General features: G+C 42.0%; 1 protein-coding gene across 2 annotated transcripts; it reads left to right on the top strand.

The window, feature by feature from the left end:
- The first annotated feature begins 14,681 nt into the window (after positions 1 to 14,681).
- KCNG3 (potassium voltage-gated channel modifier subfamily G member 3) lies at positions 14,682 to 58,795 on the top strand. 2 transcript variants are annotated; one of them, XM_059407605.1, is made up of 2 exons: positions 14,682 to 15,372; positions 58,076 to 58,795. In XM_059407605.1, exons 1-2 carry the CDS (start codon positions 14,741 to 14,743, stop codon positions 58,719 to 58,721), a joined length of 1,278 nt encoding a protein of 425 aa, XP_059263588.1. In that variant the 5' UTR covers positions 14,682 to 14,740; the 3' UTR covers positions 58,722 to 58,795. The 2 variants fall into 2 exon arrangements, with proteins under 2 accessions (XP_059263588.1, XP_059263587.1); XM_059407604.1 differs by having other exon boundaries at positions 14,682 to 15,405.
- Positions 58,796 to 72,089: the final 13,294 nt, after the last annotated feature.

Below are 72,089 nucleotides of genomic sequence, written 5' to 3'. Positions count from 1 at the left end.
AAGGGGTTTGTCAGTTCCAGGAGATGCCAGGACAGAGGAGTGGTGTTTATCAAATACATGGACTCGAGGCCAGAGCTAGGAAGCTGGGACGTTGGAGTAGAAAGGCCAGGCAGAAGAAGAGCCAGGTTGGGGAAGATGTGGGGGAAAAGACCAGAGAGGTAAAGTACCATTCTCATCACCTCATATCAAAAGGTACTTGCTATTAACATGGTATCATTGGTGAGGTTCACCATTTTGTTCAAATTCTTCCAGTGTTCACCACTGGAAACCCTTTTAGTTGACTTTTCTGTAGATTTGACACACTGCCCTCATGGCAGTGGTTTCATTTTGTTAGCACTTCCTAACTTGCTGATGCTATAAGATACTCTAGGTTCATTGTGTATATTTCTTGCCTGGTCCTAGACTCAGCCATTCCTCCAAGGAGCCTTGGTTCCTTTTACTGGAGAATGGTATTAGAAACCAAGATCTGGGTGGTGCCTGGGTGGCTCAGTGGGTTAAGTCGCTGCCTTCGGTTCAGGTCATAATCTCAGAGTTCTGGGACCAAGCCCTGCATCGGGCTCTCTGCTCGGCAGGGAGCCTGCTTCCTCCTCTCTCTCTGCCTGCCTCTCTGCCTGCTTGTGATCTCTCTCTGTCAAATAAATATATAAAATCTTAAAACAACAACAACAACAACAACAAGATCTGGGTGCTGGGTGTGCTCAACTCAACTGTATTTTCAACTTTTATAAATAGTGTGCTGTACTTTTGCAAAGGCCTACTTTGGTTTCCATTAAGGCTTCCTAGTTTCTTTGTATATTTTGATATTAATTCTCTCTTCTGCTTTCTCTCTACATTTAAAGGTGCTTCCATGGTCTTTGTTTGGACTGATGTCCATGGGTTGCCATCACTAGATTCTTCAGTCACATTTACTGTTTCAACTCCAGACTTAAGCTCCTGCAGCCATTTCCTTCCTAATGTAAGGATATTGATTGCCATTTTGCAAAGTAAAACTATAATATTTGCCTTGAATTTGTAAGCCTGTAAAAATTAGAATTCTGTAAAACCACTGTTGGGGAAGGAGAGAGGTAGCTTGGTTGAGTTGGGACCCTAAGCCAGAAAAGGCTTGAGTTTCATGAACACATGTCCATTTTTTTTTTTTTAAGTTTTTTTTTTTTTTTTATTTGTCAGAGAGAGTGAGCGAGAGCGAGCACAGGCAGACAGAGTGGAAGGCAGAGTCAGACGGAGAAGCAGGCTCCCTGCAGAGCAAGGAGCCCGATATGGGACTCGATCCCAGGACGCTGGGATCATGACCTGAGCCGAAGGCAGCTGCTTAACCAACTGAGCCACCCAGGCGTCCCACATGTCCATTTTTTGAGCTTCATAAAAACCCTGGATCATGGGGCGCCTGAGTGGCTCAATGGGTTAAATCCTCTGTCTTCGGCTCAGGTCATGATCCCAGAGTCCTGGGATCGAGCCCCACATTGAGCTCTCTGCTCAGCTGGGAGCCTGATTCCCTTCCTCTCTCTCTGTCTGCCTCTGCCTACTTGTGATCTGTCTGTCAAATAAATAAATAAAAATATTTTAAAATTTTAAAAATAAAAATATAAAAAAAACTGGATCAAAGACAGACAGAGCAATATTTATGGTGTTTTTGTTTTGTTTTTAATAATTTGTCTCTGTGGCTACTACCCTGAAACTCAAATATGGCCCCAAATCCCTTTCCCTTCAGTTTAACAAACACAAACCAAGCTTCTTCAGAAAGAGCTTTCAAAATAAACACACATACGCATGTATAAATGAAAATGTGAAAGCACTGATTTTTTACCAACAGCACAAAAAATGGTGAGCTAACAGCACAATTTTCTTGTCCTGAGATAACCACGATTTGTCCAACTTTCTTTATTGTAGACCTGGGCTTCTTCAAACCCTCACTGCTATCAGTCAGCCTGAGGGGAAGGAGGGAGGCCAGATGGAAGTCTAAGGTCTTTCCTTGGCCTTCCTGGAAATGAGCTCCCAATTGCCTCTCAGACCAGCCTGGGAAGCCTGGTTGCCTTGGCACTTCTCTGGCCCTCTCAGATTCTCCCCAATTCCCAGCCTACTGATTCCAGTGCTCATGGTCTGGGCTTCAAATCAGGTAGGCCTAACTTTCCAAATGTCCCTTCCTGTGTCCTGCTTTCTCTTCTTTCCCTTCTTCTATGGGGTGGGGGGCGTAGGGTGGGTGGTCTCTCTTTATTTGCCCTGGAAGTTCTACTCTTTTTTTTTTTTTTTTAAAGATTTTATTTGTTTATTTGACAGACAGAGATCACAAGTAGACAGAGAGGCAGGCAGAGAGAGAGAGAGAGAGTGAAGCAGGCTCCCTACTGAGCAGAGAGCCCGATGCGGGACTCGATCCCAGGACCCTGAGATCATGACCTGAGCGGAAGGCAGCGGCTTAACCCACTGAGCCATCCAGGCGCCCAAAGTTCTACTCTTTTCTCTGTCTAATAAAGCTATCCAAAGAATATTCCTGATGGTCCTTACAAGTCTGGTTATACTCTTTCATGGAATTGAATTCCTTGATAGCTTTAGGTGTAGTGTTACCTTTGCCTAGGTGGTATCTGGAAGGTACTGCCTCCTTAACTTAGAACCCATCCCTTTTCCAGTGTGAGGTCACTGCTTTCTCTTCTTGGCCTCCTAGTGGCCCTCAGAAAGGTTCTTTTCTTAGCCTTGGAAATGTTCAGTTCTTATTTTGTTTTTTGTTTTTTTTAAAGATTTTATTTATTAATTTGAGAGAGAGAGAGAGAGAGCGAGAGAGCGAGCCCAAGCAGGGGGAGTAGGAGGCTCCTCACTGAGCAGAGAGCCTGATGTGGGGCTTGATCCCAGGACCCTGGAATCATCACCCAAGCGCAAGGCAGATGCTTAACTGGCTGAGTCAGCCAGGCGCCCCTGAAATGTTCAGTTCTAAGGATGTCTATTAAACCAAGAAGATTGACCTACTGAAGCTCAATGACTACAAAATCCTTTCTCAGTCAAATTCTGTACAGGGACCTGTATTCCAAGTAGTTCTCATTTTGTCCTTAAAATCCCTCTGACCTAAATTGGTTTTTGCCATATACATCACTACAGTTTAATATCTAGAAACACCTTAAGGGGCGCCAGGGTGGCTCAGTGGGTTAAGTCTCTGCCTTCGGCTCAGATCATGATCCCAGGGTCCCGGGATTGAGCCCCACATTGGGCTCTCTGCTCAGCAGGGAGCCTGCTTCCCCCTCTCTCTCTGCCTACTTGTGATCTCTCTCTGTGTCAGATAAATAAATAAAATCTTTAAAAAAATAAATAAAAATTTTAAAACAAAAACACTTAAACATCTAACATGGTATTGTTAAGGCTGAGATAAAATGGGCTGCCTGCCCCCTGAGGGGGTAACAGGAGACACCAGCCTTTCCTATTTGCCTAGTTGATTATTTAGCCAGTTAGAAGTCAGGGCAGAGTGAACATTCCTCTAGAGGATCCCATAGTGACTGAATCAAATGAAGAGGCAATGTTACTCATATACCTTGCATTTTCACAGTTTGGGAGAATCAACTGAGTGGCATCGTTCAGACTGGTTTCCTTGAGGGTCCCAGAAGCAAGGTGATATCTCAGCAATATTTAATCTATATAGTATATAAATATCACTCTCGACTTCATTACTAGGGAGAAATCACAGTGAACTCTAAATTGAAAGCCCTGAGGAATGCTGATTCAGTGGAAGTTATATTCGCATTTTCTCCTTTCTGTAAGAATCTGTCACTGTTGAGATAGACCACTGGGATAGTCATTGAGCGTTTGCTCATAATCCCTTGACACTAAGTTAAATACGCACTACATCTAGAGAAGATAATGCCTTGGCATTGTCCAATGAAACTTGGTAAGCCTATTTTCTTCTTTCTTTGGAGATTTACACTGACATTTACTCTAATTGTTCCTGCAGTTTCATCCATCACAATAGAAGCTAGTTGGAAGGGTATAAAAAGCTTCTCAGTGTTCCTTTGCTCCAAAGATTTTTATTTGTGATTACTTTCCTCTGGAAAGAAAAAATCCTCCTTGGACGTCTGAAAGTACTAGCAAAAGTACTAGCAACCCCTTGAGGGCAGGGTCCCTTGCAGGCATAGGAAGAGCCTATCTGAAGATAGGATCTGATGTCACTTGGCCACGTGGCGTTACAGCCGGCAATACATTTTAGCATTTTTTGCTGAGCCATAGCCTCTGTTCTCTGACCCAGGCCTTGGACAGGCTTATAGCAACCTAATTGCATCTGCTCTAAACCTCCTTTAAAAACTAAATCTTCCAGATTGCTGTATTTCCCAGCTTTCCACTAAAAGCATCCTTTTTGCTAACCTGGGAAAACGTGTCTTAGGGAAAACCAAGGCTGGGGTTTTGCCATGGAAGAGTACAGGATCACACAAACCAGAACTGGATGATTTCTATCTCCAGGTAAGAACTGGAGAAAAAATAGCCCCTATTTTAAATCCTGTACCTTAGAGAAAAATGCAATTGCCGTTGAAGAGGGTATCAATTATTAAGTGTAGACTCAATGCTATTTTGGTTGCATCTACAATGAGAAGATCATTTCCAGGAATACCATACGCTTTGTTTCAGTCAACCCCAGCCCCAATCTTTTCTCTGAGGCAGAAATAATAGCACTGGGCATAAGGGGGAAGAGGGCTGGGGTTGTGGGACAGGGAAATAAGATTGTTACAGGGACAGAAGGGTAAGGACAGCAGGTGTTTTTCAAAGCAGACTCCTAAACTAGTTAATTTTTGTTCATTAATGTTGATAAAGGCAGCCCTCTTCTTTGCAGAATGGATAGAACACAGTGGGGAACTTCCATTCATTTTGAAAATGTCTTTGATTTTTCTTGTGTGTAGAATCCTTTCTTGGGCTGTTTGAATCTGCCCTGTGATGTGGTAAGGGGCAAAGTGGGGGAATCCCTCTTTCTCTGCTTGGCTCTCCCACTTCCTTCCTGTCTGGGCTCAAAGCGTACTTTGCTGGCAACCTTCTCTAGCTCATACTGGAACACCCAGTCCAGCAGTAAGGTCTCTGAGATCTCAGTCTACCATGAGGGCAACAGCTTTTTACATTTCTTCCCATATTTTCTATAGTTCCCTGAGCCAAGACACACAGAACCTCCTGGATCCACATCCATATCCAGTCCCTTCTGGATAGTTTTATTTATTTTTCTGGTAATAATTTTGAAGTGTTTAATTCAATCATGGCCAGTATTTATTTATTTATTTATATGTTTTTTCTTGAAGCCTGTGGTCCACTTCCACAATATCTCCTTCCTCCAGGGACAGATATGGGTAGATGATGGCATCGGGACACAAGTAAAGCCAATTCCAGGAATTTTCCTAATGAAAGCACCTGCTAAGATGGGACTCTGAGGCTGACCCACGATTGGGGTCTGCTAAATGAGTGGGACTTCTGCAGTGTTTTTAATGCTAGGAAGCTGGCATACACTGTACATCCAGGGAAAACCATGCCAAGATCTTCTCTGCCAGCATGCCAACCATTTAACAAAATTGAAGTGGTTTTTCAGAAAAAGCCTGGGTTTTTCAAGTTGGTCATTTTTTTTTTTTTAAAGATTTTATTTATTTACTTGACAGAGAGAGAGACAGGGAGAGAGGGAACACAAGCAGGGGGAGTGGGAGAGAGAGGGAGAAGCAAGCTTTCCACCAAACAGGGAGTCCAGTGAGGGGCTCAATCCCAGGACTCTGGGATCATGACCTGAGCTGAAGGCAGATGTTTAACGACTGAGCCACCCAGACACCCCTCAAGTTGGTCATTTCTAACTTCATTGTTACTTATATACGGATACTGCCTATTCAGTACTCTATTTAGAATACTGTTTTTTTTTTTCTTTTTAAAGATTTATTTATTTATTTATTTGACAGAGAGATGACAAGCAGGCAGAGAGGCAGGCAGAGAAAGGGGAGGAAGCAGGCTCCCTGCTGAGCAGAGAGCCCGATGCGGGGCTCGATTCCAGGACCCTGGGATCATGACCTGAGCCGAAGGCAGCAGCTTAACCCACTGAGCCACCCAGGCGCCCCTATTTAGAATACTACTTTAATCAGCAGTAATAGTCATTAATTTCCTTACTCAACAGTACTGAGCTTCAGCAAGGAGCCCAGTACTCTCTAGATGCTGGGGACATTGCTGTGAACCAGTGGCAGGGTCCCCGTTCTCAGAGGAAGTGAGCACAGTCTGGTGGGGAAACAGATGATGAACAAGTAATAGGTGAATGAACAAGATGATTTTTTATAGTGATAAAGGAATAAGAAAGTAGGTTGATAGGCTAGCATGGGTGGTAGGGAAGGCCTCTTCGAGGAAATGACCTTTGAACTGAGACCTGAGAAAGAACAAATCAGCCACATAATGCTCTGGGGTCAGAATGTTCTAGGCAGAGGGAGCAGCAGGTTCATGGCCCCAGATTAACTGAGCAGAGGAGGGAGGACACAGCAAGAATTGGCCTGAGGGAAAAGAGAATTTGGTAAGAGGATATGTGCTGAGATATTCTTCTTTTTTTTTAACTTTTTAAAAAAATATTAAAAAAATATATTTTATTTATTTATTTAACAGAGGGAGAGAGAGAGACAGAGAGAGAAACAGCTGAGAGAGGGGATATAAGCAGGGGGAGTGGGAGAGGGAGAAGCAGGCTTCCTGCCCAGCAAGATGGCTGATGTGGCGCTCTATCCCAGGACTCTGGATCATGACCTGAGCTGAAGGCAGTACTTAATGACCAAAAAAAAAAAAAAAAAAAAAAAAAAAAAAACCATTTTTTTTTTAATTGCAAACATAATCCTTGAACTCCATTAAAAAAAAAAAGACAAAAGGTTTATAACCAGTAACAAGTAGGTCTCATATTTACTCTACCCATTCTCTCTCCCAGTTCCTTGAGCAGGAAAGAATCACCTATATTTTATGTATCTTTTCAGAAGCCTTATCATTTATCCGTATTTATATACATGTATCTTAAGTATAAAGTAGGAATCATTTAACTCATAGCGTAGTACCTAGACTTTGTTTAGCAATTTGACTTAGTAACTTTTTTTTTTGTTTGTTTAAGATTTCGCTTATTTATTTATTTGACAGACAAAGAGACACAGAGAGAGAGGGAACATGAGCAGGGGGAATAGGAGAGGGAGAAGCAGGCTTCCTACTGAGCAGGGAGCCCGATGTGGTGATGCCAGGACCCCGGGATTATGACCTGAGCCAAAGGTAGATGTTTAATGACTGAACCACCCAGATGTCCCATTAGTAACTTAAAAAAAAATATTTTTAAGTAATCTGTACACCCAACGTGGGGTTTGAACTCACAACCCCGAGGCCAAGAATTACATGCTCCACCAACAGAGCCAGGCAGGCACCCTGACTCATACAGGTTCTATATGTATTAGGTTCATCGGCATGCTCTATTATTTAAATAACCAGTTTCTTAATTATAGACATTTAGGTAGTTTCTAGACTTCTGCTATTGAAAACAATGCAACAATCCTTAAATGTACGTCTTTACAAAGTACATGAATTTATTTGTAGGATAAATGGCTGATGTTTCAATTGCGGGACTACTAGGTGTGTGCATTTAAAGTTGTGGGTTTTTAAAAAATTTTTTTTCAAAGATTTTATTGATTTATTTGACAGACAGAGATCACAAGTAGGCAGTGAGGCAGGCAGAAAGAGAGGGGGAAGCAGGCTCCCTGCTGAGCAGAGAGCCTGATGTGGGGCTTAACCCCAGGACCCTGAGATTATGACCTGAGCCGAAGGCAGAGGTCCAACCCACCAAGCCACCCAGGCACTGGCGTATGTAAAGTTTTTTTGTTTTTGTTTTTTTAAAGATTTTATTCATTTATTTGACAGGCAGAGTTCACAAGCAGGCAGAGAGGCAGACAGAGAGAGAGAGGTGGAAGCAGGCTCCCAGCTGAGCAGAAAGCCCAGCGTGGGGCTGTATCCCAGGACCCTGGGATCATGACCTGAGCCGAAGGCAGAGGCTTTAACCTACTGAGCCACCCAGGTGCCCCTGCATTTAAAGTTTTAATAGACATGGTCAAATGTGTGCTGAGCTTTTTTATATTCTGGAGAAATGAGAGGGCCTCTTTATGATAGACATTGTGAAAAAGTGCATTTGGGTCTGGTCTGAAGGAAAAAATTGTCAACATTCAAGAATAAGCTTAAAGGAAGCTCAAAGTTTAAAATTTTTGTTTTTGTATTATGGACAATTTCATTTCTTTTTTCTTTTTTTTTTTTTTAATATTTCCTGATTGATCAGTTGTTCAACTGTTGGTTTTGTTTTTTTTTTTTTAAAGATTTTATTTATTTATTTGACAGAGAGAAATCACAAGTAGATGGAGAGGCAGGCAGAGAGAGAGAGAGGGAAGCAGGCTCCCCGCTGAGCAGAGAGCCCGACGTGGGGCTCGATCCCAGGATCCTGGGATCATGACCCGAGCCGAAGGCAGCGGCCTAACCCACTGAGCCACCCAGGCGCCCCTATTATGGACAATTTCAAATAAACACAAAGAGGGAGAGATTAATATCAGGAACTCCCACACTCAGCTTCAATAATTATCAACTCACAGCTCATCTTGCTTCATCTACATCCTCAATCCACTTGCCCCTGCCCTTGATTGTTTTGAAGCAAATATCAGACATTATATCCTCTCCTGCTTAAATATTTCAGGGTACAAAAGTGACTTTTTCTTAAAGATTTTGTTTGCTTGACAGAGAGAGAGCGTGTGCGTGAGCATGAGCACAAGAAGGGGGAGCAGCAGAGGCAGAGGGAGAAGCAGGCTCTCTGCTGAGCAGGGAGCCTGATGCGGGGCTCCATCCCAGGACCTTGATCCCAGGATCCCGGATTGTAACCCGAACCCAAGGCAGATGCTTAAACAACTGAGCCATCCAGGTGTCCCTGAAAGTGACTTTTTGAAGATCAGTTATCTTGTAGAATGACCCTCATTCAAGATCTGTCATTATGTTGTCTCTGGATTAACCTACTCTTTCCTCCCCCAGCCCCCTCCTCCAGGGGTATGTGATACTTTGCAGAGAAGGGAGTCAGTGGTGAGACAGCATGGCAGGTAAAAGAGAGCTCACATGACTTTGGGTTTGGGTAATGGGTCTAGTGCTTCCTAGTAGCTGTGGGTCCTTGAGCAAGTTCAACCTCTTGAAGCCTCATTTCCTCATGTGGGCAATGAGGGTTACAGTAAGACGTTTTTATGGAAAGCTGAGCTTGTGGTGCCACACAGAAAGGGCTCTTAGTCACAGTAAGGAGCAAGTCACAGAAAGGGCTCTTAGTCACAGTAAGGAGCAAGGTGGAGACAAGGGACCATTACATCACAACCCAGCAGAGTAGCATCAGAGTGAGGGCTGGGTGGAGATAAAGGAGAAGGGCCATTCCGTAAATGGCACCAAAACGGTTTTTGCTTTTAACGATGACGGGTAGCAGAATACGCCACCCCAAAATATGCCACTTTGGCATAAGGATTATTTTGAGCTAAAAGCACTTACAAAAACAGATACAAGAAGGGTGCTCTGACCCTCCCGCCTTTTCTTCCTTAAAGCAGGAGATGAACCTCCACATGGAAGATACCCTTCCTGTACTAGGAGGTTAAGTACCATTGTTATCATCTCTGAGAAGCTGAGGCTAAGAGAATTCTGTGCAAGCAGACTTTGTCAAAAGAATTCCTATCTTCCTTTCACTTCCCCATATATGTTAGTTACTTTTCTGCAACTGCCTTTCTTTGCTCAACCCACTATAAAAGCATTTAGGTTCTGCCACTTCGCTCTGTCTTCATTTCCTCAGGATGGCTCCTGGGTCACATAAAATTTAAATAAATGTATGTGCCTTTCTCTGTTAATCTGACACATCAACCTAATTCGCAGGCCCAGTCGAAAACTCTAAGAGATGAGAGGTAAAATTTTGCCTCCCTTGTAATGATTATACAGTGACCCTCTCCAAGCAGGAAATTTAAGGAAGATAGTGTTCCTTTTGCTTTCATAAGAGCATGAAGCACCCTGGAGCAGAGAATAAGGCAAGGCCTATAGGATAGGGGTGACTCTCTCTTCTGGCTTCTCACCTTTAAGAATAGGGTGCATAAGTTGGGGTGGTTCTGAGGGCAGGTTATTAAAAGCTGCAGCTTTACCTTCTACTTGAGTAATTGTGCATAGCAGGTGAAGTCATTAGAGTCATTTATATAAAATCAGAGACACTGGAAGGCTAAGTTTCCATGAAAAAAGCTGACTTTTTGAGGCCTCCACTGCTTCTGCAGATGAGGAGAAATAAGCCGGTGTAACCATAAACACTTAGAAATACGAATTAACGGCAGAGTGAGAGCTTTTCATTTTTGTTATTATTTATTTATTCATTTTTAAGTAGGCTCCACACCCAGTGTGGAACCCAACGTGGGGCTTGAACTCGTGATCCTGAGATCAAGACTGGAGCTGAAATCAGCAGTTGGACGCCTAACGGACTGAGCCACCCAGGTGCTCCAAGGGCCAGGGGTTTTTAAAGCAGAGTCGGTTTCGTGAAAAGCAAAGATGGATAGTGCCCACAAGGTATTTCAACTTACTGACCTTTGGGACAGGGTGCTCAGAGTCCCTGAGCTCAACCAGTTGTACAGTGCGAAACTATGGAAGAATGTGTATTCTTTTTTTTTTTTTTAAGATTTTATTTATTTATTTGATAGACAGAGATCACAAGTAGGCAGAGAGGCAGGCAGAGAGAGAGGAGGAGAAAGCAGGCTGCCTGCTGAGCAGACAGCTGATGTGGGGCTCGATCCCAAGACTCTGAGATCATGACCTGGGCCCAAGGCAGAGGCTTAATCCTCTGAGCCACCCAGGCGCCCCAAGAATGTATATTCTGCCAGAATTGCCAGCATGAGGGTCACAACTTTTTACTGAATTTTTGATGTCTCAGGTTACTATTTGCGACTGGTCACATCCTTAGATGCATGGACTTATATTTGTTTAGAACCCAGAAATGAGAAGGGGCATGGCTTGACTGGAAGTACACACGGAGTGTGATTTGGTCAGTATCATTCACTGAGCCATATACCACCCCACATCCCCTCATTCAACCCTCATACCACCCTGTGATATATTCTTATTACCTCCATTCTATGGATGAGAAGACTGAGGCTCAAAGAATTTGTTCCTGGTCACTTAGCCAATAAGTTGCGTAGCCAGAATTTGAATCTAGGGAGGGCCCAAATAACCAGTTTGGAATCCCTTATACAGACACTTTGTAATTCTATAGATCTACAGTCCTTTTAGGCTCTAAACTTGAGGAACGGCTTGATGAACATGAACAGAAGAACTGCCTAGCGGTGAGAGATCAGATGGAAGGTTGTGGCCGCAAGGCAGGCCCCGCAGATGGAGGGACCGGGGTCTGGAACTAGAAAACCTCATTGCAGCCTGGTCTTGACCACGATGCTAAGGGGAACCGAGCCACATCTCTCCAGTTACAGTCGCATCTCAGGAAACTTGTTACTCCTGCCTAAATAAAGGTTGATAATTTGAGACTAGAAAATCTCCCGGTTCTTTCAAACTCTAAAATTCTGCCTGGTGCCTTTAAATTTTAATGTATTCTAAAGATTTATATATGAAGGCCCCAAATGTCATCCAGAATCCAGGAAAGAATTTAGATGAAATGATTCTCCACATAATCTTCTCAAAGTACAAAGGAACAGAATTTTAAATAATTCTATGAACAGTTTTTAAGAATACTTTCTAAACCGGATTATATTGAGACAAGCCAATCATTTCTGCATCTTGCTGTTCCGTGTAAGGAGGATTTTTTAGTGGAAAAAAAAAAAGAACATGATTTGGGTATTGCTACTGTAGTAGTGGTTGATGATATTAAAATCAAATAAACATATTACTTTGAAACAAATGAAGTTATTTAAACCTATCTCTCTAAAAATTTTTATGAAAACATACCCAGGAGGCACAAATTATATTATCATCAAATTAATTTGTTTTCTAAGCTCAAATTTATTTTAAAAAGTGACATTTCTTCAACAGACTTTAAAGGCATTTTAGATAGGGAACACAGGAAATAAATAACGTTGGAGCAAATAATCAACGAAATAGTTGTTCTGTGTTCTGTTGCTGAGATGCTTCGAGAAAGTATTTTTAACAACTCCCGGAGGAACTGGCTCTCGCTGGTGGGAAGCTAGGCTCTTTTCTCCGCTTACATTTGCAAACTTTTCTCCATCCTCATATCCTATAACAAATCCATTTCAAGCCCTGCTGAGTCCTGGTCTCCCTGATTCTCAAAACAGACCCTGCCTCAAAAAAAAAAAAAAAAAAAAAAAAAAAAAAAAAAAAAGGGTGGGGGCAGGGCAGGGAGAGGGAAAAAAAAAAAAGAAAGACCTGACTCTTCCTCATGTACAAAGATTTGGGGATGGGGTTCCCATTCCCGCATTGCAAAAATGGTCTTCTCCATAGAATAAACTAAAGGGCAAAAGAATCTTTCTGATTAAAGCTTTCATCAAGCCATTTCTATTATTAAAACCTTTGGCATCCCATTACTTACACTTTGAAATCTAAATTCTGCTGTGGAGATCCGGGTCCTCAGAGCCAAGCAAATGCATTAGCTTTCCTTTGAGACTCTAATTCTTTACATCTGAGTTTCGGCTATTTGGAATGCTTTTCTGCCCTTTCTCTCTGCCAGCACATGACCATCACCTCCTTCCACGCTATCTTGAAACTCATTCCCTTCAGGATGTTTTCCTGGGTTAGTAGCTACTTTGCAAATACACACCTTTTGTTTTTGAGCTTTTAATCACATTAAATGCTCTTAAGATAAATTATCCAAGCCCAGGGATAAACAACACATAGAGATTTCCATTCTTTAAGAAACCACCCAGAGTGATTTTACTTTGAGAAAAGGGACAGCACTTCAATTTTTAGGTGTCTGCTTTTCAGCTAGGAATCCGCAATAGAATCAAAGCAAAATGACTCTTTAGGGTGACCTCTAGTGGGCATGGGACAATCCTACAAAATTATGGAAAGTGAAGGGCGAAGAAAACCCTTCCCAGTAACCAGCTGGGTTACTCTGAGGTCAGATGACCGCATCTCATCCCACCCCACCCTTATTTTTCCTTCCAGCATTTGTTTTGCATTTAACATAGTTTGCCTTACAACTCACCTGCTTCGCCTCTGGCGGGCACGGCGCGGGCTGGGCTGCGGGTGTCGGATGTCGGATGTCGTTTAAAATAACCCCTGCCCGTGGAACCCACTCCCTGGGCATAGACCGGAGCGCAGGAGAGTTGGCTCTGAGGAGCCTTAAAGGTCTTTTCGAGCTCTGAGAGCCGGTGCTGCAGCCGGCTCTGGGGTGCATAGGGGAAATCAAGACATTATGAAAAGGAGGACGCAGACGAAGGCTACGGGAAAATTCTGTTCTTGCCAGTGGCAGAGCGATTCTCCCCACTTTCACCCCACTCTACGGGAAGCGTCACGGGGAGGGGGGGGTCCAGGCGCGCTACGCGTAGACGCCCTTTTAGGACCCGCGCCCCAGAAGGCAGGGGCTGGGGCCGCTCTCCCCCTCGGGAAGACAGACGGGAGGGCGACACCGAGCCTGGGTACTGGGGTGTGCGGCCGCCTTCGGAGCACGCGGTACGTGGGTCTCCGCGCCGCGAGAAGAAAAGCAAGTCGGCAAGAAAACCAATTGCTGGGATGCCTTCTCTGAGAAATCCCTTAGGGCGGTCTCAGAAACCGAGCTGGGTTCCGGATAGTTTCTGGAAAAAGCTCTCCAAACGCCGTCTGTCCCCGCCCCTCAAATCCTGCACCCCAGTCTTCATCCCTCCTCACTCTCTGGTCGCCTTCCTGAAGGGGGGGTGGCGGGGGCTGTTAAAAGGGCCCTCGGGAGCTGCCCAAGTCATCCCTGATGGCCCGGGGCGGCACGCGGGAGCAGGCACCTTGGCCGCGGGGATCTGCCCTCTCCCCATTCCTCGCACCACCACCCCCGCCTCGGGGCTCCCCACTGCTCCCTTCCCCGCCTCGCGGACCCCTCCTGGCCGCGGCGGGCGGGAGCGGAGCGGGAGGACGGCGTCACGAGGCGGGGAGCCCGAGGTCCAGGGCGGGGCGCCGGGGAATCCCTGGCGCGCGAGCCCGGGAGGTGCGGGCGCGGGTGGGAAGAATAGGGCGGCGCGCGGAGGGAGGTGAGCGGAGCAGAGCGGGGAGGCGAGGCGGGGGAACCGCGAGGAGGCCCCGCCCCCGCCTCGCGGAGCCGGCTCTCCGCCGCCTCCGAACCCGCTCACTTTGCCTCTCGCCTCTGGACGGCGGCGGGGCGGTTGCTGGAGCCGCGGCCAGAAGGAGCGCCGGGGACGGGGAGCCACCCTGCACCCGCGCCTCCTCCCGGCGCCCGCGCCCCTCGGGGGCTGGGGGGCCGCGCCACGGTCTGAAAGGACACGCCGGCCTCGCAGGGGGGCATCCCCGGGCGCTGACAGCCTTGTTCCCGGCCAGTGGGCGCGCAGCGCTGGCGCCTGAGGGGACTCCCCGGCCACCTGCAGGTGCCGCCGCGCCGAGGGAGCGTCGCTAGCAGCAACGCCAGGCTGACGAGGACACTGGAGCCGAGGGGTCTCCGGGCCAGCGAAGGGCAAGAGCAGAGCCCGCAGCGAGAGCCGGCCAGCCGGTCCGCGGGCCCCGACGGCGCGCTCCCCCGTCGGCCAACGGCAGGCAGGCCCCGCGCGGCGGCCGGGGTTGGGCGGCGGCGGCGGCCTCGGGCCTCGGGGCTTCGGGGTGGCCAGCCATGACCTTCGGGCGCAGCAGGGCGGCCTCGGTGGTGCTGAACGTGGGCGGCGCCCGGTACTCGCTGTCCCGGGAGCTGCTGAAGGACTTCCCGCTGCGCCGCGTGAGCCGGCTGCACGGCTGCCGCTCCGAGCGCGACGTGCTCGAGGTGTGCGACGACTACGACCGCGAGCGCAACGAGTACTTCTTCGACCGGCACTCGGAGGCCTTCGGCTTCATCCTGCTCTACGTGCGCGGCCACGGCAAGCTGCGCTTCGCGCCGCGGATGTGCGAGCTCTCCTTCTACAACGAGATGATCTACTGGGGCCTGGAGGGCGCGCACCTCGAGTACTGCTGCCAGCGCCGCCTCGACGACCGCATGTCCGACACCTACACCTTCTACTCGGCCGACGAGCCGGGCGCGCTGGGCCGCGACGAGGCGCGACCTGGCGGTGCCGAGGCGGCCCCCTCCCGCCGCTGGCTCGAGCGCATGCGGCGGACCTTCGAGGAGCCTACGTCGTCGCTGGCCGCGCAGATCCTGGCCAGCGTGTCGGTCGTGTTTGTGATCGTGTCCATGGTGGTGCTGTGCGCCAGCACCCTGCCGGACTGGCGCGCCGCGGCGGCCGACAACCGCAGCCTGGATGACCGGAGCAGGTACTCCGCCGGCCCTGGGAGGGAGCCCTCCGGGTAGGACGCACAGCTTCTCTGCCCGTCCCGTCCGTCCTGTCGCGTTCTGTCCGTCCCGTCCGTCGGTCCCGTCTCCGTCCTGTTTGCCTCGGGGAGGCCGAGCCAGGCCGGTTCCGGGCCCAGCGAGGCAGCCAGGGGACGGGTTGGCCCTCACTTCCCGCTCCTATTTTCCTGGCACCAGGCGGCTGTGGTCCATACACTAGATCCGCCTCTTGAGGGTGAATCGCCAGGCATGGAGAGGGGCAGGTAGAGATAAACAAGCCTCCCCCATCTTTTAGTTTACTTTGGAGCAAATAGCAACTAGTTAACTAGATGTCCCTAAACTTTTATTGTTAGTACTCAACGATTTAACCTTGGGCTAAGAACAGCTTGAATTTTTGCCAATTTTTGGTGGCGTTTGGACAGATGGAGGTCTTGTTATGGTGAAATACGGTGGTCACACATTGCATACACTTTGCGTAGTATGTACTTTAATGGAATTGTTATAAAAGAGATTAACTTAACGATAGACTAAATAATGGATGTCTGTGCCCTTTTCTCTTTTCTTTTCCAATGGAGTTAGCAAAGCACCTGTCCGTCGTTTAGTACCAAAGTTACACACTGTGACTTTCAGAAGGATCTTCAGTATAGGGAGGGGGGAAAAATCACTACCTTGGAAAAGAAGAAATATTTAAACTGCCCAAAATCCAGAAACAGTATTGAAGTAGTTAATAGCTTTTCTTTTCAGTTTATTAGGATGCAAGGAAAATATTTGAATCTTTCCTTCTATCGTGTTTGCCTTTCAATAGAGATAACAGACTTCTGTTTTTAGTACTAGTGAGTTTATTTTGCATATTTGACAGGAGGAATGAATAGTAAAGTTGGATTTTCAAGGGAGACAGTCTCTTTGGGCACAAACACAAAATTGTATATTCTGTTTTGATTTTTTTAAAATTTTTTGTTAACTTAAGCATTTTTTATTTATTTGAGGGAGAGAGAGAGAGCACAAGTGTGGGGAGGGGCAGAGGGAGAGGGACAAGCGGATTCTTGGCTGAGCAGGGAGCCCCATGTGAGGCTTGGTCCCAGGACCCTGAGATCATGACCTGAGCTGAAGTCAGATGTTTAACGGACTGAGCCACCCAGGTGCCCCTTTGATACTGTTTTAAGAGGCCCCCCTCCATTCATTTTTATTTGTTTTATTTATTTATTTTTCCTCCATTCATTTTTAAAATTAGGTTGTGCCTGATCGTCTTTTCCTGTTAGACACGTGCCTGTTTCCAATGATATTATGTGTTGTGAGGTTGAGTGCATTACTTACACATAATATTCTTCCTTTGGAGAGTGAAGATTGTTTTTTAAACTAAGAAGTAGTAAATAAAATTGTCTAGTACCACAGAGTCCATTACTGATACATTGATATCTTGGCATGAAATCCAAGATACATGCTTTAAAAGGAAATTCATTAGTAAACTAATTTTGTTAACTGTATTATGTTCTGAGTTTTTGATTTACAGAGAAGAATTACTTATTTAGTACTCCATCAGTACAATGAAATGAATTTATATATCTAAATACATAAGTGCCCTTGATTCTTCTAGCGGACCGTAGGAAAATGAGCGATAGCTGGCCCAGAAACGATTCACTAGTAATTGTGGAATTCTAAGGTTAGTGAAAGTTCAAACTACATTAGCAAAGGAAACAGGAGAATTGAGTTAGACTTCCTGGGACTGCAAAAGAAGTGGAGGAAGAAGAAGAGGGATGCTTGATTTGTGTGTGTTTATTTTATATATGTATGCAATTATCCAAGTCAGAACTGTTTCCTAGATACCCAGATATTTCAGGCAAAAGCATGTTTTTCTTGGCTTAAAGGTCCAGTTTTAAGCTCCACTCTCCCAAGTGTAGGTATATGAAAGCCAACCTCTAATCCCAGACAGATAAACTGAAGGATGAGTGAGCAGCTGAGGAGGCTGAAAGTCACAGGGGAGCCTCCCATAGGCCCCCTTTGACTGATAGGGCCTCTACATGGGCACTTCAGCAATGGTCTCTCAAACCCTGCTTGCTTGTTGTTGCTGAAATTAGTCTTTTTGAAACATCATTCTGATCATCTGACTATATTTGGTGTCTGCCAGATAAAGCCAAAACTTTTGTCTTGGCCTTTAAGGGTCTTTATGGTTTCACCACTATCTGCCCTTCTTTCCTTTCCTTTCCCTTTCCTTAAAAAGATTGTACTTATTTAGATGACACAGAGAAAGGGAGAGAGTGCACTCAGGGGAACTACTTGGAGAGGGGAGAAGCAGGCTCCCTGCTGAGTAGGGAGCCTGATGCTGGTCTCTATCCCAGGACCCTGGGATCCTGACCTGAGCTGAAGGCAGACGCTAACTGACTGAGCAACCCAGCTGCGCCCACAATCTGCCTTTCTTAACTAGTCCTGTCTCCATTTGCAAGCATCCTTTCTGAGTAGCTGCTGTGTTCAAGGCACTGTTGGTATTCCAAATATTGTAACTTTAAAAAAAAAAATAAAGAAAGAAATGGTGTTAAGTTGGTGATGTAGGAAAATCAGAGGCAAACTGATCACAACTGAGTTGTTCTGAGAAGCAATTTGGCCTTCACAGTAGGGGAAGAGCATGGAAACAAGTTATCTTTGGAAGGTTGCAGAGATTGTGCACTGCTCATCAGTGGTGGTAGGGGATGTTATTTATATGAACTGTAGTATACACAGTCTTTACCACTACATGTGCCCCGCGTGAGAACATAAAAAGGAATATTTTCCAGGTAGAAGGAACAGCAGGGGCATAGGCATGAAATTTGCATATTAGGGAGTGTGAGTCCAGCGATGGAGTGAGAGGTGGATAGAGAGCAGATGTTAGAAGGCCTCGACTGAGAAAGAGAATGATTTTATTTTGTAGGCAGTAGTTAGCGGTTGGCATGTTTGAGGTGAGTGGGTTATGCATATAAAATAACAAATGTCATGAGTTGTGTACTGTGAATTGGGAATGGGGGAAGATGGGAAACAGGAGGATGAGTCTGGAGACCTTTGCAGAGGGCGGGAATGGGGGTGTGGATTGTGTGGAGGTGGTAAGAATGTAGAAGAAATGACCACTCTGGGAAATATTAGGAAGACTCATAATTAATCCAGGGCCTGGGAAGGATAGAGGCGGGTGTCAGGGACTGATTACGTGGGCTTCCAGGAGCTAGGAGCACTCCTATCACTTAGAGCCTCCTTTTGTCCAGACTGGCCTGCTCACTTGTTCCCAAACCCCCTGAACGTTCCTTCCTCTGCAGCCCCTTGCTTGTTGAAATTGGATCATCCATCAAGCCCAACTCAGATTCTGTTTCTTTTTTGAAGCTTTTCCTGCCCACTTTAGATGGGATGTTTCCTTCTGAATTTCTTGAGGGATTGCTTATCAGTACTATGTATTTGCCATCTATAATATCCTTCCTAGCGTGATCGTTGTTTTTACATATAAACATGTCCTAGCTCCTAAACTAGAGGAGATGAAAAGCCCTAGAAGGCAGCTAAATTCTCCTATCTTATTTATTATGACAGCATCTTTTAGAAAAAAATTATTCTGGCACAGCAAATGTCTACTGTTTATGTTACAATTTAGACTATAACCTTCCAGGAATATGTCTTCTGTTGCATAAACTGAAGAGCTGTTTGGGGTAAGGCCGCGGACTTCAGCTAGTGGAACTCTTAGCTGAGGAGGATGGGGTCTTGTGCTAGAAATGAGAAAAAAAAGCCTATTAAATCCAAGAATGATTCTTTCATCAAGTACTGATTGTGGAAAAGGAATAAAGACAAGCATAGCATTTCTTTTTATTAAACTTTGAAATTTTGGAATAGCATACAATCTTAAGTTTGGAAGAAATTTTGAGAGGTCTTCCAAACCAATAATTTGAAAGCTTTTTGTGTATGAATATGACACTTTTAAATTAATATGTTCTGAGGGTAATAATCAAATGATGGTTTAAAGTTTAAAAGCTACACAAACAAGTCTTTCTCCATCTCCTGGGCATTTTGCTCTTTTTCCTTGATGTAACCAAAGTTGTTTGTATTTTGTGTGTCATTTTGAGACATTTTGTGTATTTATAAGCATATAATAAATATTTGCAAGAAAACAGTAACAGAAACAGTGCAGTAATACTGTCCCCAAACTTGCTTTTTAAACCAGCAAGCCTGCTGTGGAGATTGTTCTGTATGAGTCTATAAAGAGCTACCAAATTCTTGTATGCAGCTGCATAATATTCCACTGTTTTAAAAAAAACAACACCTTTAAATTTTTATTTATTTATTTACTTATGTTGTCTCACCTATAGAAATGCTTTAGTGAATATCCTATATGGGTACATTATTTTTGCTTTTGTCCATAGGATAAATTCCTGAAAGTTAAGACACAGGCTCAAAGGGCATGTGAATTTGTAATTTGCATAGATAATTCCAAATTGTTCTTTAAAAATTGATGTCATTTTATACTCCTGCCAGCAGTGTGTGGGAGGACATGCTTTTTCAAACACCATAAAGTGTTATGATACTTCTGATCTTTACCATACTGTACTGGAGAAATATCTAGCAGCTTTATTTTTGCCTTACTATTTTTTTTTTAACATATACTGAAATGTAATAGAAATACACAATCCTGCAATATTTGATGTCAGAAAATATGTTAGGGGAAACTTTCAAATCATCCTGGCTTTTGCACAGTTGAACCTTCTACCATAAGCAGATTTTAATTATGTTTTGATTCTGGTGACTGCCCAGCAGTGTGGCTTCCGTGGCACATAAGATGGGGTTCCTCCTCACGGAATTGGTGGCCTGGTGGTGGTAGTAGGAAGAGAGGACAGACGGCAAAGGAAGCAAATAAATAAGAATTTCAGATTGTGAAGGGAAATCAAATAGGGTATAGGGGATAGAATGCAGAAGGAATGCGCCTTGCACAGGATGTGAGGAGGTAGCTTGAGTGGAGACCAGACCGATGAGAAAGACCCAGCCTTGGAAGAAGAAGGGAAGAGTGTTCTTGATAGAGGGAACAGCAAAAGCAGAAGCTCTTGGATGACAGTGAGCTTGGCTTGTCCCCAGAATGGAAGGAAAGCCCATGTGGCCTAGTAGTTAGTCTAAGGGCAAGAGGAGGTTAGATGAGATTCTAGAGGAGGCAGAGCCCTATCAGGGGCAACAGCAGATATAGCAAGACATGACATGTGAGAGAATGTGGGGCTTGATTAGGGGCATCTTGATTAGGAGGTGGTGAGAAGTCACTGGATTCACGTGGATATGTGGGTCTTTATCATGTTCCTAACGGTGACTCATCCACCAATACTAGGAAAATTGTGAGGTCTTACTGAGTGAAGCAGTTAAGGCTACTGCTTGTGGGGTCCCTCCTGCTTAACTGGCTTGGCCACATGTCATGAGCTGGGAGTCCAGTTGTTTTCTATAGGGTCTGCTGCTCACTTTGGGGGGGTACTGTGAGGAGAAGGATCTGGAGGAGGGAATCTTTTGAGAGTCAGTGGGAGAGGGACCATTTGCCATTTTCCTTTCTGTACAACCCACATTGTCTCATCAAGAGGACTTCTGTTAAAGGTCGTTGGTAAATGCATTCACAGCCTTCACCTATGGACGGTCCTGGTAATCTTAAAGATTTTTATTTATTTGACAGAGATACAGCGGGAGAGGGAACACAAGCAGGGGGAGTGGGGAGAGGGAGAAGCAGGCATCCCACTGAGCAGGGAGCCCAGCGTGGGGCTCGAATCTGGGATGCTGGGATCATGGCCTGAGCTGAAGAAGACACTTAAGGACTGAGCTGCCCGGGTGCCCTGGTTCTGGTAATCTGAGAATGCTGATGTTCTTACTGTTTTATCTGACTGATAAGACAAACTACAGATTTTTCAGGCAGTTTGCCTTCAAGGACCATTGAGTATCATTCTGACACTGCTAAGGAGATGAGTGTTTTTTTGGCATTTTAACATACAGGTATACTCCTTTTTCTTTTTTTTAACTTCATCTATCTATCTGTCTATCCATCTATTATCTTTATACCAACTTTTTATCTATCTATTTAACAATCTCTTATCTTTATACCCAACAATGGGGCTTGAACTCAAAACCCTGAGATTAAGAGTTGTACTGTCTTCTGATGGAGCCAGCCAGGTGCCCTGACATACTCATCTTTTAAAATCACTCAGCGTTGCTAGCCTGTGTCATAAAAAGATGCCCTCTGCTAGTCAGAACTTTGAGAAGGATGGGTCAGATACAAAGTACTTAGCCCTTTTACTTTTTGGTCCCTTGCCTCTGAACTTCCGGTCCTCTCAGCCAGTCTCAGCCCTAGTGTTAGCTTTTGAGTTTTAAATCTCTTCATCATGCAAAGTCTTGCTGTAATTTTAATTTGTTCTTTAGAAATTGTTTCTAAAAGTTGCTTCATGTTGGAATTTTGATCTCTAATTTGTATTGCTTTGTGTTACAGTAGTGAGACTCTGAGGAGATGTAAAGATGTTCAAGTTTTTTGCAGTGTTATTTTTAGCCCAAGTTTAAAAAATGAAGTACGTAATCAAAATGAAACACCAAGTGATAAAAATTTAAAAATCAATTGTATTATTTCTATTGCCTATCAGGTCAATATTATATAAATTCAGTAGGTTTTTTAAGTACTTTAAAAATAAAAAGCAATATTTGAAAATGAAGGTGAAAGTCTCAGTGCTTTTACTTTGCAGATAAGGTGGATATTTTCAGAAGCCGGTAATTAATAGATCTGTGATAGGATTGAACACAGCCCTGAATCTCAGTTAAATTCTGTTCTTGCACAGTGGACTGTTTCTTTTAATATGTGTAGGGTTTTCTATCTGCTGCCAATTTTAGAATTCAGTGGAAACTTTCTTTTGTCAATACCCTTTTTTTAATCAAGGTGCTTTTTTTCTCCCTTAGTAAGCAAGTAATTTCCAATGTTATTCTTTTCTTTTTCTTAATGAAAACTGCTCACTGCAAAAAAGTATGGTTCTAAGTATTATGAAGTGAAGAGTAAACATGTCCTTTTCTCCTCAATCCCATTATCCCATTTCTAGGTATTCTTTCCAGAAATGTACATATGCACACACATACACACATATGTGTATAGGTTATATATACATATTATGCAGATTTTTTAAAGCTTTATTTATTTACTTGAGAGAGAGAGAGAGAGTGCCAGTGCATGAACAGGGGGAGGGGCAGAGGGGGAGGGAAGGAGGAAGCAGATTCCCCACTAGCCAGGGAGCCCATAGTGGGCTGATCTCAACACCCTGAGATCATGACCCTAGTGGAAACCAAGAGTCCAAGGCTCAACCGACTTGAGTCACCCAGGCTTATGTTATATGGATATTTTAAAAAATTTATAACCGGATTGTTCTATAATCTTGTTCAAACAATTAGCGTTTTTCTCAACATTTTACAACTCTTTCCATATCAGTTGATAGAAATCTTTCTTATTCTTTTGAAAAATCTGTAGAGTGTTCAGTTGTTTGGATGGGCCACAATTCAGTCAACAGGCATCTGTCTGTCAGGAACAGCGATGGCTTTCATAGTAATATTTATTTAATTGTTAATACGTGCTAGCCAGCTTGTTAAGTTTTTACATGTGTTCTGTTACCTGAGTCTCTTCTAACAGTCTTGGGAGGTGGCGTTGTTACCGTCCCCATTTTATGACTCAGATTTGGATAGGTGAAATGGCTCACAGATGGGCAAGTGGTGCCCTGGTATTCGATTCCCACGTCCCTGCTCCACACTGCTGTGGAAAGTTTGGTTTGACGCCTGTTTTTCAAAAATGTGCACAGTGGTCCAGAACTATCTTTTTCATATATCTTTGCAAATTGGCATGAGTATATATGTTTGATAAACTCTTAGGTGGAAAAATAGCTGGATCAAGAGGACTGTGTTTAAAAAAAATATTTTTGAGGGGCTCCTGGTTGGCTCAGTGGGTTAAGGTCTCTGCCTTCAGTTCAGGTCATGATCCGATGGGTCCTGGGATCAAGCCCCACATCAGGCTCTCTGCTCAGCAGGGAGCCTGCTTCCCACCCCCCTCTGCCTGCCTCACTGCCTACTTATGATCTCTGTCAAATACATAAATAAAATTTTTAGAAAAAAAAATTTTTTTGACAGATACTACCCAATTTCCCCCTAAACTATGAAATTCAGCATTACTCTTTATTCATAATAGTGACTGTTATAATCATAAGCAGTAATCAGTAGAAGGGCTAATATTAATAACCTGTAATAGCAAACATTTGGAAATAACCACCTTTTAAAAAATATAACCACTTTATCGAGATACAGGTCACATACTGTTGAGCTTACCTTTAAAGGGTACAGCTCAGTGAACTTTACCACAGAGAGGTACAAGTGTCATCATACCACTTTAAGCATTATGTCTTTTTTTTTAAAGATTATTTATTTATTTATTTGACAGAGAGAAATCACAAGTAGTCGGAGAGGCAGGCAGAGAGAGAGAGAGAGGGAAGCAGGCTCCCTGCTGAGCAGAGAGCCCGATGCGGGGCTCGATCCCAGGACCCTGAGATCATGACCCGAGCCGAAGGCAGTGGCTTAACCCACTGAGCCACCCAGGCGCCCCTAAAGCATTATGTCTTGATGGTGTGTTTGAGGGAGTAAGAAATGTGTTAGAAAGCTGGAGCCCATGAATGGCCAAGAAAGAAACCCAGGCATTTTGGCTGAGCAGATGAATCAGATGAAGCAATAGGCAAAACATTTCTGTGTGCGTTCCTCATTCAGTCATGAACTGGTGGGTTCTCTCGGAGTGTTTGGAAAAGTTATACATAAGTGATTTTTCTTTGTCTGTGAGCAAGGACTCCTCAGCTTTCACACTACTGACAAAGAGAAGTGTGTAATTGAGGCAATCATCTGACTTTCTCAGGCGAAAAAAAAGAAAAAATCAAAAGGAAAATGTTACGGTGGAAAGAACCCAGGACTCCCAAGTGAGGAGGCCTCCCTCAAGTTAATTCATTACCTTCCTCTGGGCTTGTACCCGCATCAGTGGGGATTTCACACAGACGAGTCAATGAGAGAATGAAGACCGAGACCTCAGGAGGAAACCAAACTTCCTTAGGTCTTTATCTTTCCCTGTACTGGGTCCCTTCTCCTGGTCTCTCTTTTCTTGAGGTTACTTATGAACGTCTTAGTGTCCTTTTAGTCTACAAGTTCTTTGAGAACAGAAATTCTGGGCTTGACTACATGTAGTTCCATGCCTTGCATATGGGCAGTCACTAAGTATGTATTTTTTTATTTAGTTAGTTTTAAGATTTTATTTATTTGAAAGACAGAGATCACAAGTAGGCAGAGAGGTGGGCAGAGAGAGAGAGGAGGAAGCAGGCTCCCTGCTGAACAATTCGGGGCTTGATCTTAGGACCCTGAGATCATGACCTGAGCCGAAGGCAGAGGCTTAACCCCCTGAGCCACCCAGGCATCTCTCAACATGTATTTCAAATGATTATACATGTGAAAGAACCATGCGAATACAATAGCATTTTATTTTATTTTTTTAAGATTTCATTTTTAAGTAATCTCTACACCCAATATTAGGGCTCCAACTCACAATCCCAAGATCAAGAGCTGCACCCTCCACCAACTGAGCTGGCCAAGTGCCCCACATTTTCATTTTTGACTGGAAAGTGTGTATTTATAAGTTGCCTTCAACCTGTGAGCAGGTTATATTTTAAGAAATCAGTTGCAAATGGTTTTATGGCATTCCATTCATTGATTCATTAAACTCAACAAACATTTATTGAGCAACCCCTGTATATCTGCGACTGTTCTGGGTGCTGGGGATAAGGCAGTGAACAAAGGAGAGTCCCTGTGCTTATGAGCCATCCATCTACTCTAATAAATAAATATGTAGCAGATAGGGATAAGTGCTATGAAGAAACAAAGCAGAATGGGGGGTTTATAGAGTGTGAGCCATGGTCCTGAAAGGCCTGTCTGATCAGGTAATGGATGTCTGAACAAGGCCTGGGAGGGATGCAAGAGGCAGCCATGGAAGTATCTGGCCGAGAGAGTTCCAAGCCTAGGGTGTGTAAGCACAAACCTTTGAGGCAGGTGTGCTGCCTCAAATGCAGAGTGGTAGGGAATTGGGGGTGATGGTGATAGTGACAATGGGAGAATGTAGTTTACTTATTTATCTGTCTATTTATTTAACAGAAAGAGATAGTGAGAGAGAGTGAGCACAGCAAGGGGAGTGGCAGGGAGACAGAGAAGGAACCTTGAGCAAGGAACCTGATGCAGGCCTCAGTCCCAGGACCCTGGGATCATGACCTGAGCCAAAGGCAGATGCTTAACTGACTGAGCCACCCAGGTGCCCTGAATGTAGTCCTTACAGAGCCTTATAGGTACACCAGCTCAAAGAATTTATTTATTTACATATATATATATATATATATATATATATATATATATATATATATATTTATTTTTAGAGGTGGGGGGAGATGGGATAGGGGGAGAGGGAGAGAGAATCTTAAGCAGGCTCCACGCCCAGCTCAGAACCCAGTGGGGGCTCCATCTCACAACCCTGAGATCATGACCTGAGTTGAAATTAAGAGTCAGATGCTTCATCAGTGCAGCCAAACAACTGCCCCAGACAGCCATGATTTAATTTTAAATTTTCAAAGTTCACTCTGGGCTCAGTGTAGAGGACAGACTCTAGGGGGCAAGGGTGGAGCCAGTGAGGCCAGTCAGAACCACCATCACACCTAACAGTCACCGGGCTGCCTAGAGTCCTGTGTCCAGGCCGCTAGCTGCCATGTTGATCTGGGTTGTGGTGGCAGGGTTTCCTTTTTCTTTTTCTGCATGAAGAAATTATTGTAATTGGTCAGGTTTGCCTCTGACATCATCGACAACTCAGGTCCACTGCCTGTTTTTTTGTACAGCCTCTGAGCTAAGAATGGTTTTTTTTTTTTTTTAAAGATTTTATTTATATATTCGACAGAGAGAGATCACAAGTAGGCAGAGAGGCAGGCAGAAAGAGAGAGAGGAGGAAGCAGGCTCCCTGCCGAGCAGAGAGCCCGACGCAGGACTCGATCCCAGGACCCTGAGACCATGACCCGAGCTGAAGGCAGCGGCTTAACCCACTGAGCCACCCAGGCGCCCCTAAGAATGGTTTTTACACATTCATATTTTATTTTTATTTTTTATTTTATTATTTATTTATTTGACAGAGAGAGAGACACACACACAGTGAGAAAGGGAACACAAGCAGAGGAAGTGGGAGAGGGAGAAGGTGGCTTCCGGCCGAGCAGGGAGCCTGATGCAGGGTTCCATCCCAGGACCCTGGGATCATAATCTGAGCCGAAGGCAGACGCTTAATGACTGAGCCACCCAGGCACCCCTCTTACTATTATTTTTAAATATTTCATTTGTACGTGATCTCTTCACCCCACATGGGGCTCGAACCCACAACTGGAGATAGATCACGAGTTGCGTGCTTCACCACCTGAGCCAGCCAAGTGCCATGCTTGTTAACTTTAAAAATGGTGGAAAAATACTTAAAAGAAGCATACTGGCTTATGACATTATCTGACATTCGAATTTTGGTGTCCATAAATAGAGTTTTATTGGAGCACAGCCATGCTCATTTGTTTACATGTTGTCTGTGGCAGCTCTTCGGCAGCTTCGTTGGGGTGGAACGGTTGCAACAGAGAGGATATGGCCTGCAAAGCCTGCAACATTTACCCTCTGGCTCTTTACAGGAAAAGCTTGTCAACTCTTGGTGTAGAATGGTCTCATTATGGGTTTTGGCCTGTCCAGCTGTGTGCCCTCGAGCACGTTCCTTCTAAGCCTTGGTGCATCCCCCTTTGTAAAGTAAGGATAGCAGATAGAGGGTGGAGGGTGGGTTGCTGATTGCTGTCTTCTAAACCAGCCTGACTCTAGCTGCTGCCCTCTGATCTCAGGGAGGCCCACCCTGACTCACGGATTGTTCTATTTTCCCAAGATACTTCCCCTAAGCAGAGCTCATTATTCCATCATAAGAGTTCTGGTACAGCAGGGACTTTGGTGAGTATTCACGGTTGGTGTGGGAAATCCTGTATTTACAAGTTAGGGACTGTGTGTTAATTTCAGTTTACAGATTTAGATTTACTGGTTTCCTCTGCACTGATGCATGTGAGAGGTGGCTGGGGACGGGATGGGTGGCCAAAACTGGGATTCGCAAGGTGTAGGTCCTATTAAATCAGGGGCTGCATTTGTGTAACATATTAAAAGATTATGATTGTTTCAGAAACAGAATGGGAAGGACATTTCCAAAAAGGAAGTGAGTCATCATCATTAATAGAGGGTATAACTCAGTTGGCCTCGAGGCATAATCAGGACAGCCCTTGCTATGCAACAGCTTCCTGTATAGTGAGAAGCAGCACCGGAGTCACTGACGGTGAGAGAAGAAGGTGAGACATCATTGAAGTCTAGGAGAGACCCTGTGTTCCCAGAATGTCAGGTGCAAGAACAGAGACAGTGGAGGGGCACCAAACAGTGTTAGTAGTTGTATTCTCCGCCACCATGTACGTCACAGCTTAAAAAAAAAAAAAGTGTCACCAGGAATGCCCTTGACAATGCAGTCAAAATGATTGCTTTTATCACAGCTGGTCCTTAAGTGTATATTTTTAAGTATCTTAGGGGATGAAATGGGAAGTTGCAGAAGGCACTTTTGCAGCATACTGAAATGCTGGCTGTCTCGAGGGAGAGTACATGTACAGTTGAATGAGTTGCAAGCTGTAACAGCAATGAGTAGCAGCTTTTTTCACGAAACAACATTTTTATTTGACAGAACAACTGACAAACTGTGGCTCTTCAGACTTGAGTATATAGTGGAGCAGACGTTTTCTCATAAATGAGCAAGGTGAGTTAGTCACTTCAAGGAAAACAACAGGACAGTATTTGTTAAAATTTAGAGCTTCTTTTCTTTCTTTTTTTTTTTTTAATTTTATTTATTTATTTGGCAGACAGAGATCACAAGTAGGCAGAGAGGCAGGCAGAGAGAGAGAGGGTAAGCAGGCTCCCAGCTGAGCAGGGAGCCCGATGCGGGGCTCAATCCCAGGACCCCGGGATCATGACCTGAGCCGAAGGCAGAGGCTTTAACCCACTGAGCCACCCAGGTGCCCCAAGCTTCTTTTTTTAAAAAAAGATTTTATTTATTTATTTGAGAGAGAGAGCTGGGGGTGGGGGTGGAGAAGAACAGAGGGAGAAGGAGAAGTAGAAACCCTGCTGAGCATGGAGCCCAACACAGATCATGACCTGAGCTGAAGTTAGAGGCGTAACCAACTGAGCCACCCAGGTACCCCTAAAATTAGAGCTTTCAAGTAAAAATTAGGTACTTGAAAAACTCCAGTCTGCCACTGTGCACTTGCTGGCTTCTGGCTTTTAATTTTTCTGGTGAGGTTGGTAGTGATATTAGTAATCATGACTTTTAAAATATAGAGTGAAATGCGCTAACATTTGGGAGATCTACATAATTCAGTAACCAGTACATCCTAAATGACCCAACACCTGATGTTACAAAACCATGCAAAAGATCCATCCCAGGTATCTGAGGGACCAAGGGGTTTTGATGTTACCGAATACCAAAAGTTCAGTGACAAGAATTGTTTCCACATTGCAACTAATCTTGAAAAAAGTCCCGCTTTTTTTGAGTTTTGGGGTAGTATCAAAGAAGCATATTCACAATTATCAGAAAAGGCTTTCTTTTTTCAACTTTCTTTTTCCAACGACATATTTTTGTAAGGCTGAATTCTCTTTATGTACTTTAAAACAACATACTGAATGCAGAAACAGATAAGAAAATTCAGCTGTCCTATATATATTTTTCAGTTCTCTCTCTCCTTCCCTCTCTTCCTTCTTTTTCCTTACTTTTGTCTTAAAATTCAAACGTGGGGAAGGTTGTCATAGGGAAATGCATTTACACATCATTTGAATTGAAAAAAATAAATCCGTCTGTTCCTTAAGAAAGTACATCTGATTTGAATGATTGGTTTGACAGTGAAGATTGGCTTTGCAGATTCAGTTACATGATGGACATGTTCCAAAAGCTGAACAAGATAAGTTTGCAGTTCCTAGGTTTTGGTGAAAATATACTTAAAGCACATAAGATATAAATATTTAATTTAAAATGTTGTATTGATGGGGTGCCTGGCTGACTCAGTTAGAAAAGCATGCAACTCTTAATCTTGGGGTTTTGTGTTCGAGCGCCATGTAGGGGGTAGAGATTACTAAAATAAATAAGTAAATGAACTTAATAAAACAAAGATGTTGTATTGGCAAAGACGTATTGAGATATCTTAATATCTCAACCGTCGCTGATATTACCAGATTTAGGACTGGTTTCTGAAAGTAGAGGAATAATTGCTGTGTTTGGCAGCTACTGAGTAAGTCTTGGTCTAAGTGCTTTTTTTTAATGCAGTACCTCCCAGGAAGTAAGAAAGTGGATGATTCTAATGATGGGCAACAAATCCTTTTGCAAGTTAAGTGGTTGTCAATTTTGCTTTCAGCAAATTTCAAGAACATAATTGATTCTACAGTAGATAGATTATTAAAAACAGTTTTTCCAGTTTTTAATTTTATAAATATCAAACCTATAGGAAAATTGCAAGAATAATACAAAGAACAACCTCTATCTAAAATCATTATTAATTTGAGATTTGGTTGCAAATGTCTTGATACTCCATCATTAAATACTTCTGTATGTAGCTGCTAAAAATAAGGACATTTTCCCATCTAACAAAATAGTGATCACACTCAGAGTATTATTTAACATTGAAGTTTTTGGAGACTCTAGGCCAGTTGTTTTATAGATGTCCCTGAATTTGAACTTGTCCGATGGTCTCATATTTTTTTTTAAGATTTTATTTATTTATTAGAAAGAGAGAGAGCGCGTGCATTTGCTAGCACGTGTGTGTGTGCTCTTTCCCACAAATGGGGGTGGGGCAGACTCCCCACTGAGGATGGGGCCCTACCTGGGGCTCCAACCCAGGACCCTGAGATCATGACCTGAGTGGAAGTGAGTTACTTAACTGATTGAGCCATCCAGATGCCCCAATGTTCTCATAATTATATTCAAGTGAAACCTTCTCTGTAGAAATACTCTATAGATGTAAAAATTTTTTTTATTTTTCATTTTTAAGATTTTATTTATTTATTTGACATAGAAAGAGAGAGCACAAGCAGTGGGAACAGCAGGCAGAGGGAAAGGGAGAAGTAGGCTCCCCACTGAGCAAGGAGCCTGATGTTGGACTCCATCCCAGGACCCTGAGATCACGACATGAGCTGAAGGCAGATGCTTAACGACTGAGCCATCTAGGCTCCCCTGTAAAATCTTTTTGATGATAGATGATAATAGATCAAAATGTGATATTTTTTGCATACACTTGGAAGGAGGTAAAAGAATCAAATAGCGTTCCTATAATACAACTCTCTCCATTTTCCTCTAATTGTTTAGATAAGAATTCTCTGCCCTTTTATGTGTGGAAACAAAGATAGGAATTGAAATGATGCTAATCTGTCATTCTACCATGACATGATTAGAAATATTCATTTATTAATTTGGATTAAAATATCCATCTGCTACAAAGACATGAAGTAAGTAAGTGAAAAGGAAAGAAACCTATCAATTTCATTAAAAGATACAGCTCACAAATAAAATTTTACTTTTTATTATATGTTGAATTTTGTAATGACAACTCAATGAAAAAAATTAATATAGGAACTTAAATTACAGATCCAATGGAAATTAAGAAAATTAAGATATGAGGATTTTTTGTTATCTCAGATTATATGATGTTTAAATTTTTTTCAAGTGTTAGAAATATATTACATCAGCAAAATTATGTGAGAGAAGCAGAATCAAAATACAAGTTTTATGAGAAAAAGTAACAATGTAAACTTTGTTAGTGTCTTTGTTTAATGAGATTTGGTAGGTCGTATCAAAACACTACAGTATTTGGATTTGTTTGCTAATTTTTTTTTAAGGGAATAAACCCCTCTTTTTTTTTTTTTTTTTTTTTTAAAGATTCCATTTATTTATTTGACAGAGAGAGAGTGAGAGAGAGAGAGAGAGCACAAGCAGGGGTAGCTTCAGGCAGATGGAGAAACAGCTTTCTGCCGAGCAAGGAGCCCAATGCCAGTCTCTATCCCAGGACCCTGGGATTATGATCTGAGCCAAAGGTAGATGCCCAACCAACTGAGCCACCTAGATGCCCCCATTTGGTAATTTTTCAAAGTGTGGTAACCACTTCATTTTAAAAATGTCAGTATTTGCAACATGCAAGAATTTGCACGTTTTGCAACAGTTTTGACTTAAAAATTATTGTGTCATCATAAAAATGGCCCAGGGAGATAATATAGTTTATCTGAATTCTTTCAGGAGTCACATGAGCAGAAGGTTTGGGGAGCCCTGTACTTGAGTGAGTCAGAGGCAGGTGAGACCTGCCAGGATGGCTTTGGGGGACCACATTGCTAGAGGTCAGTAAGTCAAGAGAGCATCACCAAGTGTCAGGAAATGGGGGTAGTCACAGATGGGGCATCAAGTTGGATGGCAGTTTCCTGAGTGACTTGTTAAGTAACTTTATAAGAAGGGGACAGGATGCTAAGGAGCATTTAAATCTTAAATAATAATACTGAAACACCAGGAGATAGCATTAAGCTTTTGGATCTTATATAATTCCTCTTCATAGAACACTCCATGACGGGGTTTTACCTACCCCTTTATTCATTTACTGAAAATGTGCATTAACCTTTAAAAAAAAAAAAAGATTTTATTTATTTATTTGACAGAGAGAGAGAGCAAGAGAGGGAACACAAGCAGGGGAAGTGGGAGAAGGAGGAGCAGGCTCCCCACTGAGCAGGGAGCCTTATGTGGGGCTTGATCCCAGGGCCCGGGGATCATGATCTGAGCTGAAGGCAGTCGCCTAACGACCGAGCCACCCAGACGCCCCGATGTAATGTTTTGAAGAGAAATAGGAACACTGCCTTTTTTCTTTTCACTGCTTTAAAGCAAAAACTCTTTATTATGGGTAGTCTGCATGTCATCTGTGAGCACCTTCGCATATGTTCAAGGTGGGAGTCGGTGAAATAAATATTACAGAGCTCCCAGTATACGCCCAGCAACATGTGATTTGCTTTACTTATTTATTTTATTTTTGAAGATTTTTTATTTTTAGGTAATTAATCTCTACATCCAACATGAGGCTCAAACATAAAGCCCTGCGCTCAGGAGTTGTGTGCACTGACTGAGCCAGCCAGGCAAAACGCGTGGAGGTTGTTGGTAGGTTAGGTTACAGGTCAGGCGATAGAGCCGTCAGGGGACTAGCTGCAGGTCCCAAGAATGTGAAAGCCCTGGGAGCCCCCTGAGTCTGGTTCCAGGGCCTGTGTGCTTGGCTGAAAACTCTACTGGATTCCGTGCAGTGGCCCCTCTGCTGGGAATGCGGGGGAGGTGTAGAGACCCTTGACTCCTATCCCAGCAACCAGATTAAGGACCTCGTTGAATTTAATAGATACTTATTTTTATATGTGTCATTTAAATAAATGAAAGTAAACAAGAAAGCAGAATTTTTCAGACTCTACAAAGATAAAAATTAAGTTTAGCAAATAGTACAATATGCAGTGGGCTTTTATTATTCTATTATTATTTTTGTAAAGTTTAAAAAATTTTTTCATTTGAGAGAGAATGAGAGATTGAGCCAGAATGCAAGCAGGATGGAGGGGACAGAGGGAGAAGGAGAAGCAGGAGCCCTTCTGAGTAGGAAGCCCCAGGTGGGGCTGGATCCCAGGCCCCTGGGATCATGACCAGAGCTGAAAGCAGATGCTTAACTGACTGAGCCCCCCAGGAGCCCCTACAATGGGCTTTTAAACAAATTGTCCCTCTTTCTCAATCTGTATTATTTATTTATTTATTTATTTATTTTTTAAAGATTTTATTTATTTATTTAACAGAGATCACAAGTAGGCAGAGAAACAGGCAGAGAGAGATGAGGAAGCAGGCTCCCTGCTGAGCAAAGAGCCCGATGCGGGGCTCGATCCCAGGACCCTGGGATCATGACCTGGGCTGAAGGCAGAGGCTTTAACCCACTGAGCCACCCAGGCGCCCCATCAATCTGTATAATTTATTTAAATGTTGTTACTTTAAGGCATTATAACAAATGCTCTGAGGGTTTTTTTTTGTTTTTGTTTTTGTTTTTGTTTTTGTTTTTTAATAAGGGACCATTGAAAATAAAGCAAAATTTAAGCATTAAAAAAAAAAAAACAGAATTCCTGGAGCCCTGGGTGGTTTGGGCAGTTGAGTGTCTGACTCTTCATTTTTGGCTTGGGTCATGATCTCTAGGTGTGAGATCCAGCCCTGAGGCAGGCTCTGTGCTGGGCAAGGAGTCTGCGTGAAGAGTCTCTCCCTCTGCCTGCCCCCCCACTTAAGCGCGCATGCTCTCTCTCTTTTAAATAAGTAAATAAATCATTAAAAAGAGGTAGAATTCCTTATACCAATCAAAATGTGTTTTCATAGAACACAACTACCAATAACTTAAGCAGAACAAATTAATCTGTAATAAAAGAAACATGTTTTATCTAAAGGTAAAAGAGGAGATTATACATAAAACCATTATCAATTCTTGGGCGCCTGGGTGGCTCAGTGGGTTAAGCCGCTGCCTTCGGCTCAGGTCATGATCTCAGGGTCCTGGGATCGAGTCCCGCATCGGGCTCTCTGCTCGGCAGGGAGCCTGTTTCCTCCTCTCTCTCTCTCTGCCTGCCTCTCTGCCTACTTGTGATCTCTCTCTGTCAAATAAATAAAAAAACAAAACAAAACAAAACAAACCATTATCAATCCTTTCAAGCATGTAAAAAAAGCATAGAATGTAGTACACCAAACACTTGGGTACCTGCCACCCAACTTAAGAATAAAGCATAAAAAGTATAGTCGAAGTCCACTGGGTTTCCCTTTGCTGTTGGAATCCTTTCCTTGTGAACCACAGAAATAGCCCCTTTCCTGACTTTGCTGTTACGGTTTCCACACATTTAAAAATACTATTTCTGTTTTTGTACATACATGCCTGCAGCTATACATGACCTTCAGTGTTGTTTTTTATACTTTTTTTTTTTTTTAAAGATTTTATTTATTGGGGCACCTGGGTGGCTCAGTGGGTTAAGCCGCTGCCTTCAGCTCAGGTCGTGATCTCAGGGTCCTGGGATCAAGTCCCGCATCGGGCTCTCTGCTTGGCAGGGAGCCCGCTTCCCTCTCTCTCTCTCTCTTTGCTTGCCTCTCTGTCTACTGTGATCTCTGTCAAATAAATAAATAAAATCTTAAAAAAAAATTAAAAAAAAAGATTTTATTTATTTACTTGACAGAGATCACAAGTAGGCAGAGAGGCAGGCAGAGAGAGAGGAGGAAGCTGGCTCTCTGCTGAGCAGAGAGCCCGATGTGGGGCTCGATCCCAGGACCCTGGGATCATGACCTGAGCCGAAAGCAGAGGCTTTAACCCACTGAGCCACCCAGGTGCCCCTGTTTTGCATACTTAAAACCATTTTTCTACATGGCACCATCAGTGGAATCTGCAGCTCGCCTTTTTAGCTCACCTTTTTGTTTTCGGGATGCATGCATGCTGTATCTATAACTGTAGCCCTTTCTTTTTAACTGTAATGTAGCAAGCATGGATTTATTTGTTCTTCCCTCGGTGGAAATTTAGCCTTTACTGTAGTGTTGCAATGAATAGTTTTGTTTATGTCTCCGTACACATAGAGGAGAATTGCTTTAATGTGTCTACCTAGGTCTGGACTTGCTATATTGAAAGGTATGCACCTAGATGTTGTTATTAGCTCTCCAGGGTAGTTGTACTGATTCATTCCCTTCCTGGTAGAGAATAGAGTCTTTTTTGCTCAGTCCTTGTCGTATCCACATGCTGCCAGACTTCCAAACTTTCCCTAATCAGATTGGTATAAAATAATATCTCATGTTTAATTCTTTTTTAAATCAATTTTATTGAGCTATAACTTACATAAAATGAAGTGTATCCATTTTCAAGTACGCAGGTTGACTGACATTAGACAAATGTATGTGTCTGTGTGCTTCCTGTCCCAGTCAGGATACAAAACATTTCTTTCTCCTAAAAAGTTTGCTTCTGCCTGATTGCCTTAGGCAGCCACCGACTTCTGTCACTGTACTTCGAGTTTAACATGACTAGAGTTGGATAGGTTGACTTTCTTGTGTCTGGCCTCTTTTCATCAACATAGTACTGTCGTTGTTTTAAAGTTGATTTATTTAAGTAATATGCAGCCAACAGGGGCTTGAACTCACCACCCTGAGACTGAGTGGCATTCTCTGCCCACTGAGCCATCCAGGCGTTCCATCAGCTTAATGTTTTTAAACCCATTCATCCATGTGTTATTTATATCAGTAGTTCATTACTTAAAATAATTTTTTAGATGTAATTCACATAAAGTTCACTGCTTTCAAGTGTACAGTTGGTGTTTTTTACTACACAGTCACTGTATTGTGCAACCATTACCACGGTTCCAGAACATTCCATCACCCTAGAAAGAAGCCTCCTACCTGTTAGCAGGCACTCCTCCTTCTACCCTCTTCTACCCTCTTCCTCCTATCCCCTGACAACCACTGATCCGTTTCCTATCTCTGTGGATCTGTCAGTTCTGGACACATCCTATAAATGCTGTTTTACCACAGTGGAGCCTCTTGAGTCTGGCTTCTTTCACTTGGCATAATGTCTTCAAGATTCATCCATGTTGTAGCATGAATGGTTGTGCCCCATTTTGTTTATCAATTGATGAGCATTTGGGTTGTTTCTACTTTTTTACTTTTATGAATAATGCTGCTGTGAACATTTGTATATGCAAGTTTTTGTGTGAACCCGTGTTTTCATTTCTTGGAAATGGAGTTGCTGGTCCTGTGACATACCAGGTCATATTCTGAGGAAAGCTCATTCCTTTTTGTAGTATTCCATGGTATGAATGTACCACATTTTGTTGGTCAGCTCTTCAGTTGATGGGCATTTACACTGCTACTTGTTTTCATTTTTGAAATTTTTTTAAGATTTTATTTTTAAGTAATCTCTGCATGAAAGGTGGGGCTCGAACTCACAACCTCAGGTGAAGAGTCACATGCGCCACCAACTGAGCCAGCCAGCCTCCTCTGCTTCTTGTTTTTTGGGTTTTTTTTTTTGTTTTTTTGGTAATAAATTAATCTGTATGGACATTCACATACCAGTTTGTATGGACATACTTCTTTTCCCCTCTTGGACAAATACCTTGGATGAGCTGTTGGACCATAGCGTAGATGTATATTTAACTTTGAAGATAACCGACAAACTGTTTTCCAAAGTGGTTGTACTATTTTCTACTCCCACCAGCAGCGTATGAGCATTCCAGTTGCTTTGTGTCCTCACGAACACTAGGTCTTGTCAGTCTCTAATTTTGGCTATTCTAGTGGGAGTGTATGGTATGTTGTGGTGGTTAATTTGCATTTTCCTGATTACTAGTGAAGTTGGGCATCTTTTCATATTATTTTTTGCTATATGCATTTCCTCTTTGTGAACTACGTGTTCATATCCTTTGCTCATTTTTCTACTTCTCTTTTTTTTTCCTTAATAATTAGTTATATGCCCTGGGTGCTAATTTCTTTCAGTCATGTGTATCGCAGATATCTTCTTACTGACTGTACCTTGTCTTTGACTTTGTTTACAGTGTGTTTTGATGTACAAAAGGTGTACATTTAACATAGATAAATTTATCAATCTATTCCTTTATAGTTTATGTGGTTTAATATTCTTAAGAAAACATCTACTATCTTCAACATCATAAGGATTCTTGTATTTTATCAATATTTTCTTAAAATTTAAAAAACATATTTAGAAAAAATTACCTTAACTTTTATCTTTCAAATTTGGTCTTTAATCTACCTAAAATTATTTATGATGTGAGGGATCTAATTTGTTTTTTCATGTGGATAACAATTCCCACAGCACTGTAGACCAGTCCAGTAGGTACCCCACTGATGTGGAAAGCCTTGTCTGCCATGTGTCCCATCTCTGTGAGTATATGGACCTCTGGGTTCACTACTCTCCATTGCTTTTTGTTGCCTTCTTTTTTTTTTTTTTCTTTCTTGCTGAATCTTGCTGCAGGCAAGATATAATTAATCTTTTCATGGAACCAGCTTTTGGTTTTATTCTTCTCTTTTTTGTATCTTTGTACTCTTTATATTTCTGTGTTTTTGATCTGTATTGTTTTCTCTATTCTTTCTTTTCCCCTTTGCCTTCCAGTTGTTCTGTTTCTGAGTCATACAACATTTGCTTTAATGAAAACTCATTTCAGGAAATCATTAACTCATTGATTGTGTCATGTGTTTTAGTCCTTCAGAAGTCCATCTAGGGCATTGGGCCACGGCTGCACTGTCTCACAGAATTGTTGTGCCATGTCCTATTACCACCCACGATGTATAAGAGTTTTCATTGTTTCATATCCTTGCCAATATTTGGTGTTACCGATCTTATTAATTTTAGTTATTCTGTTGGGTAAATAGTAATATCTCATTGTGGTTTTAATTTTCATTTTCCTGATGATGAGAATATTGATCATCTTTTTTATGTGCTTATTGGCCATTTATATATTTTATTATGTGAAGTATTTGTTCAAATATTTAACCTATTTTTTTAATTGGTCTTTTGTCTTTATTATTGAGTTATAGGAGTTCTTTACACATCCTGGATGCCAGGCCTTTGTCAGATAAATGTTTTGTATGTGTTTTCCTCTAGTTTCTGGCTTTCCTCATCATTTTCTTGGTGATGTCTTTTGTTGTACAGTAACCCCCCTCCTCATCTGCAGTTTTTCATTCCACGGTTTCAGTTACCCACAGTCAAGTACAGTCCAAAAGTAGATGATTCTCCTTCTGATATCGGACAGTGGGTAGTAGCCTAACACTATGTCACCGTGTCTGTGTCGTGCATCTCATTTCATCTCATCACATAGGCCTTTTCTCGTCTCATAGCATCACAAGTAGAAGGGTGAGAGCAGTACAGTAGAATATCTTGAGACAGAAAGGGGGCAAGAAACCACAATCAATAACTTCTATTACAATATATTATAAACGTTTTCTTATTGTTAATCATCTCTTACTGCGCTTGATTTGTAAACTAAACTTTATCAGAGGTATATATGTAGAGGGAAAAAAACAATATATGTAGGGTTTGGTACTGTCTTTGGTTTCAGGCATCCACTGGGGGCCTTGGAATGTACTCCCATGAATAAGAGGGGGATTAATGTTCCAACATTTTTAATTTTGATGAACTCTAACTTGTCAGTATTTTCTTTTAACTACTTTGTGTGTCCTGCATACAAAAGCTTGTCCACTGCCAAATCCCAAAGATGATGTCTGTATTTTTCTTTTCTTTTTTTTTTTTTTTTTTTTAAGATTTTATTTATTTATTTGACAGAGAAATTACAAGTACACTGAGAGGCAGGCAGAGAGAGAGAGAGAAGGAAGCAGGCTCCCTGCTGAGCAGAGAGCCCGATGCGGGACTCGATCCCAGGACCCTGAGATCATGACCTGAGCCGAAGGCAGCGGCTTAACCCACTGAGCCACCCAGGCGCCCCAGTATTTTTCTTTTCTTTTCTTTCCTTTATTTTATTTTTAAAGATTTTATTTATTTGACAGAGAGATCACAAGCAGGCAGAGAGGCAGACAGAGAGAGAGGAGGAAGCAGGCTCCCTGCTGAGCAGAGAGCCCGATGTGGGGTTCGATCCCAGGACCCTGAGATCATGACCTGAGCCGAAGGCAGTGGCTTAACCCACTGAGCCACCCAGGCGCCCCTCTTTTCTTTTTTTTTAAAAAAGATTTTATTTATTTATTTGACAGATCGAGAGAGATACAGCGAGAGAGGGAACGCAAGCAGGGGGAGTGGGAGAAGGAGAAGCAGACCTCCCTCTGAGCAGATAGACTGATGCGGGGCTTGATCTCAGGACCCTAGGATCATGACCTGAGCGGAAGGCAAATGCTTAACGACTGAGCCACCCAGGCGCCCCCCCCTTTTTATTCCCATGTTTGTATTTTCTTTCTTTCTTTATTTTTTTAAAGATTTTATTTACTTATTTGAGAAAGAGAAAGAGCACAAGCAGGGTGAAGGGCAGAAGGAGAAACAGACTCCCTGTTAAGCAGGGAGCCCAATATGGGACTTGATCCCAGGACTCTGGGATCATGTCCCGAGCTGAAGGCAGACGCTCAACCAACTGAGCCACCAGGTGCCCCTATTCCTGTATTTTTCTTGTAAGATCTTTATCATTTTAGCTTTTACACTCCATCTCATTAATTTCTGTATGTGACATGCAGTAAGGGTTGTAATACATTATCTTTGTTTTTGTAATTTGTGTTTATTTAATTAAAAAATACTTTAAGTAATCTTCACACCAAACATGGTGCTCAAACTCACAACCCCAAGACCAAGAATCACATGCTAACTGATCCAGCCAGGTGCCTCATCTTTGTTTTGCCCTTTTTTTTTTTTTTATATATCATCACAACAAATATGTCCTTTTGTCCTAAATATTTCATGAGCCTCATAAAGCAGCTGAACTAACTAATGGTGAAATTTATTATACCTTTTGTTTATTCAAACCTTTGCTGAATACCTCACGATTAGGCACTGTAGTGATTTTTTTAAAGACTGGCACAGCCCCCACCGACCCTTAGCTGGGGAAACATAGATAAATGCACAATCCCATCACTGTGTGCCATGTGCTATGCTTAGAAGCAAGCACTGGCCATTTCAGGGGGCATCGGAGAAACCCAGTCATGCTAGGAACCGAAGGCAAGGCTCTCCAAGGGTGGTGATACTTGAGCTCAGACTCGAAGGCCTGGTAGCTGTTAGCCAAGATGGGGGGGGGGGTTAGATGTGCAAAGGAAGAGGCATGAGAATATTTCACATTGCTCGGAACAGATGGTGCAAGGCGGTGAGTGGCGTGATCTGGAGCCTTGCATGGTGTGATCAGGAATTCAGCTTTTATCTGATGGTAGTTGGGAGTCAGTAACTCATTACTGGGGGTTGAACATTGCTGCTTTTCGTGCTGCAAATGTTTTGTATCCTTGACTGTAGAAAACACACTTATTTGTTGTTTCAATAAGATCTAACTTGTACATATATATATATATTTCTAAGTAATCTCTGCATCAGACGTGGGGCTCGAACTTAGAACCGGGAGATGTAGAGTCCCGTGCTCCACCGACTGGGCCAGCCAGGGGCCCCTAACTTGTGCCTATTTTAAAATAGCCCTATAATTGGTTATAAAGACAGAAATCATCTTTTGTTTATATGTGTATGTGGGAAGCTTTGTGTGACAAAACATCATTTATGTCCTGATGTTTGCATGTAAGAACCTGGTACACAGTAATTAAGCAAAAATAACTCAACTTGAGCTCTGGACCTGTTATTTACCTGTTGTCAGAAAGTAGCAAATAATGATATTACCATGAAATACCTCACTTTTGAAAATATCATTCCTTTGAAATTCATTTTGAGTGGCTTGGTAGGTAAAAACTGGTTTTGACATCAAGATGATAAAATGCCATTAAAGAAAAGAATTGGTGTCAGTTTTTATAAGATGATCTGTCTGAAGAAGGTGGCCTTTTGATATTGCTTCTTGTTTCTTAATCCTTTTACTAGTGTATTGACAAATAAAAAGGGAGTAGAACCCATCTGGGTCGTTATATATGGAATGGGAACAGAACAGATTAATTCTTGTGGCGAGATCGATTTTGTTGTAATATTTGGATGGACTCGTGTTATTTGGGGCTGTGGTAAAAGTGTGGGGAGAGATCACTGTGCCTGCTGGATGAAGGGGGGCCCATCTGGAGTGGAGAATCAGGTGCCCCGGAGGGCAGGTGCTGATGGGTCTGGATTTCTGATGTTCTCATCTCTTGGAAGTTTTATAGTAAGGAGATTTGGAGCCACAGATTTTGGGTTTCTTCACTCATATGTGTACGTCCACTGACAGCATGGTAGTCTTCTAAAACACATTCCTTAGCAGTGGAGGAACTGAAGCTATCCCAGTGTCCCTGACTTGGGGAGCCTCTCAGCTCACACTGCAAGGCACGATGGTTTCTTCATAGTCACCCCAGAGCCAAGGTCCTCAATTAGAAGGTAATGAACATGGGAGCGCCTGGTGGCTCAGTCAGTTGAATGTTGGACTCTTGGCTTTGCTCTCAGGTCATGGTCTCGGTCCCGAGATCAAGCCCCGCCTTGGGCTCAGCCTGCTCACATGCACTCTCCCCCAAATAAATAAATAAAATCTTTTAAAAAAAAAAACAAAACAAGGCAATGAACATGAACACTTAAGCAAAATATTGATGAAATTCTTTCTTTAAAAAAAAAAAAAAAGAGAGAGAGAGAGAGAGATCGGAGTGGGGAGTGGGGCAGAAGCAGAGGGAGAGGGAGAGAATCCTCAGGCCGACTTCCCACTGAGTACAGAGCCATTGGGGGGTTCGATCCCAGGACCTTGAGATCGTGACCTGAGCTGAAATCAAGAGTCAGACACTTAACTGATGCCACCCAGGCTGCCCAAGATGTTGATGAAATTCTTTACCTAATTTCACTCTAGAAAGATGATTTCTGTCTTTCCATCTGTTAGGAAAATGAGGACGATGGTTCAGAGTGGCTATTTCTTGTAGTGAGATTTTGCTGGGCGTTTTCCCTGTCTTCAGGGAAACTTGCCTTTCAATTTAGGGACAGCCTGGTTCCCTCTGCCTCATACATCTCTCTGGGAGGTCTGGGACAGTGCTGAATGCCTGCCGAGTACTGGGCATCTGCTCATATCCTTATAGCTGGACTCTCTACTCCTCATAGCCAGCCAGTGGCAGGGTTCTGCTGAGGCTTCTGGCATCTGTCTCCCATCATGTCATTTCATTTAATTCCTGTCATCTCTCGCTAGTTTGGGCCTTCCATTTGTCTTGTCTGTGTCATAGCCTCCTGACTATTTGCACCCTCTAGCCATCCCATAAACTCCTGCCTGATGCAAGTTCCCACAGTCCACTTGGCCTCTTCCCAGCTCAGGGGTCTGGCAGCATGCCCGGCACATAGTAACCTCTTAAGAAATGCTTATTAAATGAATGAATCCACCTGTTGCTAAATCTCTAATGGGTTTCCTTTGCAGTAACTTGACTTTCATAACTCACCAGCTTCACTGTGAGACTAATGTACACACACCCAGCCATAATTCCCACAGTCACCCCCACCTCCCACTGCACATCTCACTTTGCAACCGAGTGAGGCCCCTGTTCTGGAGCACCCTGTTGCTTTTCTTGCTGTGATTTTTCCAACTTGGCCCCTCTGCTCCTTTTCCTACTGTCACTACTTGGCTTTTGGCCTTTATTTTTGCTTTTGAACGTTTTGCAGTCCTCTAACCAGACCTCCTGTTTTCAGTCTCTCCTCTAGCAGAAATGTCCCTGTTGCAGACTCAGCACCCTAGCTAGCCACCGACTTAGCCTGGAGCTTGTTTCCTCAACTATAAGATAGGGATAATGCAACAGTGATAACCAATTTATGGGCGCTGAAGAATAATAACAATATATAGCTCAAAGTTCTTTTTTTTTTTTTTTTTTAAGATTTTATTTAATCATTTGACAGAGAGAGCACACAGAGAGATGAACACAAGCAGGGGAAGTGGGAGAGGGGAAGAAGGCCTCCTGCCAAGCAGGGAGTCTAATGCAGGGCTCAATCCCAGGATCCTGGGATCATGACCTGAGTTGAAGGCAGATGCCCAATGACTGAGCCACCCAGGCACCCCTCAAAGTTGTTTTTTGAAGCCACATGGTTAATATTTAAATACATTCCAGTTGTGAAAAACTCAACTGTTCATAGATGTTTATGGTAAAATGGATTCCTACCTTTACAATCCTCTGTCTGCCAGTCTCCCTCATTCTTTTGGGATAACCACTGTTAATAATTTGATCACCTGGCTCCTTTTCTGGGTCTGTATGTACTTATAAATATGACCTGATATATTTAAAGCACCAACCTCCCAGTCATTTTTTAAATGGCACCTGTGATCATTGCCATCAAATAAACTTCTGTCTTTAACACCTGCTGCTTCCATTAGGTTTAAAAAAAAAAAAAAAAAAGGCTTCTGAAGTGTAGCTGCTTTCACATCTCCAAATTTACCCAATACTTTACTATCTTTGCTTGTGCTGGTCTTCCCATGACAAACTAAATTGCCACTTTTTTTTGTTTTTAAGATTTTATTCATTTATTTGAGAGAGAGAACATAGCAGCAGGAGGGGCAGGAGCAGGGGGAGTTGGAGAAGCAGGCTCCCTACTGAGCAAGGAGCCCAATGTGGGACTTATCCCAGGACCTTGGGATCAAGAACTGAGTCAAGGGCTGACCCCCACTGACTAAACCACCTAGGTGAAGGAAATCTTACCTTCTGAACTTCATGCATGTTGATTACAGCATTTGTCACTTTCTGCGTTTAATATCTGAGTGTATGTGGGTAGATTGTTGTTGGAGAGGGGATGTCTTACCTTTTCACTAAGTTTTAAATTTTGGAGGGGCTAAGTTATAGTCTTTCTTTCTCCTCCTTCTTCCATTTAGCAGTTTTTTAAAGAATATGATAAAGGATACAAATCGACAGCCAAATGAAGAAATACATAGGGCAAGGTATGGAGAAAGGAGGTGGAGCTTCCCTGCCCTCTCCAGGAGCACCATTCTTCCCAGATCTCCATGATTTCACAAACCTAGAAGCTGGAAGCTTGAAATTTTATCTCTTTTTTTTTTTTTTTTAATTACTCTCTGAGCCCAACATGGGGCTTGAATCATGACCCTGAGGTCAAGAGTTGTATGCTCTACTGACTGAGCCAGCCATCCATCCCCCAAATTATATCTTTTTTTTTTAATACATATATATATTTTTAAAGATTTTATTTATTTATTTGAGAGATAGAGATCACAAGTAGGCAGAGAGGCAGGCAGAGAGAGAAGAGGAAGCAGGCTCCCTGCAGAGCAGACAGCCCGATGTGGGGCTTGACCCCAGGACTCTGAGCTGAAGGCAGCGGCTTAACCCACTGAGCCACTCAGGCACCCCGACCCCCAAATTATATCTTTAAAAAAAAAAAAGTTTTATTTTGAAATAGTTTTATACTCACAAGAGGTTGCAGAAAGAGGATGGAGAGTTCCAGTGTCTCCTTCATTCGGCTTCCTCCAGTGATAACACCTTAAACTACAGTTAAGTGCTGTTTGTAATTCATCTTTTTAGACCTCTCTGTGGCTCTATAGAGTCTGGTATACAGTAGGTACTCATTAGCCTTATTGCATGATGAATGAACTAACGTACTCCATGGGCTTAGAACCCCAGCTAAGTAATAGATTTCCATCCCAGCCTTACTTCAGGACATTGGCTTGCCCTGGCTAGTACTGACCTAAGGAGACTCAGACCAAAGCCAGGGACATTTCCCAACTCTCTTCATGAATATCTGGTTCACCATCAAGAAAGGGTTTTGGGACTTACTTCAAAATAATACCTGAGGAAGGATATGGTTGCGCACGCGCGCGCGCGTGTGTGTGTGTGTACGCGCACGCACGCGTGTGTGTGTAGGAATTAGCTATGAGCTGATGGCTGATGGGGCTGGATATTTGGGTGTTCATAATACCATTCTGTCTTCTTTTGCATGTTTTGTTTTTTTTTTTAAGATTTTATTTATTTATTTGACAGGGAGAGAGAGAGAGATCACAAGCAGGCAGAGCTGCAGCAGCAGAGAGAGGCGGAAGCAGGCTCCCCAGCGAGCAGAGAGCCTGATGTGGGGCTCGATCCCAGGACCCTGAGATCATGACCTGAGCCACCCAGGTGCCCCTTCTTTTGCATGTTGAATGGGTCTCAGCTCTTCATCTCAAACGTTAAACACACACACACACACTGCCACATTGCCAAAGTATTATAACCAGGGGCGCCTCGGTGGCTCAGTGGGTTAAGCCTCTGCCTTCGGCTCAGGTCATGATCTCAGGGTCCTGGGATCGAGCCCCACATTGGGCTCTCTGCTCAGCAGGGAGCCTGCTTCCTCCTCTCTCTCTGTCTGCCTCTCTGCCTACTTGTGATATCTGTCAAATAAATAAATAAAATCTTAAAAGTATTATAACCATTTCTTAGGTTTTAGAATCCAGCTTTATTAACTCTCACTAGTAGGACAGATTTCCTAGTAAGGCACATACCACCTCAGGTTCTACCATAGTGCATGTAACTCATGTATTTGGCTTGAAGATGAACTGGTTATTATGCCTAAAGGAGAAGGGAAGGATTATTTGTAGTAATTGCCTGTGATTTTTCATGGAAACACACTCTGAAGTTTGATGGAGATTTATGTAAGATGAATCACACCCCCCCCCTCCTAGCAGAGCAGGTGCTGTGGTCCTTGGAGTCCTTGCTTATATAGTCAAGAGCTTGGTTGTTCTTTGCAGAAGGTCACTGGTCTGTCTTTATCTTTAAAGAGAGAACGTGGATCTGGTACCTGCCTTGGTAAAACAGGACAGAGAGACGACATTGAGAAACTGTGCTCTGCAGCTAGGAGGTGGAACCTGTTTTACCCAGGCAGGGAGAGAACCACGTGCTCCTGTCTGCTACGTGGCGAGTAGGTGGCAGAGGGCAAGAGATCCAGCAGAATTACAGCAGCCCCTTAAAAATCCAAGTAGGGAGCCTAGTCCCACATAGCCAATCCTCAACTCCCACTGGCCTTTCTATTTATCACTGTCCTTCTCCTGCCAGTATTCTAAAGAAATGGCCATCCAAACACAGGCATGAGTAAACACAATAGTGTGAAGTGGGGAACATAAAATAACAAGTGTAGGGGTGCCTGGGTGGCTCAGTTGGTTAAGCATCTGCCTTCGGCTTAGCTCATGATCCCAGGATCCTGGGTTTGAGCCCCACATCGGGCTCCCTGCTAAGTGGAGAGCCTGCTCTTTTTCTCTTTCACTCTCCCTCTGTGCTCTCTCTCTCTCTCTCAAATAAATAAAGTAAAAAAATAAAATAAAATAACAAGCATATGTTGATTACAGCAATAAGGAAATACATAAATCCCAGCCAGGATTCAATGTAGTACATAACCAATGAGTATGTATTACTAATCTGCTGTTTGTGAGCTGTGGGGCATGAGCAAACCACTTGTCTTTACTTCAGTTTCCTCTGTCATGAGTGGTGAAAATAACAAAACCTATTGCATTTAGTTGTGAGAATTAAATGAATGAATACACGTAAATTTAGAGAAAGATGCTTGGTACCTGAGTGGGTACATAATCTGCTTGTCTTTATTCTTGTTATTGATCTAGGTTGGAAGATAAAAAGATAGGAATGAGACAAATTTTATTTTTGAAGGTAATTAAAGTGCACAGGGAAAAAATCAAGATTTGTTTTAAAAATTCTGCTATTTTTCCTATTCAGCTTACTGTTAGGGAGAAAACTCTTGTAAGGACAGAAAAGACACTCCAGGTAATGTGGTGACATTGATGTGCAGCATGTTGGAGAATTCTTATCCTGCCCTGTATTCTTAGACTGCCTGTGCCTGTTAGAAATGTGATTGGAAATGCCTTATACATTCACGCCTGAAAGCCTGGGGTAGGAACGGTGTGACTTCTCCTTTTGTGGCATTTCTGGGGTCATGCTGGACGAGTCACACTGCTGACAACTCCATCATGCTGATTGCTCTTCTCTCCAGGCACGCTTTTTTACTTCTTCTTAAATTTGTTATTAAACTGGGCAAATAACATGCGCACGTGGTAAAGCATTTAACGATACAAAAGGGAATGAAGTAAAAAGTGAGTTTCCATCCTGCACAGGCTCCATCCCTCGAGGCAGCAGCCAGTGTTTGCGGTTTCTTGAGTATTCTTCCAGAACATGTGTGTGCATACGCACGTTCACATAATCACCACGTAATTTACGTACCATTCTGCGCCTGTATGTCTTGAAGAATGTTTCACCTCAAAACACAGTAATGCACCTGATTCCTTTTCTTGCCCGCAGGGTATAAGGTAGAGTCCTCAAGTTGCCGATATAAATTTCATATGATTCAACCTAATAACTTTGGGAAATGCATTTATTTATTTATTTATTTTAAAGATTTTATTTGTTTATTTGACAGAGAGAAATCACAAGTAGATGGAGAGGCAGGCAGAGAGAGAGGGGGGGAAGCAGGCTCCCTGCTGAGCAGAGAGCCCGATGCAGGACTCGATCCCAGGACCCTGAGATCATGACCTGAGCCGAAGGCAGCGGCTTAACCCACTGAGCCACCCAGGCGCCCAGGGAAATGCATTTATATAATCAATCTCCTATGCATAGACGTGTCTCTTTTTTTATCCTTGCGTAGTTCAAGCAGTGGATCTCATTGTGCAGTTCTTGTGTGAATATGAGGGTGCGTGTGTGGGATAAATTTTTACAGTGGATGGCTGGGTCTGATGTATGGTATTAAGCTTGATATATCCTGCCAATTACTCTTTTAAGTGGTTTATACCAATTTATGCTGTAGCCAGCAGTGTATAAGATTACAGGCAGAATTCTGGAAGGAAGAAAGAATGGAAGGCTGTAGCATTCATACTTGCCTTCTCTTTCTGCTCAGGAAGGCATTGAACTGATCTCCTTTTGAGTGTGAAGGGAGGACTCGGAGCCCAGAGATGGTTTGTAACAACAGTAATTATAGCCACAATCTGTTGAGCCCTTACTATTATTTTATATTATTTCATTTAATTGTTATGACAACCTGAGAGATGGGTTCTATTATTATTGTCACCATTTAACCAATGAAGAAAATTCAGGAGGAGAGACTAAATAGCTTATCCAAAGTTCTGCAGTGAGTTGCTAGTGGAAAAGGGTGGTCTGCCTCAGGATCCTGCTGTCTTTTTTCTGTGCTCTATAGTTTCATGTACAAAAGAAGGACAGAGTATTTTTATTTTGGGTAAGAGATGATCACAATCTTCTATCTTTACACACACACATACACACATTTATCTTCCTCTTTCCCCACCAAAATAATAAAGTTGATTTTTTAAAAAAAGATTTTATTTATTTATTTGACAGACAGAGACCACAAGTAGGCAGAGGCAGGCAGAGAGTGGAAGGGAAGCAGGCTCCTCGCTGAGCAAAGAGCCCAATGCGGGGCTCGATCCCAGGACCCCACGATTATGACCTGATCCGAAGGCAGAGGCTTTAACCCACTGAGCCACCCAGGCGCCCCATAAAGTTAATTTTTAAAATCCTATTCTAATTTAAAGATAATTCAAAGCTCTTACATAAAAAATTTAAGTGTACTTCCATGTTTGTTGCAGCATTATTTACAATAGCCAAGACTTGGAAACCATGTGAATGTCCTCTGACAGATGAGTGAATAAGGAGAATATAATGGAATAGTATTCATCCATAAAAAGAAGGAAATCTTGCCATTTTAACAACATGAATGGACCTTGAGGGCACTTTGCTAAGTGAAATAGGTCAGACAAGGAAAGATAAATACTGTATAATCTTACTTATATGTGAAATTGAAAAAGAACCAAACTCAAAGATTGAGAGAACAATTTGATGGTTGCCCGAGGACAGGCTCAGGGGTGGGAGAAATGTGGGTGAAGGTGTCAAAAAGTACAGACTTCAGTTACAAGGTCAAGAGTTCTGTGGGATTGTCATGTACAGCATGGTGGTCACAGTCAACGATATTGTATCGTATATTTGAAAGTTGCTGATAAGTAGATCTTCAAAGTTCTCATCACAAGAAAAAAATATCTATAACTAAGTGAAGTGATGAATGTTAACTAAACTTATTGTGGCAATCACCGTATATCTATATACCAAATCATTGTGTTGTATATCTAAAACTAATCCAATGTTATATCAATCACATCACAACAAAACTGAAAGAAATAGAATAGGAAACAAATTTTAAAGATAATTTAATAGGAAATAGTTATTGGGATTTGAATTAATATAGCATTTTCTTATGTCATATTCTTTTTCATTTAATTTTATTATTATTTTAAAATTTTTTGGAGAGGAAGAGGGTGGGATAGGGCAGAGGGAGAGGGAGAGAGAATATTACGCAGGCTCCAGGCCCAGCGCAGAGCCCCATGTGGGGCTCGATCTCATGACCCTGAGATCATGACTGAGCCAAAATCAAGAGTAGGACCCTTAACTGACTGAGCCACTCAGGTGCCCATAAACTATATTATTATACATTATGATATTCTACTTATTTTTAATAAAGTTTGGTTATAATTGCATATATATGTGTATGTATATATATACAAATGTATTTACATGTATAAAATTTATAACATGCTTTTAGTAACTATTTCAGATGTTCTGTTCTGTTGTATGTTTATGTAGTTCATTTATCTTCATTAAATCAACTATCCAGTAAAAATATTCAATCTTTGACTGTTTTTATATTTTTATTTTTTAATTATCCCTGTTGTACCAAAATTGAATCAGATTCTGCTTGGTGCAAGTCCTAAGAACAATTGACTTTAAATCCTTTTTTTTTTTTTTTTAAAGATTTTATTTATTTATTTGACAGAAAGGGAGCAAGAGCCAGGAATAAGGAACACAAGCAGGGGGAGCAGGAGAAGGAAAGCAGGTTTCCTGCTGAGCAGGGAGCCCAATGTAGGGCTCAATCCCAGGACCCTGGGATCATGACCTGAGCTGAAGGCTGATGCTTAACCATCTGAGCCACCCAGGGCCTCCAACTTTAAATCTTTTTGAAGTAAGGCAGAATATGTCACTTAGTTAATTAATGACGAGGTTAGCACCATTTTTTTTCCTTGTGCCAGCATGGCCCAGTGGTCTAAGGCTCTGGATTAAGGCTCTAGTCTTTGGTGGGTTTGAATCCCACCACAGCCTTATTTATTTATTTATTTTTATTCTGATAAAAGAAAAACATAAAATTTACCATTTTAGCCATTTACAATTTTTAAAAAAGATTTATTTATTTATTGTAGAAAGGAAGAGAGACCATGCACATGAGTGGGAGGGGCAGAAGGAAAGGGAGAGAGGGTCTCAAGCAGACCCCTCGCTAAGCACAGACCCCAAACTAGGGCTGATCCCTAGACCCAGAGATCATGACCTGAGACAAAACCTAAAGTAGGATTTCCAACCAAGTGTGCCACATAGGCGACTCCACTCCATTTTAACAAATTTTAAGGGTATACTTTAGTAACATTATAGGTATATTCACATCATAATGAAATGGATTTGCAGAATATTTTCATTCTACAAATCTGAAACTCTATGCCTATTAAACAACTCCTCTTTCTCCTCCCCTGCTAGCCCCTGGTAACCACCATTTTACTTTCCATTTCTATGAATCTGATTACTTTAGATTATCTCATAAAAGTGAAATCATACAGTATTTGTCTTTTTATGGCTGGATTATTTAACTTAGCATAATGTCCTCAAGGTTCATCCATTTTGTAGCATGTGACAGATTTCCTTCCTTTGTAAGGCTGAATAATACTCCATCGTATGTATATACCACATTTGTTTATTCATTCATTGTCGATGGACCTTTGGGCTGCTTCCATCTCTTGGCTGTTATGAATAGAGTTGCTATGAATACAGGTGTGCAAATATCACTTCTAGACCCTGCTTTCAATTCTTTGGATATGTACCCTGAAGCAAGATTGCTAGATCAGGTGGTAGTTCTGTTGCTAATTTTTTTGAGGTCCCCCCCCCACAATAATTATTTCCTTCATGGCTGCACCAATTTGTAATTTCACCAGCAGTGCCAAAGGGTCCAATTTCACCATACCCCCACCAAAACTTGTTATTTTGTGTTTTTTTTTTTATACAATTAATCAATATTTTTTTTTTAAGATTTTATTTATTTATTTGACAGACAGAGATCACAAGTAGGCAGAGAGGCAGGCAGAGAGAGAGAGGGAAGCAGGCTCCCTGCTGAGCAGAGAGCCCGATGCGGGACTCGATCCCAGGACCCTGAGATCATGACCTGAGCCGAAGGCAGCGGCTTAACCCACTGAGCCACCCAGGCGCCCAATTTTGTGTTTTTTAATAATAGTCATCCTACTAGGTATGGGGATACATCATCATGGTTTTGATGTGCATTTCTTAGATGATTAGTGATGTTGAGCATCTTTTCATATGCTTGTTGGCCATTGTATATAATTTTTGAGAAATGTTTATCAAGCCCTTTGCTAATTTTTAAATTATTTGATTTTTTTAAAAAAGATTTTTATTTATTTATTTGACAGACAGAGATTACAAGTAGGCAGAGGAGATAGGCAGAGAGAGAGGAGGAAGCAGGCTTCCCGTCGAGCAGAGAGCCTGAAGTGGGGCTCAGTCCCAGGACCCTGGGATCATGACCTGAGCCGAAGGCAGAGGCTTTAACCCACTGAGCCACCCAGGCGCCCCAAATTATTAGGTTTTTTTGTTGTTGTTGAGTTTTAGGAATTCTTCCTATGTCTTGGATGTTGAAACTTTATCAGATATGTGACTTGCAAATAACATCTCCCTTTCAGTGGATTGCCTTTTCTGATTAAAAAAATATATAAATTTTACCACTTTAACCATTAAAACAAAAATTAAAAGATTTTATTTATTCATTTGACAAGAGAGAGAGACCATGAGAGAGGGAACACAAGCCGGGGGAGATGGAGAGGGAGAAGCAAGCTCTCTGCCGAGCAAGGAGCCCAATGTGGGGCTTGATCCCAGGACCCTAGGATCATGACCTGAGCCGAAGGCAGCTGCCCAATTACTGAATCACCCAGGTGCCCCTAAAATTTTTTTAAAGATTTATTTATTGTAGAGAGAGAAAGTGCACAAGTGCGAAGGGCAGAAGGAGAGGGAGAAAGAATCTCAAGCAGACCCACACTGAGCTTGGAGAGATTTAAAGATTTTTTTAGAGTCCCCTAGGTGGCTCAGTCAGTTAGGCATCTGTCTTCGGCTCAGGTGATGATCCCAGGGTCCTGGCACACAGTCCCGCATCGGGCTCCTTGCCCATTGGGGAGCCTGCTTCTTCCTCTGCCTACTGCTCCTCCTGCTTGTGCTCTCTCTTTCTCTCTGATAGATAAATAAAAGTAAATAAAAAATCCTAAAAAGAAAAGGAACATAATTTTTTAAAAAGATCTATTTATTAATTTGAGAGAGAGAGCAAAGAGCACAGGGGGTTGGGTGGTGGGGAGGGGCAGAGGGGGAGAGAAACCCAAGCAGACTCTGCACTTAGCGCGGAGCCCAATGTGAGGCCCAATCTCACTGCTCTGAGATCAGACCAGAGCAGAAACAAAGAGCTGGTGGATCAACCAACTGGGCCACCCAGGTGCCCTGTAGATTGCCTTTTCATTCTGCTCAGAAATTGTATCCTTTGATGCACAGAAGTGTTTGTTTGATGTAGCCCATTTGTCTGTTTTTGCTTTGGATGTCATATCCAAGAAATCACTGCCAAGGCCAGTGTCACAAAGTTTTTTCCCTGTGTTTTCTTCAAAGAGTTTTATAGTTTGAGGTCTGTAATTTATTTTGAGTTTATTTTTGTATATGGTATAAGAAAAGGATCTAGCTCAATTCAACACCCTTTGGATGATATGCTTTGGTAATTCCTTGAAGGTCCCAGAATAACCTAAAAACTTACTGTGGCTGTGGAGTGGACATCTGGGGCCCTTGAGTTCTTTCAAAGTCATTTACACTGTCCTGGACAAACATCTGTTGAGCACTTGCTAAGTGTCTGATGGGTCTGGGAAGTGAGAGAAGGTGATAGCAAAAATAAGGTGGGGAACTCTCTGGGGTGATGTGAGTGCTATATATATATATATATTTTTTTTTTTTTTAAGATTTTATATATTATTTGACAGAGATTGAGAGAGAGAGAGAGCACAAGGAAGGAGAGCAGCAGGCAGAGAGAGAGGGGGAAAGAGACTCCCTGCCAAGCAGGGAGGTTGATGTGGGTCTCAATCCCAGGACCCTGGGATCATGAGCCGAGCCGAAGGCAGCTGCCCAGCTGACTGAGCCACCCAGGTGCCCTAAATGCTGTATATCTTGATAGGAGTTTGGATGATAGAGGTTATGCCTTTGTCAAAACTCAGTGAATGCACACTTAAGATTTGTGTATTTCATGGCATGCAAAATTTACATCAAAAGAAAAAAACGAAACAAATATTGAACTCTAGTTAATGATATGCACTTTGAAGTTTTTAGAAGAAAGTACACTTTGTTCTTAAAAAAAAAAAAAAAGATAGATTGGGGCGTCTGGGTGGCTCCGTCAATAAAGCATTGACTCTTGGTTTTGGCTCAGGTCATGATCTCAGGGTTGTGGGATCAAGCCCTGTGTTGGACTCCACACTCTGCCCTTACCCCCACTCGCATGCATGCATGCACTCTCTCTCTCTTTCTCTGTAAAATAAATAAATAAATAAAATCTTAAAAGAAAAAAGAAAAAAATGAAACAAATATTGAACTCTAGTTAATTATATGCACTTCGAAGTTTTTATAGAGAAGTGCATTTCCCTCTAAAGAAAAGATTAATAGATGGGTAGATAGGTGAATAGGTGATAAACAAGTATAGAATATAAATGTAAATGAATTTGTTCCGTGTTTGAAATTTTCTTAATAAAATGTTGATGGAAAAAGATGAGAAGATAGTACACAGAGGGAGACTCACTTTGACCTCACACAGCATAGCTACTGGCCTCTTGTGTTCTGTCTAGCCTTTGTCTAGGTGGGAGTACAACTGGTTAGTACTAAAAGCATCTGCTCCCCTTTTGGAGCCTCTGGAAACCTCTGCGTCATTCCTGCATGTGCCTTCTATCACGGGGGATCTGTCCAGTGACCTATGGGAGCCGGTAATTGTGGTGGTCTTCAGTACCTGCAGGAAGGAGTGCATTTTACATCATACCTCAAGGTACAATTCTATGTAACCGAAACAGAAGTTTCGTAAAACTATCCTTTGCATTCTGATATTTTCAATTCCAATTTCTTTTTTTTTTTTTTTTTTTTAGATTTTATTTATTTATTTGACAGAGAGAGATCACAAGTAGGCAGAGAGGCAGGCAGAGAGAGAGGAGGAAGCAGGCCCCCTGCTGAGCAGAGAGCCCGATGTGGGACTCGATCCCAGGACCCCGAGATCATGACCTGAGCCGAAGGCAGCGGCTTAACCCACTGAGCCACCCAGGCGCCCCTCAATTCCAATTTCTGAAACGAATGTCAGATTCGATCCATTAATGGGTTAAGAACTGAGAGTTGGAAAAATGCTGCTCAAATATATCAACCATGGAGACCACAAGATTGACATCTGTCACTTAACATTCACAGCGAACTTTGCCATAAAAATCTTCAGCATTTTCAGATGTTCCGTAGAGCTTCAAAGCCCAAGAGACCTGGGTTTCGTTATATGTGCCCCTGCAGTCTCTCAGTTGTGTGACCTTGGCAAATTTGTTTAACTTCCTAGCCTCAGTTCCATCATCTGGAAAATGGGGATATCAGGAAATAAACACTTCATAGAGTTCTAGGAAAGGACTAAATGGAATGATGTCTGTAAAGTGCTTCACACAGTGCCCAACGGAAACACTTAAGTAAGTGGTAACTATTTTTATTAGCCACGAATTCATGAACTTCTGTGTTTAGGCCTCGAAATCAAAATGGTCTTCCAAGGACTATGGTGTCCGTCAGTATCTTTGGTTCTTTTTTCCTGTTTGTTTTTGATAGACATAACCTTGGGGAGTGCCCGACTGTTGGCTCCAGCCCTGAGTAAAACAGACCTCGGTTTTCTAGCAGTTGTCAGTGGTGGCTTTGGTGAGAGTGCCATTTGGAAACATGGGGCGTTTTGGCAGGCTTCGTCTTGTTTGTTGTTGGGAGACTGCCTTGGCATCGTCCTAGGTGAAAGAGGGATGCCTGGGGTGTCTCACTGATTCATCCCCTTGGCATGGAATTCTGGATAAACTGCATCTGACTTGGGGGCGGGGCAGGAAGAGCCCAGAGGGCCTCATTACAGAGGAGTTCACCTCTGTGAAATTCCCTTACTGGGGGATTATTCTGCACCCTTTGGATTTCTTCCTTTTTAATCTGAACAACTTTGGCTGCTGGTGGAAATAATTAGAACATGTTCTGGCATTTTTGGCACCATTAGAATTTTTGCTCTTCTTCATTTAATAGAATCTTAGGGTTTTGTTGCTGGGAGAGCCCTTCGAAGGCCAGTGTGAGCTTGCGGCCGGGGCAGCAGGCAGTGGGCTTGGGTTGGGCACAGCGCTCTCGCTCCCGTCTGGCTGGGGAAGAGACTCAGCACTCCAGTTGGAGAACTGGTGCGTCTTAACCACAAAGAAAGTGGTGACCATCCCCACTGTGTGCTACTGCAATCCCTCTTGAACGTGCGTCACACGGCTTACCATATGTACCAGGTTATTCCCTAGGAAAACATCCGGTTTAGAGATCTCAGCAGCTGAATCCACCAAAGATGTGTTTGTTGCCCACATGTCCTGTCAGGATGGGGACTGTCTGTCTTTCTCTATCCGGACACCCAGGCCCTTGGGCTCGTAGGGGCCCCAACCATCTTGGAGCCACTTAGGACACATGCCTTCCAGGTTGCCATGGCCGGGAAGAGACTTGGCATTCACCCTTCTGTGCTAGTGCCTGGAAGTGATAGAGTCATTTCGCTCATGGCTCATTGGTCTAAACTGGTCATATGATCCTAGCTACCTGCAGGGGGGCTGGAAATATGGGGGAATCCATGGAATATTTGATGAGCATTCCTGATAAGAAGTCATATGTGGTACTCTATTTGTTAAAACTATATATTGAAAAAAAAAATGCAGCTTCCTATTCTTTTTTTTTTTTTTTTAAGATTTTATTTATTTATTTGACAGAGATCACACACAAGTAGGCAGAGAGGCAGGCAGAGAGAAAGGGGGAAGCGGGCTCCCTGTTGAGCAGAGAGCCTGATGTGGGGCTTGATCCCAGGACCCTGAGATCATAACCTGAGCTGGAGGCAGAGGCTTTAACCCACTGAGCCACCCATGCACCCCACAGCTTCCTATTCATTAGGTCTACCAAGTTTCTTTACCCACCCACTTTCCTAAGCCTCCAGGTTCAAAGAGGCCATCATGGTAGCAGCTTTTACTGATGGCCTGGTGGGGACAGGGCAGCTGCCGCAACCACAGGGTAATGGGATTCATGAGCAGAGCAGCAGATAATACAGTAGAGAAATAGTGGGGGCAGCTGTGACTTCATCTGCTCACTTGGTGTGGTAACTTTATGTGGTAGGCCGACAGATATTCCTCCCTTTTACCCCAAACATTTCAGGTCCTAATACCCAGAACCAACTGGTATTCCTTATATGGCAGAAGGGGTTTTGCAGATGTGATTAAATTAAGGATCTTGAGATGGGAGTTATCCCGGCTTAGTTGAGGGGGCCCTAAGTGCTGTCACATGTATACTCAAAAGGAGGACACAGAGGGGTGTGACACTGTGACAAGAAGAGGAGGAGGCAGAGACTGGAGTGATACCACAACAAGCCAAAGAATGCCCACAGCCACCGGAAGATGGAAGAGGCAAGGAGTGGATTCTTCCCTAGAGCCTCTGAAAGGATTGTGGCCCAGGAACTGGGGAATGGGGCAAGAGAGAGAATTATTTTTCTCTACTCTTCTTTTTTCACCTTTTAAATTGATACCATGTGAATGTACTACCTGTTTTTGTAAATAAATGAAATTAACCTTTACAGCTCTGCCAACGCTATAGTAGGAGAACGCGGTTCAATTTATTTATTCAGGGCTTTATATACATCAAGGCTTCCAAGACCGTGTGCTAAGATTTAATTTCCTCAGCCTTGGGGCACACAGGCAAGGGCCAAGGGAACCAGAACCCCCCGGGGTCGGTGTCTTCAATGTCAAGAATACTACCCTTACTGCCAGTGGGCTCTGTAAATATTCTTATTTTCAATGCATGCAGTGATGTGGAAAGGTTGGTAAATACTGCTCTAGGTAAAATGTGGCCTTATATTTTAAAATACATGTCACATAAAAATAGCTATGGAAAAACCAACCCGCCAGTTGGGTCCTTGGGGAAGAACCTAGTGATTATTTCAGCCCAGGCGCCCTCAGCCTTTCCTTCCACGATGACCCTTGTGATGAGGGTGGTCATGACCTGATGCTTCTGCCAAACCCTGAAATCTGGCTTGGCTTCCGTGTTTCCCACACGGGCCCACAGGAAAGGAAAGCAGTGTAGCATGTTAGGAAATGATCTTGAGTTTATGCTTATTTACCAAGAAATAAATCATCGAAAGCTTGGCTGTGTCCACCCTTTGTCAGAATAGTCATTCTGACCCACCTCATAATGGCATCGCAGCAGAGAACCGCTGTGCTCGCAGAGTCAGTAACGTTTCACATGGTGGCTAGCTTCGGAGAAGGTCGTTTTAAGACCCCCAATAAGAGGTCATTTTTTTAAAAGACAAGTGACAGGCAAAAAAAAACCCAAAAAACAAAAAAAAAAACCATATTTAGTTATTACCTGCAATCTATAAATAGAAACTTGACCAAGTTCAGTTTTCCTCTGCACTGTAACGTGTGTGGTTCTGTCGTGTCCTGGTGGGTCTGATGATGTTGGTAATGCTGTCTGTTCTTTGTGTTTTCTGGAAAAAGTAACTGAAGTCGTTTGTCGGTGTAGTACTATCTGAAGATATCTAAGAGCTATTAAAATGCTTAAAAATAAAATGATCAATGCTTCCTTTGTTCTCTTGACAGGATAATTGAAGCTATCTGCATAGGCTGGTTCACGGCGGAGTGCATTGTGAGGTTCATCGTCTCCAAAAACAAGTGTGAGTTTGTCAAGAGACCCCTGAACATCATTGATTTACTGGCGATCACGCCGTATTACATCTCCGTGTTAATGACCGTGTTTACGGGCGAGAACTCTCAACTCCAGAGGGCTGGAGTCACCTTGAGGGTGCTTAGAATGATGAGGATTTTTTGGGTGATTAAGCTTGCCCGTCACTTCATTGGTCTCCAGACACTTGGTCTGACTCTCAAACGATGTTACCGAGAGATGGTTATGTTACTCGTCTTCATTTGTGTTGCCATGGCAATCTTTAGTGCACTTTCTCAGCTTCTTGAACATGGGTTGGACCTGGAAACATCCAACAAGGACTTCGCCAGCATCCCCGCTGCCTGCTGGTGGGTGATTATCTCTATGACTACAGTTGGCTATGGAGATATGTATCCTATCACCATGCCTGGGAGAATTCTTGGAGGAGTCTGTGTTGTCAGTGGGATTGTTCTCTTGGCATTACCGATCACTTTTATCTACCATAGCTTCGTGCAGTGTTACCATGAGCTCAAGTTTAGATCCGCTAGATACAGTAGAAGCCTCTCTGCCGAGTTCCTCAATTAATGCATTGCAAATCGATTCTTGCATACATGTTTGGTAGAAAGAGTTGACACTACTTCCTATTCATCATGTGTTGCTTGCTGGGAGAGCCCTACAGTGGTACTGTCATCGTGCTGGTAGGGTAGAAATTATCCTTCCCAGCTGAAGGGAGGAAAGAATTTCCTTAGAATGGAGTAAATAGAATTGAGACTTCAAAGGAAAAGTAATAACTCCTAGAATAAATTTTAGGATCTTATTTTATTTAGGCTTGTCTCCTCCTTGTCTTGAACGATTACACTTTTTGTGTTTGTTTTAAAGTATATTATTTGAACATTTTAAAACTGAAAGGTACTATTTTCCAAATGTTTCTCCATCTTATGAATTCAGAAGAAGCTTGGAAGTTACAGTGTTTTTTGTTGGAGAGCAACATTTTCATTTCTAAATGTTTTATAATCTCTCATATCAATGTCAGAAGTATCCTGGAAACATATGTCACACGCGGGAACTGTTTAACAAATACTTAAAAATTTTGGCCAAATTTTAAACTGTATAATGGAGCTAGATACAAGCAAGGATAGTATGTGAAAAACTTTTCCAGCATATTTCTCAATTCCCTGATTTATTTTTGTTTCTATTATTCACCTTATCATACAGCTTCATGGATCCTTGAGCATGTTTTCTTTTTTCCATTTTGGATTTCTTTTATCTCTTCACTGAAATGATTCAACACAGTGTTTCAGAATGAGGAGAGCTTGTATTGTTTAGCATTTTATTGGAGTTGATTTTACTTGAATTCACCGCTATTACTAGGTGATAATTGTCCTAACATTCAGATGTCCAAACAAGAATATTTCTAACATAAAAAATGGTAATAGAAATAGTTTGATACTACAACCCATATTTATCTTCTTCTGCTCTTCATTTTTGCCGTGGGTTTAATGAGACTTACCAGATGAAAGGATGTTTATGTAGCCTTTTTATACCAAAGTCATACTTAGATGTTGTCACTGGATTATCATAAAAAGAGAAATTAAATATTTCCTTACTCTCGGTTGCTATGTAGCTAAGCCAATTTTAAGCCAGCTAAAAACAATGAATACATAACTGTTTGATCTGAGCTTCGCCATTTTAAATTGTAGCTAACCAAAACTTATTATACCAATATTGAACAAGATGCCACATTAATCTGGGTAGATTATTAGAACTAGATAATATAAAACTGATGACTATTTAGTGCTAAATTTTAGCAATATGAATTAAGATTTTGCTTTGCTAGCCAGTTGCCATAAAGAAGTCAGTATGTAAGCACAAAAAATTAAAATAATAGATTCACAAATAGTTTAATGTTGTACATTGTAATTTAATGGAATGTAGAGGGCAGATATATAGGAGATGGAACCTGGTTATATTTATCAAAGAATGGAATATTCATTAGAAGAATATTGACCATCATGTAGTTCAGACCTCATTTAGTACAGGTAGACAATCAGGGCAAGAGAGGATATGATTGTGGAGGAATTAGGGCCCAAACCCGGATCACTAGAATCCTGCCTATCTAGCCCAGCAGCTTTTTTTTTTTTTTTTTTTTTTTTTTAAGGTTTATTTATTTATTTGGGAGGGGGACAAAAGGGGAGGTGCTGAAGGAGAGGAGAGAGAGAATCTTCAGCAGACTCCTTGGTGAGCCTGAAGCCTCTCACCACCCTGAGATCAGGACCTGAGCTGAAACCAAGAGTCAGAAGCTTAACTGACTCAACCACCCAGACGCCCCACCCGGAAGATTTTTCTCAACATACATCTGAGGTTTGAGAAAAACCTCAAAGCCGCACTTCTTTGCCATTGGCATTGCTGGGATAATAATAGCAAAACCGTATCTTTCCCCTAATTTATGAGTCTTTGTGATATTTTGGCCATTAAAAGAATCTCACCCCATCTTTTTTACTATGCTGCACTGGTATGCTGCTCATTATATGCTCAAAATAAATTCTGTTATTTATTGTATATTTATTGTATTTTAATATATTTGAAATAAATGGCATGGATTTATTTTTTCTTACCTGTTCTGATTAAGGCTTTGTGATTCATGCAAATAATCTGCAGATGTTAGCACCCCCATATTACTAATAAAAATATGGTAGCCATCCATTTTGCTGGCACTGGGAAGACTTCATGGGAATATGTCTCATGTTCCCAAGTAAATTATAACTATCTTGAGGGCTGGGACCCGTTTTTCTTGCACACACCTTTATATTCCCACAATGTCTGTGACAGATATGGGCACAGGCTATTGTGGACTGATTTGGGGGGAGAAATTTCTGTGTGAAGAGGCAAGGAGAAGCACACAGCTGAACGTATACATTGGACCCACATGTGTGAGCGCGCGCGCGCACACACACACACACACACACACACACACACTTTGAGGCTGCCCTTAACAAGAAATCTCTTGTTGGCGATGCCAAGCTAAGGACTTCTAATGACTAATTCTACTGACAGCTCAGCTACCCATTTATTAAGAACAATGATGAGAAATGATAGAATAGTTCACTTGTGAGTTAAAAAAATATATTGTGGATGTTGTCATTTTCTAAGAACAGAGGCATTTTTCTTACAGCTTTCCCTGAACGTTGCTGCCTTAAAAAAAGTCACTTAGTTGGATTTTTTTTTTTTCTTTTCGAAATAGAGAGAAAGAGAGCATGAGGTGGGGAGGGGCAGCGGGTGAGGGAGAAAGAGAATCTTAAGCAGACTTCACACCAGAATCTTAAGCAGACTTCACACCCAGTGTGAAGCCCGACACAGAGCTCCATCTCACGACCCTGAGGACATGATCTGGGCTGAAATCAAGAATCAGATGCTTAGCCAACTGAGTCACCCAGGTGCCCCAAGCCTACTTCTTTAGTTGTGCTTTTAGACATTTCTCATAATTCTGTATTCATGGCACAAATAATTTCATTGGCATCTATTTGAGTACCAGTGAGTCAGATAGTACCCTAAATTATTAAGATGCCCAATGAGGAAAGAGGAAACCCGAACATTTGTTCTGACTTTACCACACATGAGACTATGATTTAATCTTCCATATAACTTGTCTTGTATCCTCCCAAATGGTGGTTTTTTTTTTTTTCAGATTAAAGATATAAATTACAGCATACATATAAAAGTGAACATACTCTTAAAAATTCAAGGCCTTATTTATCTTTTTCTGTTATGGCTTTATTGTTCTGGTAGGTTGCTATTTGAAACCAACATTTGCATTTGCTTTGCTCTTGGGTTTCGTAGTTACTTGTAACCACACATTTGTAAGTTCTCGTTTTCTTAAAAACGTAGAAATATATTCTTTCACAGTGGCTGTCAGTAAATCAAAGTAATATCCTGTTTTTTTAAGTTTTTGCCCAGATATCTTGCCTGGGTCTCCGGTGACCTGGGAGGCAGGGAAGGGGTTACATTGGATATTGGTATTGGAAGGGTATCTTTTGTTGGCTTAATGTTTTCTTTCTTTTCTTTTTTTTTTTTTTTAATTTTTTTTTAAAGATTTTTATTTATTTATTTGACAGAGAGAGATCACAAGCAGGCAGAGAGGCAGACAGAGAGAGAGAGGAAGGGAAGCAGGCTCCCCGCCGAGCAGAGAGCCCGATGTGGGACTCGATCCCAGGACCCTGAGATCATGACCTGAGCCGAAGGCAGTGGCTTAATCCACTGAGCCACCCAGGCGCCCGGCTTAATGTTTTCTAAAAGGAGCTGGTTTTTCTCTTTGCTATAGAAATGAAAAATTAAAAAAAAACAAAGACCTCCTAGTTATGCTTCACGGTTAAGCTTCTATAACTCCAAACTTAACACATAGCTTCAGAAAATATTTCTAGAGCTCTCTGATCCTATGTAAGGATACATTCGCTTATGGCATGCAGTATACGACCTAAGTGAATATAGTGTAAATATGTCATAGGGCCATAGTAAATTAGAACTAAAGGGCCCTGGAGACCTCTGGTCTACTCGTCCCCTTCCTTCGCCCTTTATCTTGTCCATATGTCAGCAGCCAGGGAAGTATGCTTCCAGTGGCTTACGACCTAGCTCTCATCCTGATTTGCCTGTGACTTTCTTTGTTTTAGCACTGGAAGTCCCCCTTCCTGTCCCCCTTCATCTCAGGTGACCTGGGACGGTTGGTCACTATAGTGTCAGCTCAGACCCCAGCAACCTGGCTTCTAGATTTTTAGTTCAGTAGTCTTTGACGTACTTGTGTTTTACTTTATAACATCAGAAGGCATGAAGGATTTCTTTTTTAAATATTTTCTTTGGGACTTTGGAGCACTTTCTTATAGGTCAAATAAAGAGCAAATGTTCCTTTTAGACATCCTAGATGTCAGGAAGGATGGCTTGGGACCAGGGTATAGGGGATTCAGACTTAACAGTAAAGCTTTATCCCCCCACTCCCCTGTAAGGTTTTTAAATTGCAGATTTAAAACAACATAGTTGTACACCTATTCATACATATACAAATAATTGCAATTCATAGTCATCATTGCATTGTTTAGAGGTACAGATTGAGAAATGTCATAGCTGAATAGGAAGTAACGTGGATTGACACTTACATAGAATGTTCTTTTTTCTGTTCTTTTCTCTCTCTTTTTTTTTTTTTTAAAGTAAGCTCTAGGCCCAGTGTGGGGCTTGAACTCACGACCCTGGGGTCAAGCATTGCTTGCTCTACCATCTTACCAACCAGCCAAGCCACTCTTTCATGGAATGTTCCATATAAGTTCCATTTTGGTCAGGGAAGGTTGCTTATACTTCTTTCTTTATTCACCATGCTTTAATGTGGTGTTTTGCTTCCTGCTTTTCCAGACCCATCTGCGCTCAGAGAACTGGGCCTGTCAGGTCTGCCTCGTGCTGTGGAGGCTTCCAAAGACTTGTGAAAGAAATGTCATCTGCCAGTGTGATTACATTGTCCTTGTTCTGTGATGAGCTTTTTTATTGTTTTCTCTCAGCAATTCCCCGCTTAGGCCTAAACTTCCAGATTTTTCCGGTTTTTATCAGACAGTCCCAATAAGTACTTAAACTTTGGACCATCAGCTTAATTGTCAGTTGATTAGTGACTGGAACTTGATAACCTGCATTTATGCTGTAACTTAAACAAGTCGATTTTAAGTAGCTTTGGTGAGACTCCTTTGACTGAACACCACGCAAGTGTAGTGAAAGCCTAAATGACACTTAGTGGGGGGGCATGTGGCTTGCTTGAGTGTTCAATCAAACGAGTCTCACCAAAGCTACTTAAAATCGACTTGAACACTCAAGTAAGTGTAGCGAAAGCATAAATGACACTTAGTAGGAAGGCATGTAGCTCAGTGGGTTAAGCCTCTGCCTTTGGCTCAGGTCATGATCTCAGGGACCTGGGATCGAGCCCTGCATCAGGATCTCCACTCCGCGGGGAGCCTGCTTCCTCTTCTCTGCCTGCTTCTCTGCCTACTTGTGATCTCTGTCAAATAAATAAAATCTTTTTTAAAAAATGACACTTAGTGGGTGAAAGCCCGAGGGAGTAAGTACTGGGACCTCACCCACCAGAACTAAGCAATGTTGTGTCACTTATAGCTGAAGAAGTGACCTTGCTTTATTTATGCAACATTGTATTAAAACTGAAATTAAATTTCACATACTTTTTTTGTATTAGGTAGATTTTCCTCTTTTTAGATGTTATTTCATTTGTTTTGAAATAATCCTGTAATTCTGCCCATGACAGAGTAGAGGCCACATACATACAGAGTATGTACTATTGTAAGGTATTTTGTTTTTAAAGAAAGGACACATAAGTGTAATGACAGGTGTTTTTGCTGTATTAGTATAGAATGATTTGCTCAACTTACATATTGCTTTTTAACTGTATGCTACAAGCTTGATCTTATAGCTCTGATGAAATTCCATGCATTCCTTCTCTACAGCCTAGAAGGCAGGAGAATTTTATGTTTTTAGGGGGGAGAGCAGCATTTGAGATATAAATCCTGAACTCTGATACAGGAGGAGGTGTGTGGGGTGTGTGGGGTGTGTGTGTGTGTGTGTGTGTGTGTGTGACCATAGCTATACATATATTTATTTTGTCTTATTGTTTTAGCCATAGCCCATCTTTTATATGAAACACTTGGAGGTAAAAGGGCAAAATCATGAAATGGATGTAAGGCTTAGCTTTCAGATTCAAGGGAAAGGCTGTTTCTGTTCGGAAGATGGAATTGGAAAGTTTTTGGTTTGAGATCAACTGCCTAACTTCTTATCTGTATTTTTATTCAGTTTTCTTACCATTTGGAAGATTTTAAAATAAATAGTATCAATCATAATTGCAAATTAGAATAATGGGTCAAGATCCCCTTCTTGATAAGATTCATTTTATAGTAATTTAAGGGAAATCACCTTTTAGTAACTCCTCCAACCAACTCAGCTGAAAAAGATCAGAAAGAAGTTGAGCAACACATGTATGTTCGTGGTTTTTTTTCTTTTTTTGTTTATGTCTTTTTCTTAAATGCATTTTTAAAAAATGTATGCACCTTTGCTTCAGTGTGAGGCAGAGGTAGAACACTGTAGCATGCAAGAAATAATTAGTTGCATCCTGCTTTTTGTAACAAATAGGCTTCCCTACGTTTGTGTGGGGAAAAAAGCTGGTAAACTTCATATTTCATATAGACAATAATGGATGTATACAGGTACTCAACTAGAGAATCCTTTTAACCTGCAAGTCAACCTTCTTTTATGTTATTATCCCCTAACATAGATGGTTTTTTAGATTTGATTTTTCATGTATATAAGAATGAGGTCTCTTGAGAAGGGCATGCCTGTATAGGGATCAGAATCAGATCAAATTACTGAAAATCTACCACATGTGAAGTCAGAGTTGAGGAATTATAACATTTGACTGAACAATGAGGATTTTTATCAGCTAATGAAATATGAGGCAATCCTAAAAATGCATATTCTAATACTTGGCTATTAATTCACATAGCATAGAATTTATCATTTCCAAGTGTATAATTCTTGACGTTAGTATGCTCACAGAGCTGTGCAACCATTACCCCACTCTCTAACTCCAGAACATTTTCATGTACCCTGTCCTCATTAGCAGTCACTCCCCATACCATGCGCCCCCCCGCCCCGACCTATCCCTTGGGAACCACTAATCTCCTTTCTCTCTTTATATAGTTTTGCCTATTCTGATCATTTCACATAAATGGTAACATGGAGCATGGAGCCTTTTGTGTCTGGCTTCTTTCCCTGAGCATAAATGTTCTCAGGGTTCATCCTTGTAGTAGCGTCAGTCAGTCCCTCAAGTCATTCACTGTTGAGCAAAGTTCTTTTCTTAGGTTTCACCACATTTTGTTCACCCATTTCTCTGTGGATGAGTATGTAGGCTGTTTACACTTTGGGGATGAAATGACAATACTGCTGTGAACATTCATGTACCGGTCACCATGTGAGCCTATGTTTTCCCTCCCTCCCATATATACCTGGGAATGGAATTACTGGGTGGTCATGGTGACACTATGTATAACTTTTTGAGGAACAGCTACTGTTTTCCAGAGCAGCTGAACCATTAAACATTCCCACTAGCCATGTATGAGGGTTTCACTTTCCCCACAGCCTCCCCAACACTTATTTTCTTTTTTTTAAATAATCGCCAGCCTAATGGGTGTGAAGTAGTATCTCATTGTGGCTTTTTAAAAAGTAATCTCTACTTGCAACATGGGGTCCAAACAAACGACTGAGATCAAGAGTCAGATTGTCTACTGACTATGCCAGCCAGGCGCCCCTCGTTGGGTTTTTTATTTCCATTTCCTTAATGACTAATGATATTGAGCCTATTTTCATGTGCTCATTGATTATTTACATATCCTTGGGGACAAATGTCTATTCAAATAATTTTCCCATTTAAAAAATGGGTTATTTTTTTATCGTTGAATTATAAGATTTCTTTATATATTCTGGATACCAGATCCTTAACAGATACATGATTTGCAAATACTTTCAGTTTGAGAGTCTTCTTTTCACTTTCTTAATGGTATCATTCATAGCACGCAAGTTTTAGCTTTTGATGTAGTCCAGTTTACCTTTTCTTTTGTCTCTTGTGCTTTGGGTGATGTATCTAAGAAATTCAAGGTCATGAAGATTTACTCACATGTTTCCTTCAAAAAATTTTCTAGTACAAGGCCTTACTTTCAAGTAACTGATCCATTTTGAGTTTTGAGTTTATTTTTGTATATGGTATTGAGGTAGGGGTCCAATATAATTCTTTTGGAGGCAGTATCCAGTATCCTTTACAATTTGTTGAAGAGTCTATTTTTTACACCATTGAATGGTATTGGCATAATTGTCGAAAATCAGATTCCAGAGAGGTATGGGTTTATTTCTGGATGCTCAGTTCTTTCCATTGATCTCAACATCTGTTATGCCATAAGTACAGAGAAAACGAAGTAGTAAGTTTGGAAATCAGGAAGTGTGAGTTCTTCTTTTATAAGATTGCTTTGGCTCTTATCAATCCCTTGCATTTCCATATCAATTTAGTATCAGTTTGTCCATTTCTGCATAAAAGGCAGTTGGAATTTTGGTAGGGATTGGTTTGAACTGATTAAGAATGTCGATCGATTAGGGTAGTGCTGCCTTCTTAACAACACGGAGTCTTCCTATCCATAAACACAGTATGTCCTTCCGCTTACTGAAGTCTTTAATTTTCCCCAGCATTCTCTATTTTCTAGTATAGAAACTTTACACTTACTTGGTTTAATTTATTCTTAAGTATTTATTGTTTTTGATGCTGTTGTTAATGTAGTTGCTTTCTTAATTTCATTTTCAGATTATTTGCTTCTAGTATATAGAAACACAACTGATTTTTCTATATTGATCTTGTGTCCTGGAACCTTACTGAACTTAATAGCTCTAATAGTTGGGTTTTTTGTTTGTTTGTTTGTTGTTTGTTTTAAGATTTTATTTATTTATTTGACAGAGAGGGAGCATAAACAGGGGGAATAGTAGGCAGAGGGAAAGAGAGAAGCAGGCTCCCTGCTGAGCAAGGAGCTCGATGGGGGGCTCCATCCCAGGACTCTGGGATCATGACCTGAGTCGAAGGCAGACGCTTATCACTTTACCGACTAAGCCACCCAGGTGCCCAGGTCTAATAGTTTTTTGAGGATTCTATATATAAGGTCATATCATCAGCAAAGAGAGAGACTTTTACTTCTTCCATTTGTCTCTTTGTCTTACTAAAATACTCCAGCTAGGACTTCTTGTACATTGTCAAAAAGATGTGGTGAGAGAGGACATCCCTGTCTTATTTCTGATCTCATGAAGAAAATTTTCAGTCTTTTATCATTGTGATGCTTGCTAGGGGGTGTTTGCGGGTTGAAAAAGTTTTCTTGTATTTCTCATTTGTTTGGTGCTTTTATCTTGAAAGGTTTTTGGATTCTAGAAATGTGTTTTAATGAAGAGATGGGTAGGTTTTGTTGTAAGTTGAGATGTACTATCTGTGTCCAGAAATAAATTCTGCTGAAGCGAGTTTCTAAATCTATACGGGAGAACTAATCAGGCTGAAACCATAGAAGTGCTTGTTGATAGTTTTTACGGTTCGTCACCTGATGTACATTTAATGGTTTCTAAGACTATTAAACTGATTCTCTTCGTTAACTCAAGTTAATTTGAGTTTGTGTTCACTTGCCTAAAGATACAGAGATGCATAGATACAAGAAAGAGAATGTGTTTCTGCTGGTTGGGTTTTTTTTGTTTTTGTTTTTGTTTTTAAGATTTGTTTATTTAATTTGGAGAGAGAGGAGAAAGAGAGAAAAAGAGAGCAGGGGTGCATACGAGCACAAGGGAGAGGGTAAAGAATCCTAAGCAGGCTCCATACCCAGTTTGGAGTCCAGTGCAGGGGCTCATGACTCTGAGATCATGATCTGAGCCAAGATCAAGGGTCGAATGCTTAACCCATTGAGCCACGCAGGCGCCTCTGTTGGTTCAGCTGTTTTAAAGCCTCTTTATTACCTGACCTTTCACTTCTCATGTTCAGCTAGTACGAGAATACTGGCAGGAGGCCGGAGGGTAGAGAGAGGCTGGCTCTAGCTCCTTGAACAGCCCATGTTAGAGCAGTTGCATGTAGTTCTCTTCTTCTTCCTGTCTGGGGATACCTGGTAGAAAGCTTGAGAAGCAGGGGGCCTGTCTGTGCTTCCTGGAACTGGGTTTCCGATCGTGTATAAGTCTGCCTCTTCCCATAACAGTACTTACGGGAAGGGCAGGAATCACTGAATTACCGGGAGAGGGAAGGAGTCATCTCCAGAAGACCTTATAGTTAACCTGTGGCATTGCTATAGGAAATGGTTTTGTTTTTTGTTTGTTTGGTTGGTTGGGTTTTTTTAGTCCTCTGTGTACACATAGTAGGAATGTTTGCCTAACAAGTATCCATGCTGCGCTGGGCCCTGTGGGGTACATAGAAATGACTATCAGCTGGCCTTCCCCTGGCAGATGCCCTTTGAAAAACCTGTCCTGTTCTGTGCAAAAAATCCATCCTTTGGTTTAACCTGAGGCTCCTTTACACAAATGCTAAGCCCCAACTTTCTTTTTTTTTTTCCTTTAAGATTTATTTATTTTAGAAAGAGCATGCATGTAAGAGAGGAAGCACAGAAAGGGGGAGGGGGAGAGGGAGAGAGAAACTTTAGCAGACTCCCTGACCTGGGTCTTGATCCTACAACCCTGAGATCATGACCCAAGACTCAGATGCTTATCTGACTGCACCACCCAGGGGCCCTGCCAAGCCCATTTTTAAAAAATGTAATCCCTCATCATGAATATGTCATTCTGAAATACCTCTAGGAGATTATGTCAGTAAAATAATTGGAGAAAATTCATTATTATCTGTAAACAACACTTCCCCAAATGGTGTGGAAGATTGCTTGCAATGTCGAGTTTTGCAGTCTGACTTTTAATGGATAGAGAACCCCACTGGCATTTTTTTTTTTAAATGAGTAATATTGCTAATGTAGTATCTGACTGCATACTTACAGTTCTCTAATTTTGTACGTATGTCCCAAAGGCCTTTAGTTAATAGCTATGTTTTTAATACATCTCCTGAGTATGCTGGGTAAATATAAGCAATCTTAAGAGCAGATGTGGATATCAAACCCAGTGGAATTATGACCCAGGATTTCGGGCAAGCTACTTTTGTAATGTTACACATTACATTAAAAATATTTAGGAAAAAGAGCTTCAGAGAGAGGTATACTTGCTACAAATGTATTCAGTACTACTCGTAACAGCCATTCTTAGGAATAGTGGGATTCCCAATTACTAGTCATTGAATGCTTTGAATAATGGCTACAATTCCTCATATTTTTAGGGTAATAAAAGTTATGGCAACTTTTTCATAGAATATAATGTACTAATGTTTTATAATTCCTATATTTTTACTTACTATTTTTTAGTAAGTATTCTGAAAGTAAATCTGTGACCATAGTTGGTCATCCTAAAAAACAAAATTTGCTGAGAGAGAAAATAAAAATTTTATAGTTAGTCGGAACTCAGAAATCTATCCCTTTCCCTGTATTGCTAGGTCCCTGAATTATGGGGTACATATCAAGCAGACTGCCAGAGGTAGTGGGTGTTTACTGTAAAAGGGAGAGCCCCCGTGGCCTGCGCCTGGCAGTTCTGACTTCTGTTCTGAGCTCAAAGATGGCGTCCCTCTCCGCAGCACACCTCTCCCAGTGTCTTCTCTCCCTGGTACACACTGCTTTTTTCTCTTCCTTTTCTTCCCTGTTCACATTCCAGAGTAGCATTGGCTCAGCCTCACCTTCACCAGGGTTAGGGAGTGGTTTTCCAAGCCAGGCCCTCTTGGCTTGGGGAGAGCAATCTTTTTGATTGCTGTGGGCTGGGTAGTTGCCCTAAAAAGGAGATGTGGGAAGTGCAGTCGTAGGTGTGCAGAAACGCGGTACCGACCATACCCTGGGCCACCACTTACCATGCCGTGCCCATGGGACATGATAAACAGGCAGTAGCAGCAAGTACTTCGTGACTGGTCTTGTCTGGTGGAACTGAAGTAGAAAACTGATGTCATCCAGAGTTCAGGTTGCTGTTGGGATTAGCCACGGTTCCAGGAGTGAATCATTCTGTGGGCAGAAGCTGTGGCTGATTTGTGGCTGTCTCTAGAAGTCCAAGCGTTTGAAGTCAGTGGCCTGTTTGGTGAATTACTAAATAAGCAGATTTCTAGATCCTTTCAAATGAACGAAGGAGCACTCAACATTTCTACTTGCACCTTCCGTCCTTTGCCCCTACTGTTAACCAGTGTCAGGACATTTTTGCAAAGGAGCAGCTCCCTGAGTTTGATACAAATAGATCTTCTGGTTACTCTGTGTATGTCTGTTATAATGAACACTTCCATTCATCCATCTACAATCTTAGATTTCTTTTGCCATCAAGATTGTAGCTATTAAAATGTTGAATTTTCCAAAATATTTTTAAAGGTTTTTATTGGTTTTTTTTTTTTTTTTTTTTTTTTTTTTTTTTTTTTTTTTTTTTTTTCAGTAATCTCTACATCCAATATGAGGCTCAAACTCACAACCGTCAGATCAAGAGTCACATGCTCTTCTGGCTGAGCCAGCCAGGTGCTCCTCTAAATTTTGGATATTACTTGTCTTTTTTATTATTATCCATTATTATCCAACTATACATAGTATAGTTTTTTAATTTTTAAAATTATTATTATTATTATTATTATTATTATATTTGAGCCCAGCATGGGTCTTGAGCTTATGACCCTGACATCAAGACCTGGGCTGAGATCAAGAGTCAGACACTAAACTGACTGAGCCACCTGAGCACCCCCATGTTATCTAACTTTTTGAACCCCTTTTTGTTTCCCTTGTTTTGGCCTAATTTAGAAATTTAATAAGCAATTCCTGTTGAACTTCCCCTTAGAACAATATTTTTGTAAAGTACCTGATTAAATTGTTAGAGGTGAAAATAATTAGAATTTTTTTTCTCTTAATATCACTGGTGGTTTGGGAAAGGAAACAAGTGCAATAATTGTCAAACTTAAAAAAAATTTTTACCCTGTCATTAGTTTACTTTTGTATTTAGGCACAATAAGTACATGGGGCTTATTCGTTACTCATTACTTTCATTTTAAGGAAAACATTTTTTTTTTTTTTAAGATTTTTATTTATTTATCAGAGAGAGAGAGGGGGAGAGAGCAAGCACAGGCAAACAGAATGGCAGGCAGAGGCAGAGGGAGAGGCAGGCTCCCTGCTGAGCAAGGAGCCCGATGTGGGACTTGATCCCAGGACGCTGGGATCATGACCCGAGCCGAAGGCAGCTGCTTAACCAACTGAGCCACCCAGGCGTCCCAGGAAAACATTTTTAATGTGAGTACTGTTAGTAGTCAGATTT

This window comes from Mustela nigripes, chromosome 7 (assembly GCF_022355385.1).
Source record: "Mustela nigripes isolate SB6536 chromosome 7, MUSNIG.SB6536, whole genome shotgun sequence".
NCBI lineage: Eukaryota > Metazoa > Chordata > Mammalia > Carnivora > Mustelidae > Mustela > Mustela nigripes.
This window is presented reverse-complemented; position numbering and strand designations above follow the sequence as displayed.

Excerpts from the sequence above, each read along its gene's own strand:
- KCNG3 (XM_059407604.1), top strand. The coding sequence starts at position 14,741 with ATGACCTTCGGGCGCAGCAGGGCGGCCTCGGTGGTGCTGAACGTGGGC. Across the intron at positions 15,406-58,075 it reads CCTGGGAGGGAGCCCTCCGG|GATAATTGAAGCTATCTGCA; the intron begins GTAGGACGCACA and ends TTCTCTTGACAG.